Below are 72,089 nucleotides of genomic sequence, written 5' to 3'. Positions count from 1 at the left end.
GACTTTTGGCAATGCACATCAAGGGGGAATGAAGGAAGCTGCTCACCTCATGTCAGCCAGCAAGGAGAGAGACAGAGACACAGACAGAGACAGAGACAGAGAGAAAGAGAGAGAGAGAGAGAGAGAGAGAGAGAGAGAGAGAGAGAGAGAGAGAGAGAGAGAGAAGCTCTGTGTCCTAATATCTAAGAGCACAACCCCATTGGTCTCATTTCTTTCCATTAGGATCCTCCACCCTAAAAAGGAATCCATCACTACCTAATGATTCCCTACTCTAGGGACGAAGTCTTTAATCTTTGGGCCTTTAAAAGACATTTCAGATTAATTGGTAGCCAATAAGAAAGTGAAATTCATAATAATAAGCATAATAATTAATAATTAATACTGCCTCACTATGGACCTTACTTGACTCTATAATCACTCATTGAACTCTCCCAACAATCACATGAGATGATAATATTATCTCCACTTTAAATAAGGGTAAAGAAAATATCTTATTCTAAGTGGCAAAATTAGGAAATGGAGGAACCATTTCACACATTTTAGTAGACTGTTTCTACACTCAGTGACTCTTAACCCACACCTTATAGACCGAGAGAGAGAGAGAGAGAGAGAGAGAGAGAGAGAGAGAAAGAAAGAAAAGAAAAAAGAAAGGACTTTGTAGAGATCACCATCACAGATCCTATGGCAGAACTTAACATTGTCTCTTGATAGAGGCATGCCTTAGGAAAGAGTTGCTCAGTCTGAGCTGTAAATGCTAGAAACTGCATATATTGAATGTAACACATGTGAGGTCTTTTGTTCAGTATTAAATATTCAGCTTCTTGTTACAAGCATGAAAATAAAATTATGTTAGTAAATCTTACTCTCATACTATTTAAAAAGAGTAGTGTTTCTCTAGTTTTTATTTATTAAAAAATCATTTAAAAAAATCAAGTGTGCCAGAGCTGCATGTATAGTCTATTTTTTTTAGTAATCACTTTAAGTATGCTCTTGCAAACCACTTAGCCATGGGTAGGTCCTAACACACAGATACTGATAACATGCTCAAACATCCTTGGCTGGTTTCTCCTGATGCTCTGTGGCCCAGCTGCTGCCAGGAGCAAGCAATTTCCATTGACTTCACATAGAAAATTGCAAGCAAGTCAGCTTCTTGGAAGTAGAAATGGTAAAGGCTAGAAACAGATCCTTGGCTGACAAAAGAAGGAAAATAATGCTTCAAATGGTGTATGCAATGGTATCGTTCAGATGAAGCTGCCAGAAGATGGAAACCAAATAGTCTCCAGGTGGGTCAAGGCTGTTTCTTCACAGAGAATGGCAGGCAATATTATCTGATGAAGAAGAAGGTTTCGTTTCTGTTCATCAGTGTCTGCTAAATTACCTAGGGCCAAAGGGTCTGAAAGCATGCAGAAATGACTATGATGATGTTGAGAAGCACAAGGAAGGGAAGGGTGAGTAATTGTAGAAGTCACAATGCAAGGTTTTGTTTTGTTTTGTTTTGTCCAAAGAGACTTTTTCCTGAGTATCTGTGCTCACAGGGAAATAATGTGTTTCCATTAGTCAATACACATAATATTGAAAGCATATGCTTAAAAGGCTTTTCTGGAAAAAAATATAGTGGGATTATTAATGAAGATGAATCAAAGTCACCTTTAAACTGTAAGATGAAGCTGAGTAAATATGCAGGAGAATGAGACCTGGAGGATTGTAATTCAAAGCCCACTAGGATAGAAAGAGTCTATGAGACTCCACTTGTAATTAGATAAAAGCTAAAAGCTAGTAACAGGTGTGACTCAATGGCTAGCATACCACCCATGAGCAAGTAAGCCTAACTAATATGAAGGCTCTAAGTTCAAGCCCTAGTAACTGAAAAAAAGTGACATGAAACAGTATCCAAATTAAATGTAGGTACTTAACTTTTTCCCCTGCCAGAATAAGAAAAAAATCTAACAATAGGCCCCTGCCATTCCCCATTTTGCAGTAAGAGGGTGAAGCTGAGATTGAGGAGAAAGAGGTTATACAAAGGCAGTATGATTTGGGTATGTGTGTTAGAGCAAATGAGAGCATTTAGATCCATTAAACTGAACAGAGTTAATGGTCCAAGTCCTTTTTTGGTAAGTATTAGTGATTATTTAAATTATCCACCAGAAATTCTCTGTGATTTGTGCTAGTATGATCTTTATATCTGGAACTTCCTGTCTATTTCTGTATGTGTGTGTGTGTGTGTGTGTGTGTGTGTGTGTGTGTGTGTGTGTGTGTGTGTGTGTGTCTGTGTGTGTGTCTGTGTATCTGTGCATGTGTGTGTGTCTGTGTACCTATACAGGGACTTTGACTCAGCATCTCATACTCTCCCTTAGCTTTTTCACTCAAGTCTGATGCTCTACCACTTGAGCCATACTTATTCATTCTAACGTTGCTGCAATCATAGTATATTTTCCCTGCCAGTTGCAGTGTAGATGCTATTGGTGCCTTGATTTTTTTAATATATGATTTATAGTAGCTTCAATCATGCTTGCTTAAAACTAGCAAATTTAAATCACTTTTAAAATGTTATTTCGTGCATTCAGTAATAAAGGATATGGATCTAGCTTTAAACATCTTCGATCTAGGTGATGTGCCTTATTTAATACAGTGCGCATCTTTAAGTATTCTTCCTAAGAGAGCCTTTGACCTTTCCAGATATTCTATAAGAAAACCAATCTATTTTAAACTCCAGAGAAATATTGCAGAGCACTTAAATATGATAGTTAATATGTGATATGTTATCATCAAAGTGTTCTTGACTAGGTAGTGATAGTTAAAACGAAATCTAATTCCAAAATGTTGGTCATATTACTGCTTTCTGTGTGCACTACTTTCTATTCCCCTAATAATATAAATTCCTTAATTTTGTTTGTCAAATTGCTTGGCAAATCATTTACATTATCACTACTAACTACTAAAAGAGTAGCTCTGGAGGTCTCTGGAATCTGGTATGGAGATCAGGAATAGCTTCCACTGGGCCTGGAAATTTATTGTCAGGACCAGAGAAACATATGACACATGTCTTGTTTTTTATCATATGCGAAAGTTCAATCTAATTCATAAATATATATGTTAATCTATGGATCATTTGCATATATACACCAAAATATTAACTAACATGGTATAAGCAAAATAAAATCCCAATGGCGTAACTCCTTTGAATAATTAAGTTAGTCCAACAATATGAATACCAGGAAGCTGCCAGGTGTAGGTGAAGTCAAGGAGAGAAAGTTAGACAAATGGGGTGGAGAATTGTGGGAGAATGCAATCATAAATTCAATGTTTATGTGTGAGAATAAAATTGAGAAAAATAGAGGGGATAGATGGAGTTTGGAGAGATAAGAGAGAATGATGAAATGGGTGACATTTATCAAGATGCACTGTACTCAAATGTTGAATTGAAACCTCTTTTTACAACTATTTAACAAGAAAGATAGAACAAGGGAATGGCTATAATCAAGAACTCTAATAACAACAGATGCTGGAGAGGATGTGGCCAAAAGGGAACCCTACTTAATTGTTGGTGGGAGTGTAAACTTGTTCAGCCACTTTGGAAAGCAGTATGGAGGTTCCTTAAAACTCTATATAGAGCTCCCCTATGACCCAGCAATCCCACTTTTGGGCATTTACCCAAATGATCACAAACAAGGCCTTACTAAAGATAGCAGCACAGCTATGTTAATTGCAGCATTATTCACCATAGTTAAGATATGGACCAACCTTGATGACCCTTAGTGAGATAGATAGATAGATAGATGATAGATAGATAGATAGATAGATAGATAGATAGATAGATAGATAGATATGAATTTTATGCTTCCATCACAAAGAATGAGAGCTTCCCATATGTAAGGAAATAGAAAGACATGAAAAAAATAAGCCAGACCCAAAGAAATATGTGTCCCATGGTTTCCTTAATTCCTATATTCCTTCATTCCTTTCCTTTATTCTTTCACAATAATTAGTGTACATCTAAAATAATTTTAGCAGATGATCTCAATAGGTATGTACATATGACCATATATGATGATGCTAAGTGAAATGAACTCCAAGACATGGACACAAGAGGGTTTTTGTTGTTGTTGTTTTTAATGTACTATGTGATTTTTTCTTTCTTTTTTTGTATGTTCTTCCCTCTATGATATTTCCCTGCTGTCACTATACTTGATTTTGGTACCCTGATACTGTATATTTCTTTGAATTAAGGAAGGGAAGTGGAACAACAGAATGGTGAGACAAAGGACAAGAGGGAACCAATGCAAGAGCAATATTCACAAGACAATATGTTGGAAATAATCTGTACAATTGGGGGAGGGATTGGGGTGAAGGAAGGTAGGAGAAAAATGAGGAAAAGGGTAACAAGTTTGACAAGAAATGTACTTATTATTATGTAACTGTAACCCCTCTGTCTATCACTTTGACAATAAAAAGAGAAAAGAGAATAGAAAAGTGAATGAATAAATAAATAAACAGATAAAAGTCTTCCTCCCCTGCCCCAGCCCTTTGCAATATAATACTCAGCCTTTGTCTTCTTCATGAACTGAATGTATATGAAAGACAAGATGGTAGAGAATTAAAGCAACATTGGACTTTCACATGCTCTAAAGTAAGGTTTCAAAAACAATTCTCATTGTGCTGGTAGCTTTAGTATGGCCTTGTTTGTGATCACTGGGATAAATGACCAGAAGTGGGATTGCAGGGTCATAGGGAAGATCTATGTGTAGTCTTTTGAGAAACCACCACATTGCTTTCCAAAGTGGTTGAACAAATTTACACTCTCATCTACAGTGCAGTAGGGTTCTTTTTTGGCCACATCCTCTCCACATTCCACTGAGGTGAGGTGGAATTTCAATGTTATTTTCATTTTCATTTCTTTTATGGCCAGAGAAGTTGAGCATTTCTTCATGTGTCAATTGGCCATTCTTATTTCCTCTTCAGAAAAGTTACTCTTTAAGTCTTTAGCCCACTTATTAATGAGTAGTTGTTTCTTTGAAGATTTGTTTTTTGGGGATTTAATTTTTTTAGTTCTAAGTATATTTTAGATATGAGGTCCTTTTCTGTTGTATAGCTATTGAAAAATCTTCTCCCAATCTGTGGGCTTTCTATTGATCTTGCTAGCTATGTCCTTTGCCATGCAGAAGCTCTTCAGTTTCATGCAATCCTATTTGTGCAACCTGTCTTAGATTTGTTGCATTTCTGGGCCTTTTTAAAATTTTAAATATATATTTTTTAATTTTTATTTAATTTTATTTTTATTGTGAAAAAACAGTACAGAAGGGTTACAGTTACATGAGCAAGGTAATGAGTACATTTACTATCAAGCATTATTATCCCCTCCTTAGTTTTCCCCTGCCATCCCTTTCCTCCCCACCTCCCCAACTCCTCCCTCCCCCAACAAAGTAGTCAAGTTCATTTTCAACATACTGTCTTGTACATCTCATTGTTACAATGGGTCATCCCATATCCTTATTTCAGCATTTTGTTATTTGCCTTCCCCTCCCCAAATTAGAAAAAATGTATATATAAGATACAGGACATCAGAATCAAATACAGTGACAACAGGGGTTGTACCATCGGGGAAGAACATACAAAGAAAAAAATACCATAGTACATTGTAAGTACATTAAAAAGAACAACAAGAAAGATAAAATCTACTATGTCCTTATCTTGGGGTTCATTTCACTTAGCACCAGGTTATATGGTCATAAATATATAGCTTTTGACCTCTTCTGCTTGTACAAGGCATATACTAGTTATTGCAGATAAGGGAAACCATAGGACCTATGTTTCCTTGAGCCAGGCTTCACTTAATATAATTTTTTCTAAGTCTTTCCATTTCCTGACAAATGGGGTGGCATCATTCTTTCTGATGGAAGCATAGAATTCCACTATAAATATATACCACATTTTCTTGATCCATTCATCCACTGAGGGGCATCAGGGTTGGATCCATATTTAGCTATGGTGAATAATGCTGCAATAAACATAGTTGTGCTGATAGCTTTATTATGGCCTTGTTTGTGATCTTTTATGTAAATGCCTGAAAGTGGGATTGCTGGGTCATAGAGGAGCTCTATACTGCTTTCCAAAGTGGTTGAACAAGTTTACACTCCCACCAACATCCCCTCCGGCATCTGTTGTTATTAGATTTCTTGATTATAGCCATTCTAACTGGGGTGAGGTAGAATCTCAATTTTTTAACTTGTTAGAATATTTTATTTCTATTTATTTATTTATTTATTAATGTGAAAATACCATACATGAGCAAGGTAATGAGTACATTTTATCAAGCATTGTTGCCTCCTCCCGTGTTTCCCCTTCCCATCCCTTCTTACCTCCCCCTTCCCCCTCCCCGTCCCTGTGACTCTCCCCCCACTCCCCTAGCCCCTGCGTGTCAAACTTGTAAAGTTGGTTTTGCGACATAATGTCTTGTACATCTATCTCATTGTTGCAATGGGTCCACCTGTATCACTATTTAAACAATTGGTTTTTTTTCCTTTCCCCTCCACAAATGATACCAACATCAAATACAGTGAAAACAGTTATACCATGGGGGAGGGGCATACAAAGCAACAAAGAAATATCTTATGAATAGGCTAGAAAGAAAATAATATTTGATTCCTTATCTTGGGGTTAATTTCACCTAACATCAACTTATCTGACCGTTTCTGCTTGTCTCAGACATATACTAGTAATTACAAATAAGGGAAACCATGGGACCTATGTTTCTTTGGGCCTGGCTAACTTTACTTAATAAAATTGTTTCCAAGTCTTTCCATTTCCTAACAAATGGGGCAAAGTCATTCTTTCTGATGGAGGCATAGAATTCCATTGTGTATATATATATACCACATTTTCTTGATCTATTCATCTACTTAGGGGCATCTGGGTTGGTTCCATATCTTAGCTATGGTAAATAATGCTGCAGTAAACATAGTTGTGCTGGTAGCTTTAGTGTGGTCTTGTTTGTAATCATTTGGGTAAATGCATAAAAGTGGGATTGCTGGGTTATAGGGGAACTCTATGTGGAGTCTTTTGAGGAACCTCCATACTGACTTCCAAAGCAGCTGAACAAGTTTACACCCCCACCAACAATGCAGTAGGGTTCCCTTCTGTCCACATCCCCTCCAGCATCTGTTGTTATTAGAGTTGTTCATTATAGATATTCTAACTGGAGTGAGGTGGTATCTCAATGTTGTTTGATTTACATTTCTTTTATGGCTTAAGGAGGTTGAGCATTTCTTCATGTGTTTATTGGCCATCCTTCTTTACTCTTCAGAGAAGTCTCTCTTTAAGTCTTTAGCTCACTTATTTTTCTGGTTGTTTCTTTGAGTATTAGTTGTTGGGAGATTTAATTTTTTTAGCTCCAGGTGTATTTTAGAATGAGACCCTTGTCTGTTGTATGGCTCGTGAAGATCTTCTCCCAATTCGTGGGCTTTCTATTGATCTTGCTTCTATGTTCTTTGCCATGCAGAAGCTCTGCAATTTCATGCAATCCCATTTATCCAACCTTTCTTTGATTTGTTGTGTTACTGGGTCTTTACTTAGTAAATTTTGGCCTGTGCCAAAGAACCCTAGGGTTTCTCCTATTCCTTCCTGTAATGTTTTCAGGGTGTCTGCTTTTATGGTGAAGTCTTTGATCCATTTTGAGTTGAATCTGGTACATGGTGATATGTAAAGATCTAACTTTAGTTTTCTAAAGTGTTTAACCACTTTTGCCAGCACCATTTACTGAAGAGGCTGTCTTTGTTCCATTCTTCTTTTTTTTGGCTCCCTTATCAAAGATTAGGTGGCTTTAAGTCTGTCTGAGTTTTCATTTCTGGGTCTTCAGTTCTATTCAATTGGCCCTCAGGCATTATTCACCATAGCTAAGATACGTAACCAACCCAGATGTCCCTCAGTAGATGAATGGATCATGAAAATGTGGTGTATACACACACACACACACACACACACACACACAAACATGTGTGTGCATATATATACACACACACATAATGGAATCCTATGCTTCCACCAGAATGAGTTACTCCATCCCATTTGGCAGGAATGGATATACTTTGAAAAAGTCATATTAAGTGAAGTAAGCCAGACTCAAAGAAATAGAAGTCCCATTGTTTCCCTTATTTGCCTTAATTAGTATAAGTCTAAGATAATCTTATCAGAGCAGCAGAAAAGCTCAAAAGCTATGGACATATGACAATATAAGATGATGCTAAGTAAAACGAACCCCAAGATATGGACACAAGGAGTGTTTATTTGTTGTTTTTTAATGTACTATGTGATTTTTTTTCTTTGTTTCTTTTGTATGTTCTTCCTCCTATAGTATATTCCTATTGTCACTGTATATAATTTTGGTACCTTGTATCTTGTATATACATTTATCTAATTTGGGGAGGGGAAGGGGAATAACAAAATGCTGAAACAAGGACACAGGATGACCCATTGTAACAATGGTACTCACAAGACACTATCTTGGTAATGAACTTTACAACTTTGGGGAGGGCAAGTAGTGGGGGAGGTGGAGGAGACTAGGGATAGCAAGAGAAAAACAAAGGAGTGGGTAACAATGCTTGAAAAGCAGTGTACTCATTATCTTATTGATGTAACTGTAACCTCTCTATATAGCTTTTTTACAAGAAAATAAAATTAAAAAAAATAATTTCTCCCACTTAACTACATTTTCTGCACAAGATTATAAATATATGCTTATTAACAACAGACATTGGAATTCTAGAAACCCATCATTATTCTTTCAATAGGACTAAAGGGACTTTTTCATCCTGAGACCTTGATGCAGTTCACTTTTACTTGCAACCTGTAGTAATGCCAGGTGTAGTTTTTCTTCCCCTAGGAAGAAATTGGGTCCATATTGTCTATCGTGACACCCTAGGATAGCACAGTATGTCAATTAAGAAAAGAATTAAGTCTATTAGAATAAAATGTAGTTAAATGAAAATGTACTGTTAAACACTCAATGTATAGAGAAGAACCAAAAGTTTACAGGCTGAAATTACCCATGTTAGCATTCATGGGCCATTGTACATATTTATTCTTCAAATGTTATGTATTAAACTCTACTTACCTTTCTCTTGTTACTGTGGATTTATCTACTCAGGATGAGTCTTGCTAAGAAATCCTAGTATTGTTATTTTATGTAAAATAGTATCTTTACTGTAAAACAAGGAACAAAGACTGAGAGATTCTCTCTCACCTTTTTCTGTCCTTGGGTTAAGAGTCAGAACTACAGCCACGTGTCTGTCCACAATATATCCAATGGTTTATTTGTTGCTCCTGAATATGAAGTCATACCACATTTGTACTTAAATGTGTGATCATTGTGTGGATGAGCTAAGAATTCCGAGGTATCTGTTACCTGTGCTGTAGTTCTGCAAAACTGCCAGTCCTGGAATTAAGTTATTTCTAAAGGCTCTTTGAAGACAGTTGCTTTATGAAAGGAGTTAGATTATGTGAAAGGGGCTATGCAGATGATGCAACAATAGCCTATAATATCAGCAGGAAGTTCCCGGGAGGAATTGTTCTCACATGAAATGGCTATTGAAGAGATTCATTTGTCTCCCTCCTCATTCATGCTCAGAGACACACCAGCTGAGGAAATTACCACAAACTGTTAGAAGAAAAATAGGATTGAGTTCACGTCTTTTCCACAGACTTAACTCCCCAAAAGGTACTCAATGGTGCCCAGTGGGATTTCCCAACTCTGACAAGTGTACCAATGCACTGTAGTGTTTGAGAAAGAAGTACAGTCCCTCTACCTGAATGGCAGTGGTTATGATATTCATGGTCACAGGTGGATATGCAGAAATGGATAAAGTAACACTACCATATTTTGCCAGGACCCAGAGGTCTGGAAGATCCAGGCTGACTCTCTTTGTAATGTACTATGACTGCTGCTTATTGTATTGAAGAAATCTTCATAAAAGGGACAGAGGTTTAGAAGTTACCATATCCTCCATACCTCATGATGCAGGACTTTTAGAAAAACAAATTCATGAAAGCTGCTAATAATTTGTGAAATCTCTAAAGCTTGCAGGCAAATACATACTATGTATGTATAATAGAAGTATATATGTGTGTATCTATATACATAGATATCCTTAAGTCTTAAAAGAAAGCAATTTTGTTCTATTTATTGTTTCAAAAGACTTAAGTCCTAAGAGATACACGCCAATATCATGTGAAGTCTGAATACCCTTCACCTGTTAGTGTCATTTTTACAGAGAATGGAATAATCCCATAACCTTGCAAAGCAGATATACTCAGATTTTCCTGCCAAATGTCACATGAAAGAAAAAGGGTTGACAGTATAAGCTGTCATCAGTAAGGTAAATGCCTTTTGTATTCACTTAAAAAATTCTAGGGATATTACTGGATTCATGAAAACAAATAAAAATTCTAAATTACTTTCAGGGCATTTTGAAGTGGTTTCAAATATATTTAATTTATTACATTATTACATTTGCTTCCAAGTAGTTTTTGAAAGTCATATCACATCTAAGAAGAGGTAAATAAATAATTTTGTTTTAATGATAGTGGTCGCATACTCTCAGTAGTATGAATGAGGAGAAATTGATTATTCCTGAGAAGGAATTAAATATGAAAGGACGAGGAGAAAAATGCTCTAGATAGATACCAACATGGCCAATACAATAGAAAATTTTAAAAAGCAAATACATGTTTAAGAAGTAGGACCCTTTTTTAAACAGTGGTCTAGAGACAGTGTGGAAAGTGAACCTAAAGCCCTAGATCCAGATGAGCTGCTTTGTAACCCTAAATTAAAAAGTGCTTGTTCATTTACTAGCTGTGTCTTCTTAGGAGACATTTTGAGGACTGATGGAGGTAGTACTTACTCCAGAGATTTCTCTAAGCATTAATATCTATGCATTCCATTTGGTCCTCTCACCCAGAATTTCCATTCATGGATTTGAACAACCACAGATAGAAAATATTTGAAAAACAAATATGTCTGCACTACCATGTATAGACTTTTTAATATCATATTTCTTAAACTATAGAGTATGCTGATGATTTCTAATGCATTTACATTATATTAAGTGTGATAAGTAATCTCAGGATGGTTTGAAGAAAACAGGAGAATGCACACATGTGTTATATGCATATACTATGTTACTTTATTTGTATATATATATTTTTTTTTCTCTCAAGACTAGGCCTTGAACTCAGTATCGGAAGCTTTGCTCATTGGCTTTTGTTCTACCAATAAGCTACACCTCCAACATAGTGATGTCACTTATATTAAGGACTTGAGGCTTCATGGATTTTTGTATTGATAAGAGTGTTGGAGCCAATCCCATGTGAATACAAAGGACCAATATATAGCTCTTGGCTTATTCTTGTAACATAAATAGTGTCCTTAAAAAGTTCTTAAAATTTTGCAAAGTAGCCGGGCATTGGTAGCTTACCTGTAATCATAGCTACTTAGGAGGCTGAGATCTGAGGATTGAGGTTCAAAGCCAGAATGGGCAGAAAAGTCCCTGTGATTCACTTATCTCCAGTTAACCACTCAAAAACAGGAAGTAGCTCTGTGGCCCAAGTGGTCGAGCACTAGCCTTGAGCACAAAGAGGCACAGGGACAGCGCCCAGGCCCTGAGTTCAAGCCCCACAAATGACAAAAAAAATGTTTGCTAAGTAGAAGGAAAAACACTTGCTATGTCTTTTATCAATCTTGATTTCCTAACTCTAAATATCCTCTCACTTCCCCCTGTATTTTGAAAATTAATGAAACATTATATAGAAAGTAGAAATAGCATAGTATCTAGAACATTGAAAGGTTTCAACTATTATTGAAAATATATTTATTTCTCATCTAAATCAGATGAGATGTTATGTTAGTGCCTGAACAAACATTTCTAAGATATTTTTTCACTAAAAAAACAAAATATTGAAATGATTTTGTCATGCTTTGTTCCTAAATTGACCTGCAACTCGGTCCTAAATGATAACTGGAAATTTGACAACGTACAAGACAGAGAACGGTCTACTGAAGTCCAGTGTCAAAGAGGATGTATTTCATGGATTAGAAAAATAAAAAAGCCATAGATTTCAAATAAAGAGGTGCAAAACTTGAACCAAACATATGTTTGTCTAGTGCTCCAAATCCAACCTATTAACCATTAATATCAACCCTCCTTTCCAAGGAGAGCTAGAATCTGATCAATTTAATATATCTCCTTTTATAAACCTTGCCCAAGACAACCTCCTTTTGTATTTTAATTTTGGTTATTCCTTCTATCTATTCCTATCAAAGGAAACAAATTGACTATTTTGAAATTCAGGGCAGATCACTTCTCTCCTTCTTAGTCAAGGATTGACTAACATCCACCTTATGAAATAATAATTGACAGTGTCCTTTCTCTTTTTAAAAATTTTTAAGCATAGTGATGACTATAATCCTAGCTACTGAAGAGCCTGAGATCTGAGGATCTCTATTTGAAGCCAAGCTGGGTGGGAAACTCCATGGGACTTTTATCTCCAACTAAATATATACACAGAAATGTAGGTAGGACCTGAGTAAAAATTGCCAGCCTCAATCAAAAATACTAAGAATTCAAGGATCTTAGTTCAAGCCCTAGTATTAGCACTAAATAAATAAATGTTTTGTTTTGAAGTCATTATAGTCCCATGAATTGTAAGAATTAATACAGAGATCCCCTGTGCACTTTGCCAGTTCTCTTCACAGTGACATACTGCAAATCTCCAGTATACCATCACAGCAGGATGCCAGTACTGACATGTTGCATCCTCAGAAACACAAAAATCTTGACACCCAGTTGTCTCCTCCAATCTTTTCTAAGTTAGTCCATCACGTCTCCATATTTATAATTTAGTCACTCCAAGAATAAAGTAAATGGAATGCAATATATAATCATTCAGTAATTTTTCATGTAGTACAATTCTTGTGGTAGAATGAAAATTTTCTTCATGTAACTAGTTCATTCACCTTTTTATCTGTATGAATGTACCATCAAAGGACAGTTGAGTTTTTTTTCCAAGTGGAGGATATTACAGATAAAACTACTATAGATAAATAGCCATGTACTGATGTTTAGATGAACATAAACTTTCATTTATCTGTGATTAAATATATGAGTGCAATTGCTGGGTGGTACGGTATTTGCATGCTTACAACTCTGTGGTTTGTGTTTTAAATTTCTCCAAAGGCCCACGTACTAAAGGCTTAGTACTCAAGGTGATGCTTATGGGAGATGGTGGAACCTTTAAGGATATGGGGTTTAGTGGAAGAAAGGTCACTAGAAGTCATGCCTTTGACAGGAACAGCAGGACCCCATCCCTTGTTGATGAAAATGCCATGATGGGTGCAGGTCACCTCTTCCACAAGGTCCACGTGATAGACTGTGCTAACGGGCCCAAAGATATCAGGCCAGGTTATTGTGGAACTTCAGAAACCCTGCATCACAATCAATCTTTCCTTCTTTTAATTTGCTTCTCTAGATATTTTGTCACAGTGATGGAAAGCTGATTACACATTCTAGTGGCTTCTTTCCTTTCTGAATAGGAGGCTGCGCTATTTCTTTTCTGTGAACAAAACTCCTTTAATCATTCTTTCCTTATTGCTGTTTATTTTGTTTTGTTTTGTTTTGGTGGTATTGATGCTTGAACTCGGCCTTCAGCTTGCTAGACTAATGCACTACCTACTGAGCCATACATCCAACTGTGGTTTTTTTTTTTTTTACCTTCTTTTTCTTCTGTCTTCTCTCTTTTTTTATTGTCAAGGTGATGTAGAGAGGGGTTACAGTTACATAAATAAGGTAATAAGTACAGTTCTTGTCAAACTTGTTACCCCTTTCCTTATTTTTTCTCCTACTTTCCCTCTCTCCCAATGCCCCTTCCCCCCAGTAGTGTTTTTCAGTAGTTATTTTTAGGATAAGGTCTTGCTTCCTGCATGCTTGGGCACATGCCAGAGCCAATAGCTTCCTAATTTAGGCTCCTCATTATTGTGGAATGACAGGAACCTGCACAACATTGAGCTTCCTTTTCTCTGTCTGGATGGACTGGAAAACCATGATCCTCCTATTTTAGTCTCCCATATAGTATAGCTTGGAAAGGCTAGTACACAACTCTGCCAGGTTTAAAATTCAGAAGAGAGTCTCAGGAGCTTTTCTGCATGAGCTGGCTTCAAACTATAATCCCTCCATTCTCAGTTTCCTTAATAGCTAGGACTATACGCTTGGGCCACAACTGGCCAGCTGTTATTATTTATTTATTTATTTATTTTTATTTATTTGCTCATGGGCCTTGAACTTAAGGCCTTGTTGCTGTCCCTGAGCTCATTACTCAAGGCTAGTGCTTTACCACTTTGGGCTACAGTGCCACTTGCAATTTTCTGATGGTTAATTGGAAATAAGAGTTTCACAGACTTTCCTGCTCACGCTGGCTTCACACTTCCATCCTCAGATCTCAGCCTCTTGAGAAACTAGGTCCCTTAGCCTTCAAATATTCTTAAAGAGTCGGCTTGCTAGAAACAAAGTTTCTTAACTTTTTATGTCTGACAAAGTCTTTGCTTTCCTTTCATTTCTGAAAAGTATTTTCATGGGCAATAGAATTTATAATTGACAATTCCGTAGTTGAAAGCATTTTTCCATCTTCAGAAACCCATTGTATCAGATGAAAAGTCTCTACTTTTTTGAATTGGGAGTCTCCTGTAAGTTTCTCTTTGCTGCCTTCAAGATGTTTTCCTTTGTGTTTAATTTTCAGAAGTCTAATTATAACAGTCATTCTAGGATTCCTTTAGTTTTACAGTCTTTGTGATTCACTCACCTTCTTGAATCTGTAGTTGTGTTTGTCAAGAAGTTTGGGGAGTTTGGGGCATAGTCTTCTCTTCTCTGCTCTCCTTTTCTCTTCTCTTCTTTTCTTTTTTGTTTCAGTCTTGGGGCTTGAATTCAGGGCCAGGCAATGTCCCAGAGCTTCTTTGCTCAAGGCTAACATTCTACCACCTGAGCCATAGCTCTATTTCTGATTTTTTAGTTTCAGGTTTTTTGGGGTAGGGGGAGTACTTAGTTGGAGTCTCAAGGACTTTTCCTGCCTAGCTGGCTTTGAAACATGATTATCAGATCTCAGCCTCCTGAGTAGCTAAGGATTACAGGTGTGAACCTGTAATGCACCCAGCTGCATTATTCCCTTAAATACATATTTACTCACATTCCCTTCTCCTTCTCTAACTTGGATGCTGCCTATTTCATCCCTGTTGTTCATGTCTTGCAAATCCTTGAACATTTGATATTCCTCTTATTATATTTTTCTCTTTTGTCCAGATTGCACCAAATTTACTGACTTATCCTCAAGTTCAATATCCTATTTCCTGTCACCTCTTTGTTGCTTTTGAGTCCATCTTGTAAAGTCTTCAAAATTATATTTACAATTTAATTTTTTTCTTTTTTTTAATTTCTATTTTTTATTGTGAAAATACTATATAGAAGGGTTACAATTACATGGGCAAGGTAATGAGTACATTTCTTATCAAGCATTGTAGATTTCTTCTCCAAAGTCTTATAATTTATCATTTGTTTCTAAGTCCTCTGCAATTGTTTATTGAAGCATTTCTATGAAAGCTATTATAAAATCATTGTCAGGTTAATACTACAGTTTAATTCACCTTACCATTACTGTCTGTTCATTACGAATTTACTGCTCTTGGTGTAATGAGTGACTTTTGTTTCTAACCTGGACATTCTGGACATTTCATGAGAAGACAGGATCTAACCTAGCTTGCTTATTTTCGGGAGCATTAGCACTGTTCAGGTATAGGTAGGAGTGAGTGTCTAGCTTCCTTCAGGTGCAAAAATAAACTATCAGCCCACAACTGCTTCACGGCAGAGCATTTACAGAGAAAGAAATTCAGCCCTACTTGACCCCATGCAACCAACTCTTAGAATTTTGAAAATCATGCAAACTACTTGTTTGCTTCTGCATAGGAGATGGAAGATTAGCTTCCCTCTGAACTCTAATACTGTCAGAGTACTTCACATTTCATATTGTTTTATTATCCCATGATATAGACAGAAGTTCATTCCTTTTTTGTATCCCACAACATCAAGGATGAAGAGCAGAACTAGCTGAGGGAAATTAACTCCATTGTTCACCACCTTTTTCTGCTTCATTAATAATGGTCATGGTTATCTCCTGGTTGAACTCCTCTAACACTGGGTAGAGACAAAAACGCCAATGTATTAATTCATCTTGGTGTCAGGCAGGATGGACGACTCTGCTGACAGGAGAATCTGAGCACCCTGGTCCTATAAGGTGAGAGACAGAAAAAGGAGAGTTTTCTGATTGACCCCACCAACTCCCAGGGGACAAGATAGGTACACCCTGACTACCTTTAGCCTGGGGGTTACACTGGAACAGGGTTTACACTGTATGTGTGTATGCAGGAGGCTGTGTTGCCAAAATATCATTTTCTGTGGGCTAGGTGTTACTTCATCAGTCTTCAGGGGCAGGCTATGCTTGGAGGGTTTTTTGTTAGTTTATTTTATTTAGTAGTTGCCTGTTGAGAGGCCTGTCTCATATGTAAGAAAGCAAAAGAGAAAACAGAGAATTCTTAACTTGCTGTTCCTTTAAGTCCAAAGTCCTTAGGTGGTCTATCTTCTTTTTGCTTCTTTCGAAGTATTCCTATGCATATTTGCTTGGTGTGTTTCACATGGTTAGTAGTAAGAAGGAGGACCAGGAAGTTAAGATATTACCACATCAGGTTGGTTTGGGATACCTTTGCCACTGTCCTTTAAACAATATGATCTGACTTCCTCCTGTCTCTTCAATTTCTTTATCTATTATGCCTCTGCCCCACATTTTACCCAGTTACAGCACAGCAGTCTCCCCAACATTCTCCAACATTCCAAAGATGTTCCTGCCTCAGGGCCATGTTAGTCACGGGACCCTCTGATAAGGACAGTGTTCCCCTGTATATCCATGTGATGACCATTTTCCTGTTCTTCTGATAGCCATATAAATAATTTCCTGTTTCTCAAGGACACTTCACGAAATCTATGCAGCTCAGAAACATTGCTACCTGATTTTATGTTGATCCCCAATCTCCACCACTGGAAATATATCCTAACTTATTCATTAACTATCTCCTTCACTAGAGCAATGATAAATATGTACTTTTGTTTCTTCAATTATATAAATTCAAGGGAAAAATGAGATAGAATTACCTTGTTCACTTTTGAATTAAGAAAATGAAGTGTAGAAAGATGAAATGGCCTGTGTAACAGTTTCTGAGAAGAACTTTGTCCTGCCCCCATTGAGAATGAAATCTTTCTGTATTTCCACTTTATGAATATCAGTCAACCGATGGCATAGTCCTACCTTAAGTATGTTCCAGTTTCATCCTGACAGCTGCAAGTGTAGGACATTCAGTATCAGCTGGGTTTCCTGAACAGTGGAAGCCAGTGTAGATTTGCATCTATGGCTGCCATGAAAAAGCATTTTGCTTGGGAATATTTACACCATTTCTCAAGCATATGTTTGATTGTTCAATGTCAATACTCGAGGACATAATTTCATTGCTTTATAATTATATTTCAGTTTCAAAAGTGTACCTCCTATTTGTTTTCTGGGACTCTCTTTTAAAACTTGTCAAGTAATTAGTTGATCAGCTTACCTTTCAGCATCAAGTGGTAGTTTATCTTAATCTAAGTTGTCTTTAATAACAAGGTATCAGTGGTGTGATAATTCAATTCAAAAGCCTCCAGACACATCCTTGCATTCTATTTGTCATACAAAAGCAGCGACCTACTCAAGTGGAATGTGAATATCTGTGTTTAGTTATATTTAGCATGGCAGCTAACCTAAGAATAGAAGACATATCTGCTAAATGTAATATGCATAGTATACAAAAGTAAGTGCTATCTATTTCCTATAATAATTATTTCATGTCATTGATTTCATGATAAATTTAACTTAGAAACACAGTAAAGGGAACTCAATGCACAGATAGCTAGTGCTACTTATAGCAATCAGTTCATTTTGGGAACTGCTCAACAACTACATCTCTACATGTATTTAAGTAAATTCTATATTCCTTACTCTTCATTTTATTTCCTTCTTCCTACCACCTTTCTTTTATGTTCTCCTCTCCCTCTTCTTTATGGCCCCACTTCCCTGCCTCCTCCTTCCTTCCTTCCTTCCTTCCTTGCTTCTTTCCTTCCTTCCTTGCTTGCTTCTTTCCTTCCTTCCTTGCTTCCTTCCTTCCTTCCTTTTTGTCTTTTCTTCCTTCTCTCATCCTTCTGCCTCATTTTTCCTCTTTCTCTTTATTTTTATATCACTTTCCTTCTTTATTTAGGAATACTATGAACCACTCAAGATACATTGTTTACATCAGTTTTCATATATAATTAATTACATAATTGAGAGTACTCACTTCTTACAATAGCTTATAGTGAGTGAATGAGATTAAAAGTAATTGGAAATTATCATTACCATACAATCTGATACCTTACAGACTCTGACAGAGATTTGTAGTTTATGAGGATTGAATGATCCCTCTCTTTCTCACAATTTGCACTGGATTGAGGAATACCAAGAGCCACAGCCTAACTGATAAAATCATTTCCTATATTTTATGAATCCTGTTCAGGCTTGTAGTGGATACAAAATAAATACTTTTTCCTTGCACCATGAATATGTAGAGCATCAGAAACAGAGTATGAGACCATTTGGGGGACTGTTATTTGATTTTCACTCATAATTACTTACTGCTGAAATGTAGTATTTGAAAACTCTTCCTAAACTTAGGTTTGTTTCTTAAAATAATTAAGCAAGAGAGACTTCTAAAACATTGTACAAAGAAAAAAGGCATAATGAGATACAGAAAAGCCTTAGTACACAGATTATAAATCTGGGATATCTGGTTTCAACACCTGATCCCTTTCCTTCCCTCCCTTTCCTTTTCTTTCCTTTCCCTACCCTTCCCTTCCTTTCCCTTCTTCCCTTCCTTTTCCTCCCTTCCCTTCTTCCTTTTCCTTCCCTTCCCTTCAACCCTTCCTTTTCCTTCCCTTCCCTTTCTCTTCTTCTTTCCTTTCCTTATCTTTTCTCTTCTTCTTTCCCTTCCTTTTCTCCTTCCCAGCCCTTCCTACATTTTGGACGTAGTCAATGCTGTATACATGAGTGATGACTATTTTATTTCGGAGAAGTTAACACTTTCGCTGACACTGTCAATGGACAAGGAGACTCTGACACTACCTTACAATCATGCACAGCATGGGTTAGCATTGATAGGTACTGAAACCTGTTAATGAGGAACATGATATCATTTTGGTCTTCTTTAGGAAACTGTCAGTCCAATACCTGTGACCTGTCATTTCTCCATAGTCTCAGTTGTATGACTATATTAACTCAACATATATAATGGGATACATTATATTAAGGTAGATTCCATAGAAAATCAAGACTGTTATAGATTAACATGTACTGGACTACACTTTTAAAGGTTTATAGCTAAGTATATTTTTAAAATTTGGAAAGAAGAAAACGAGAGGAAGAACGGGAATGATAGACATTGCTATGTTTTGATGTGAAATGTCTCCCCCTAAAGTGATGTGTTAAAAGCTTGGTTCACATGCAGTGTTGGGGTGAGGGGGATTGGACCATAAGAGCTCTGACATTATCAATGGAATAATCTATTTATGAATTCATAGCTTTGGGGAGTTCAGAGAAAGAGTTTTGTTATAAAATCGCTCTTTCTCCTTTTCTGTGTGTGTTTCTCTCAAGACAATTACTTTATTGCTACCTATTCTACTCTGGAAGCACTTAGTAATATCTGTGTATGTTGTTTAGATGATCAATTAATTTTAACATACTAATTGCCTTTTGATAACTTCTTTCTTGATTTTGGAGCTTAGCCTGGCCTTGAACTCACAAACATCCTGCTTCAGCCTCCTGAGTTCTGCAATTACAAGCTTGCATCACCATACCTGGCTGCTAACTACCCATTTATGTTTAACTTTTACCTGCAGGCTGTTTGTTTCTCAGCAGAAATATTTGGCTGAATCTATCCTTTTCTGACTAACAGCAATGCAGAACAGACACGTTGCTGGTTTTACAAACTCTCTCATACAGAGTTACAGCTGTTTGTTTCTAGAGTCCATCGCTGAGGTCCACAAGGTCCACTCCAACACTCCCTAACTCCTGCCTTCACCTCTGCTCATCTTCACTCTGCAGAGAGATCTCCACTAGGCTACCACTTGTACACCACCAACTATTTTGGTCACTTAGATGTAGCTTTTTAGAGATCCTGGCTAGCTGGTTATGTTTTGTATATTGAAAAAGCTGGGAGAGGGGAGAAGAGGTTTGGCCAAAAGGTATATCTGCTACTGTTGCTAATATTTAAGTTGAAGAGAATTCTCATGCAGAATTCTCCCAAGACTTTGCTTTCATCTATTTTCCTGAAGCCCGCCTCCCTGGCTCCCTGTACTCTTCCCCTCAAACCCTCATTGGCCAGGCATTGCCAGTCTCCCAGGGCTTGGCACATAACACAAGAAGGCAAGGATTGTCTGTCACTCTTTCTTTCCTTTTTTCTTTCTTTGTAACTCTTAATGATCTTTTTGTGATAATTCCCATCCCCAATTATGTTCTCAAAAGGCAAAGTCTATACATATGTACACAACGGAGAGACGTCTTCTTCTTGTTTTTCTCATGATTGTGCCTATGAATAAAACCCTGAAATTATCAATTGGATAATAGAACCATGTAGCTCTTCCAAATAGTTGAGTTAAATTGGCTGTGGTTTCAAGTAGTATTATCATTAATAATAATAGTAATAATCCTCCCACCAGCATATATTCAGTCCCACATAGCAACTCACAAATGCTGTGCTGTGCAAGGATCCAGAGCACAGAATCCTGTAGATAGAAAGGAAGGGAGCACTCAGGCCAGACTCTACAAATGCTTCTTATGCACTTGCTTCACATATCTGAACTTTCTTAAAGCTCCACTTCCTCCACCATATTTCTCTGGCATCCCACACAGTCTTTATTATCAGTAACATGCCTCTATCAGTATTCAATTCTGCATTAATTGTTATTGATCTTCTAGTGTGTGTTCTGTCATTTATACTTTTTTTTGGGGGGGGGGGGAGTCTGGTCATGGGGCCTGAACTCTGGGCCTGGGCGCTGTCCCTCAGCTCTTCAGCTCAAGGCTAGCGCTCTACCACTTGAGCCACAGCAACACTTCTGGCTTTTTTCTTTTTGCTTATGTGGTACTGAGGAATCGAACCCAGGGCCTCATGCATGCAAGGCAAGCACTCTACCACTGAGCCACCTTCCCAGCTCCTGTCATTTATACTTTTATCTTGCTGCGTCACCCTAGTTCTAACCTTCTCCTGCGAGATTTGGATTTATCAGATGAAGCTACTGTCTTTCAAACTTCCTGGGTCTTAATTAACTCAACTGTGTTTATTTCATCTGCATAGTGTCTACACATCAAAAACCTGTCAAACATTAGATAGAACCTAATTTAATCTCAGCTAGTTCAGATGGCAGAACTAGGATCATCAAAATCTGAGGCCAGCCCTGGCAAAAAGGTGAGACCTTACCTGAAAAACGAACCAAAAAGCAAAGGGACTGGGTCGGTGCCTCAAGGAGAGTATGGGGTTACAAGGCCTTGAGTTTAAACCCCAGCATGATCAAAGGAATGAAAAAGAAAGAGAAAGAGAGAAAGGAGGAAAGAAAGGAAGAAGGAAGGAAGGATGGAAGGAAGAACGGAAGGAAGGAAGGAAGGAAGGAAGGGAAGGAGGGAGGGAGGGAAGGAAGGAAAAAGAAAAAAGAAAGAGAGAGAGAAAAGAAAGAAAGAAATAGAGAGAGAAGGAAAGAGAGAAAGCAAGTGAGAAAAAAGGAAGGAAAGAAGGAAGGAAGGAAGGAAGGAAGGAAAAAAGAAAGGAAGGAAGGAACGAAAAAATAATAATAGTGATATTTACTATGATCTAACTCTGTGTTTTAAATGTTATTTTCCTACAGTACATTGTTAACCATTCTTATTTCTATGATAGGGGTGGTAAGTAAGTACCTAAAAATTACATATAGGTTGAGCTTTCCTAGTCTGGATGGCTAAAATCAAAAATGCTCCCAAATCTGAGCCTTTTTGAGCACTGACATTACACCACAAGTGGAAAATACCATACCTGTCCTTAAATGATGAATTGTTATCAAAACACAAGCACAGTAACTGTACTATATAAAATCAACTGCAGGCTCTATATCTATATGTAACAGACATAAATAAACCATCTTTAGATTTGATTCCCATCTTCCGATATATCCCATTATATGTACACAAAAAACCCCAAAATTAAAAAAAAAAAAAGTAGTAATCTGAAGCACTCCTAATCTCACGCATTTCAGTTAAAGAATATTCATTCAACTACTCTCAAAAATAATTTTTGAGCTGGCCCAAATTAAATGATAGTTCTTACCTACTGTATTATTCTATTGATAATAGCACAAGAAATATACAGAATTCATTCTTTCTTGACAGGTGCTAACATATGCATTGCTCCCCTCTGTCCTGTAACACTGAAAAGAAGAAAACAGAGCAAATTATGAAGGAAAGAATGACCCTGTATATCAAGGAGATGGAAATAATTCTCAGATTCCTCAGGTAGCAGCAGAATCATTGCATTCTGGCCCCACTGTTCCTGTGGAGTTGTGTGAGGAATTGTGGAAGAAAAGCAAGTGACTTCTTTTGTGTGATGTTTAATTCAGGAGGTGAAAGGATCTCCGTTCAAAACGTTGCCCTGGCCTTGTGCTGTGGAGAAAGCAGAAGAATTTCCCTTCCCATGGCACAGTTTCTTTTATTTATCTGCTGAAGCTGGCACTGCCCTGCTTCTGAACTGATGTCGAAACTCTCTCTAGTCCCAGAGAAACCCTTCTAAGCAAAAGAACTGAACTAAGCAAGAGTTGCCTTTGTTTAATCATGGCTGGGAATTTCTTCCTATGACTTGCATTATAAGCAAGTCATGAAATGTTTTAGAAGCTTATTAAACCCCAACTTATCCATGCAGTTTCCAATTTATGTTGTTATGGGTTCCTGATTTTAACTTTTGCATTTTTCACAGCACTTTAGTGAATACTTATTCTTAAAGCTTTTGTACTCTGTTACCTTCTGCTGTACTACCCTGCCTTTTGATTACACATGCAGTATTACATTTGTTGAGGGCCTGTTGTTTAAAGAGAAGAAATTGATCCTTTAGCAATTACCTACTTATTGTGGCCAACTGAGGTCAAAGGTATTCCTGGAAAATTTTTCACGAGTGTGTGTGTGTGTGTGTGTGTGTGTGTGTGTGTGTGTGTGTGTGTGTGTGTGTGTGTGTGTGATTGACAGTATCTCCCACTAATTCCTCATTACTTCCCTATTGTTTTGTATGATTTTCTTTGTTTTGCTGGCATTGCTAGGTTTCACTGCCTAATTGAAGTCTCTGGCTTGCTGGGATTCTTCCATCCCCTTCCTCATCCACTGGCTTACTCCATCATGTAGCCAGGGGAGACTGACGTGATTTACCTTTCACATTTTCTACATTCTCTGGCGATGGGGGATTTGTTGACATTTTCTGCAAACCCTGTTGCTATTATGAATCAGAAACTAGATTTCAAGCTCCAGCACTCTCAGAGTTAAGCTGTATTGTAGAGGTGGAAAAAAATAAATAGGAAAAACTTAGAGATTTAGAATAAGAGACTATTTGTAACAATAAAGCAATCCAAATCTCTCCAAACATACTTTTGTGTATTTATCATCCACCAGGGTTATACCAGAAGAATTTTCTTCTTTCTGAACTTTCTGAAACAAAGCTCCTTTTGACTTCCTAACCTACTAATTATGACACCAGCTAGCAAATATATTGCTGTGCTTATGGTGATCATTATTATCATTTTTATATGGCTGTTATATGGAAAGACCAACCTTCTACATAGAGAAAATTTTAAATCTTCATGATATACTTTCATGGCTTTGAACCTGAAATGAAATCAGTTATTTGGAATTTCTTTGTGTCTGCCAATGTCCAACTCAAGTTTTACCATTTTGGAGGGTGAGATTATCTTTAAAGTGTTACCATAATTTATAATTTTCTGCTTTCTAAATTGATTCTTGTGTCTCCAATAAAACAGTGATCTATCTATGTGTTACCTATACAGGCTTATAGGGTACAGGCACCAAAGTAAATGTAGAAGGATAAAAAAGGACCTTTATCTTTATCCATTGTGCATACATAAACTTCATGGCTCTACATTCATGTATGTGCTCTCTCTGCTCTCTACTCCTTGCTCTCGGCTACCTGTCTCTGGCCTCTCTGTCTCTATCTCTGTCTTCAGTCTGTCTGTCTGTCTCTCTCTCTCTCACACACACACACACATACATACACACACACACACACATTGATGTCCTCATGATTAGTTTACATTTTTCTGTCACTGACTATAAGGGTATTTTCAGACTTGTCCACACGTTTGATTTTTGTAATTAGAGTTGGGTGTTCTTTTATCTTGCTCTACATGGAAAATAAAATTGTGATTTAGATAGTTTGGTCCCAGCGGTCCTGTCTGTACTCAGCAAATGGTTCCATGTCACTCTCTGAATCACAATATGGAAGCCACCGAGCTTGGCGGCAGCTAATCCTCTGAGCCTGTTAATAAGCTTAGGAGCACGTTCATTGAAGGCTGACGCGTTAGGCACAAACAGGGAGAAAATATCTACTGGGGGAAGCTGAATTGGTTTTAATCATCTGCTAATCACCAGTAATGAGACCTACTCTGGGGAAGAAAAGAAAAACAGATAGTCAGAGGGAGGTTTTGTTCTTCACAGCAGAGTAACACGGAATGAGAGGGCAGCTGTTATTAGGAAAGAAAGGATGGAAAGAAAGAAGGGATTTGGCCAGAGCAGATGAAGCGTCCTCGGCAACACTCTATTTTGTTAGCTGAGTGCTTCTTTCATTCGGCTTCTGAAACTTCAGATCTTGCAGGCTCCCTGATAGCCCACCTCCAAGACATTGCCTCTGGAAGAAAGGGACTTCCTTCCCCCTGTTCTCTTGCCCTTTGCCTTCGCACCCCCACCCATCATTCTACCTAAGTATTTGTTGTAGTATCTTCGCTTGAAGAGAGAAGAAAAGGAAATAGCAAGGAAAGCTCTTGACTAGTATGAAATTTTAAGAAAAGGGTACACAAGGAAGGGATGAACAGAAAGCTGGGGTAAGAGTATTGAGATTCCTCTGAATGCCTGATAAGAAATCCAGAAATGAGGACTCAGTTCCAAACTGGCTGAGGCAAACAAAATTGAGTAGACTATCTCTTTACATCCTGGTGTTTCCAGGAGCCCATACACAATAATGAATTTGCTACCATTGATTTGGATGGGATCTTTTCATAGACCTTTCCTCAAAACTTCCAACTCTTGGAATGACTGATAATGTAATTATGTTTGACAGAGTACGTTAGAAGTGCTGCTGTTGATTCAGCATGCTTCATGAGAGATAAACTATTCCTAGCATACTACCTCTAGAACAATCCATCTAGATACAAATATATATGATGTAAAACAATATTGCTATGCATATTGAACCTTTCTTTCCCTAAATCCTCTTGCGTTATACTGTGCCACAAAAGGTAGCATCCATCCTCTGTGCCCACCAACCTTTCTATCCCTAGCTTAGGAACCCATATCATCTCTCAGTGATCTTCCTATTGAATTCTACAATCCAGTTCATTCATCCTCGGGCCTTATTCTCCAGTTTCATGACTTGCATCTTCACTAATATGCCTTTGTCTTCTGCCAACAGTGGCCTTATTGTTCTCTCTCTGACCTAGCCTTCCGTTATGGCTGTTGTGAGTACCATTCCCTTATGAGGAATCAGTCCTGTCTTGATTTCCATGTCTCTTGATCAGACCAATGTTTAATAGTAAGGAAGAGTAATCCCCTAGGCCACAAATCTCCCTATATTTCTCTGGAATCTTATGACAATTTGCTTTTAATAATCTTGCAGGATGTATCATATTTTCTTAAAGTGTGATATCTGTTAATCCAAGGGCAGTGATGATCTTTCCTGGACTGTCTCTCAAATGAAACCGTGTACACCACCTGACACATAGTCCTGCCACAGGAAATTTTCCATGCATTGAAATAAATTACTTTTTAAGAACATTAATGGAAGAAATTAGTTCAGATTTTAGCATTTTGCCAATGCATATTTGGATAGTAGAGACTGAATTGAAAAAACATACAGATTCTGTACAATCATATCTGTTATGTGTTAGCCATTTGTAGCTATTATTCTGCCTATAAGAAATACTTTGTGGTAAGGAAAAAACAGAATGAAATGATGAAATATATTTTGAAGAAGAATGGAAAAGGGAAAGCATTCTCTGGACATGGAAGCCATCATTTTATAAACCTCCTGTGTGATACATCCAATGCAAGGCCTCACTTGCTGAGGGACTGCAAGGAGCAAACATCACAGCATGCATCTCAGAAGAAATCACAGTCTTGAGAAAACAGAGAAAGTTACAAAGTGGTAACAAGCAGGTACCACCCCACTGCATGAACTCCAGATACCCAAGGAGTCCCAGGAAGCTGACATTCACTCTGGCCAAACCAGCATTATAGGGAACTAGGCAAAAACTTCAAAACCTTTCACTTCTTCTCCCCTCCTTTCTTCTGTCTTTCTGTCTATCTCTGTCTCTGTCTCTCTTGATCTCCATCTTTTTCATCATAATGGAGTTTGAAGTCAATGCACAGTCTTGCCTTTTTTTCTTTTGCCAAGGGATTGTCTCAAAGTGTGTCTCTTACCTGTGTTTCCTAAGTAGATTGGATGTCAGGCATGCACTACCATGTCTAATTTATTGATTGAGAGATGGCCTTGATAACTTTTTGCCTTATTGGCTTTGATGCTAATCTTACCTCTTGAGTAGCTGGGATTACAATTTTGAGCCACTGTACCCAACCTAATTCTCTCCTTTTAACAGAGAGAATTGGAGTCCAGAGAGAAATGACTTACAAAAAGTCAAACACTGGTGGGTATGATGTATTTTACTAGCATAACACTTTTGGGAGGGCTTTGATATACCTTTCCTTAGACATACACAGAGTATAGTGGGGAGCTGAGCTGTCATCATCTTTGACATGTGAAGGACAAGCTCAAAGTTACTGCTTATTGGAGGCAAAGACATCATTTGAACCAGTCCTTGGCTAGCTCCCATTCCATCCTTGGTCTCCCGTAAATAGACTTCCATAAATTCATGGAAACCCACTTCTCAGGCATTCCTATATCAGCTATGAAAGCATTTAGGTGGGCAATATCACAATGTTCTGATAGGAATCATTATGAGTTACATTATTACTTATACTCTCAGTTTATTTTCATTGGCAATATAGATATCAAGTCCTCTGTGATTCAGCGTCTCCTACCTGAATCACATGAAATGCTAACGGACTAGACTCAGAGGCATAGAGTGAAAAGCATTTGTAAGATAATAACTGAAGTTTTCTCCTCCACATTGCAACCACGCTGCATAGGAAGAGAAAGAGGAGAGAAAAAGATGGCAGGCATAAAAATGACTGCGCTATCTATGGGAGATATTAGGAAGATGCAGGTGTGCAGCACACCCCAACTGATAGGAAGATTACCTACAGGTGAGGGAAGAGAAATATCAGTAGCACCTTTAAATTTTAACCTAAAAGAAATTGTCTAGAAAATAATACAGGATTTAAAATCCAAGGTGATTACTTATATCATGCAGTCAGTTTTCTCTGAATGTCTCTGAAAAGGAGACATAACGATGGTCTGTTTTTATTGCATTCAGTTCACAAAATGATATATTAAATTGGTTTGAAACCCTCTGACAGGCTGGGAATGTGGCTTAGTGGTAGAGTGCTTGCCTAGCAGGCATGAAGCCTGGTTTTGATTCTTCAGTACCACATAAACAGAAAAAAGTCAGAAGTGGTTATGTTGCTCAAGTGGTAGAGTGCTAGCCTCGAGCAAAAGAAGCTCAGAAACAGTGCTTACATCCTGAGTTCAAGCCCCAGAACTGGCAAAAAGAAAAACACTTTGTGTAACTAAAGAAAAATGTTTTAAATGCAAAATAAAAATGAAGATTATCTCTTTATTATCCTAGGAGCAACATGTTCAAAGTAAGCTTGGCTCCTTGCTGGAAAGACCGATACAATGCCTGACCTGAGGGCTTACGTGTGATCAGAAATGAGGCATAGCAGATTGGGAAGGGCTTGTGTGAGAAGAGAAGGCTAGAGAGAGAAACAGCATAATGGCATCTTCAAGGACCCTCCAAACAGCATTTGGCCAAAAAATGAGTGCATCACAGAAAGACTAGCAATGTCACACTCGTCCTTTATCTCACAAGATGATATCTCTGGAGAGTTTAAACTCAGAACAATCGTGGTTATTTCAGCTCTCCACTTAGAAAGATTTCTCAGGCAAGAGAGTCAACACTGACTGAAAGGAGATAATGCCAAATGCAAGGAGTTGTTAAGACACTGGAGGCAGACCTCAACTAAATCAATGTCAATGGGAATGGCGGAGCACTGGGAAACATGATAGCCCTTAATGAGTCTCAGTCTTCAGGGCCGGCTGAGTGACGGTTGTGAATGACTCCCAGATTTCTGGTTTATACAACTAGCTGGATAACTTTCTGTTGAACTCCTCTATGGGAAGAGTGGACTGGAGCTATCTTCATTTATTTCCCATTGCTATGACCATTGCTGTTGTGAAGAAAAATTTTATGCAGCTCACACTTTGGGATTAGGTGGCCCTATTGATTCAGCTTTTAGTGAGGGCTTTATTGGCTACTTCCATTCATGGAGGAAGGCAACACGGTGGGAATGAGTGCGAGAAAGAAGCAGAAGGTCTCACTTGATGACACAGGAAGCTAGAGATCAGACAGGGTCCTGTTTTTCCGTTTTATAAAAATCTACTTTCATGGGAAATAACTTATACCATGAGACCAAGATGAATTCCTTCACTGAGAAGTGTCTTTAATTGCCATGCACTAAGCCTCACCTCCTACAGGTTTTAACACCCATCAATACCAACAGGTTGCAGACCAAGCTTCTAACCTATGAACTAAGATACCCACATCACAGAAAATGCACTGCAGTCTTAAGTGATAAACATCCTGGAAAGGGATTGTAACTCTGTAAAAGAATGGCCTCTGGGGTAGAGAAAAACATGAGTTTCAATCTTGGGTTTAAGTACTTTGTAGACGTGTAGGAAATACTGATATAAAATACTAGGACAGAGCCTAAACAGAGAGTGTGATGGTGATGATGATGATGATGATGATGATGATGATGATGATGATGATGATGATGATGGTGTCAGTGACGATGACAGTGAGGGTAAGGTTGAGGGTGAGGGTGGTAAAACAAGTATCACTACAGACATCCACATCAGGCTCTGAGTATACCTGTCATTCTTAGCTCTGAGATAACAATGGGGAAGAAAAATTAGCTCCCTTATGGATCAAATATATACACAGTGGGAAAAATGAGAACAACAGTTTTGCTAATGCTATAGAAAATATGGACAAAGGAAGAGACCTAAACTATGAGGAGAGAAAGCAGAGCGGTCAGAGGAGAATTCATTGGTAAGTGAGAAGAGATGGGCAGCAGTTTTCTACCACAAATGTTACCTCCATGAAGCCAAAGATCACATCACAAATAGCCCGTGTGTCTGCATCCAGGATGAAATGGCTGCATAAGTTCCTGAGCTACTAACAGTGAATGGGGTAAATGAACTTGAATACCATATCATGTTCACTTTGGAACTCTGCAATGGCATTTACATATACCCTGTCTTCTGCTTCAAATCTATCTACCAAGAAACGTAGTTTTTCACTCAGTACTTCCAAAATCTTTGTATTATATCTTCTTTCTCAAGAACTCTGATATCCTCCACAGAACTGCAAACAAGCCTGTGTGGATGAATTAAAGGGAGGGAAATCCATGTGAGTGAATATATGAATATACCTATATTTGGGTGGCCTGAAGTGATACAGAAATAGAAATTATAATAGAAATATAGAAATAGAAAAAATAGTACTTCCTTGGACAACTACAAAAGATAATAATAGAAAACAAGAAATAGAGCAGCTGCCATATTTTAAAATAAAAATTAGAAATAACATGCCTTATTTTAATTGATTAGTGACCATTTTGCGACATTAAATATAGTCTAATTTGAAAAAAAAGTTCCCCAAAGTAAGTATACCGAAAGGTAGCAGGATTTTTAAGAAATAGAGTCTCCTGAAAAAATGAATGCTAGGGAATCATCAGCATTAATAAATACCCTGGTGAAGAATTAATTCTCCTCACACATAGTGGTCTAGGTCTTCCAGAAGTTTCTGTGAGAGGAATCTCTTATAAAATATATAGAATAGAAGGGCTGGGAAGTTGGCTCAGTGGTAGAGCGCTTGCCTTGCATGCCTGAGGCCCTGGGTTCGATTCCTCAGCACCACATAAGCAGAAAAAAAAAGCCGGAAATAGAGCTGTGGCTCAAGTGGTAGAGCGCTAGCCTTGAGCTGAAGAGCTGAGGGCCAGCGTTCAGGCCCAGAGTTCAGGCCCACGACCGGACCCCCCCCCCAAAAAAATATATAGAATAGACAGTCTGGTCCCTTCTTGGTGGATGGCTTTCTTTCTCACCATGTGAGATACCACGTTTCTGTTGAAGCTCATCTGGTGGCTCCAACCATTGGAAACCAGGCCCAGAAGAAGGGCCAGCTGGAAGACCAAAATTACTATTCCATACTCTGACTCAAAAATCACAGGTGTAAAGCTTGGCACCAGTGGTTCATGCCTATAATCCTAACTACTCAGGAAGCTGAGATCTGAGGATCATGGGTCAAAGCCTGGCCCGGCAGGAAAGTCCACCGACCCTTATCTCCAATTAACCACCAGATAACCGGAAGTGGCACTGTGGCTTAAGTGGTAGAGTACTCCCCTTGAGTTGAATTGCTCAGGGACAGCTCCCAGGCCAATAGTTCAAGCCCCACGACTGACAAAACAAAAAACAAACAACAAAAATCACAGGTGTAATTCTCCCCTACCACCCCCACAAACAGCACAGCCTGTTGAACTACACAGGCTTACAAAATGGAAGGCACACAAACAGTTGGTAGATAGCAACAATCTCTGCTAAAACTGTAGAACAACAAAACGTATTGGGGTTGGGACTGCTGACACCAAACACCTATACCTTAAATCAGTGCATCTGATATAATCCCCCCTACCCCTCATCCCATTCACTTGTGTTTATTTTGGGCAGTATTGGGAATTGAGGTCATGGTCCTGATCTTAACTAGGCAGATGCTCTACCACTTGAGCCATGCCTCAGACCCTTTTTCCATTGGTTATTTTCAAGATAGGGCTTTGCTTTTTATTTTCAAGCCAGCCTGCACTGTGATTCTCCACTTCTTCTTGCCCATGTCTCTGGTAATTGGGGATGACATGTTTGCATCATTTCACCTACCAGCATGCTTCCTCTACAGCTGGGATAATAGGTATGCACTACTACACCTAGCCATTGAGAGAGATGGAGTTTCATAAGCTTTTATGCCCAGGATGGCCTCAAAATGCAGTTCTACAATATTTGCCTCCCAATCCTAATAGCTAGGATTAAAGCTATCAGTTTTTGTGCTCTGCTTTATTCATAACTTTGTGTATGTGTGCCAGTACTGGGGGTGGAAACTCAGAGCCTAGGAATTGTCCCTTAGTGTTGGCAATAACACTTGAGCCACAGCTCCACTTCCAGCTTTTTGCTGGTTAATTGGAAATAAGAGTCTCATGGACTTTCCTGCTTGTGCTGGCTTTGAAGTGCAATTCTTAGATCTCAGCCTCCTGAGTAGCTAAAATTACAGCTTCATCATAACTTTTTAAATTATACATTTCATTCTCAGATCACCGTGAAAGGAGATTTCAGGAAATTAGTACAATGATGAGCTTGCTTACTTTTTTTCTTGCTGAAAATAAAAATACTGGCTTTCTTCTGAGGTCTTTTCTAGCTTTTATTGAGTTTAAGAGTTTATTGGTCATAAACTCTTCCTCTCCTTGGCTCATTTTCTCCTCTCTTCTCCTTTTCTTCCCACTAGTGAATCTGCCTCTACATTTTATCTTCCTCTCTGTCAGCCTGATAAGCATATTTTGACGGATTAAAAGGCGAAGGTCAAACCAATAAACCCCTAAAGAAATACTGCTAATTATTGTCATATTTTTTTTTTAAATACTGCACTCTTCAAAGAACTTAATAAGGATTTAAAATTCAACTGTGTGTCCCAAGGGTTGTTTTTAATATTATATTAAAAAATCATTCTCTTAGCTCTGTGTACCCCATCCACGTTCGAGGGGGGGAGTGACGCGGTCAGCAGGTTACAAGGAATCATCTCTATAAAGGAGTTTCAATTCAACAAGTCAGATTATGAGTACAATGCATCTTGATCAATGTCACCCCTTCCATTGTTCTCCCAATCCCTTCCATACTTTCCAGTCATATGGTTCCATTTCCTTATGTATGAATTGCATTTAAAGACTATCTCTAGTTCTGATGATTTCCTTTCGAAAATCATATACAGAGTGTCAACACAGTAATAATGCAGTTCAAGCGTATGAGTTTGCTTCAGCATCCAAGTAAAATGCCCAAAATTAATAGTAAAATTTGAAATGGAACCTTCGGCCCCAAGTTTTAGCATGTACAATGAAGAGGGCACAGACTCAATTGGATTCGGTTCCTGTTTTCAGCCCTTGGTGATCTGGGAGACTTTGAGATTGTTGTTTGTTTTCTCCATGCCTCAGTTTCCTTATGTGGGAATAATGGTGTCCATCTCATCAGGTCATCCGGGGAATTGTGAGGGTGAATCTGGAAGCCACTTGGAATGACAGAGTTGTTCCCCAACTCCAGTACTTTTTGGTTTGATAGCTCACCAAAATGGCTGTCCACATTGACATTCAAAAGCATGATACCGGTATCTTTGGATTTCTCAAGAAGAAAGTCATGTGATGAGTATGCACATGTACCATTGGCAAGCTTCACCATCCGCAGGTAAATCTTTCCACAGGCCCTTCTGCACAGAACTCATTAGAACCATTGTCAGTTATCCCTTCATCCTGCTGAGAGCAAAGACTGAGACAATGTAGACAGGGTGGAGAACGGAGACCTGCTGTCTCTACCCACTCATCAGATCTTTCTTTTGTTTTTATTTTTCTGTAAAAATCAATTTACAATATGATAATTGAATGAGCTTTATTGGTCTGCCCCTCAGATGACTGCACAGCTTGCTGATGGGTGGTGGCGTCTTACCAAGTGTCTCATAGTCCTGGGGATGCAGGTTGGGCCGGGAGGAGGAGGGACACAGAGAGAATAAACTGAGTGGGGGGGTGGGAAATGAGACGAGAGGGAGAGAGGGGGACAGGAAGGAGAGAAAGCACTAAACTTGAGCGCTAATTATTCAACATATTTTTGAAAGATAAGAACAGGATAGCCTCCAACTAAGAGGCATCTAATAGCTCAAAAAGTCTCCAGTGAAGTTGCTCGCTACAGGTGAAAGGCCAAATTACAAGATCAAGTGGATACATTATCAAAAATTAGTCTATTGATTTCAGCGAGGTGCGTGTTCTGTGAGATGATTACCATCGTCTTAAACCTCCTTTCCTGCTGATTTGGAGCAGGGCGGCTCGGGTCTCTGTGCTTCAAGATGTTCAAGATGTGTTCACATGTGTGGGTAAGCTCAGGTCTGCCTGCTGAGAGGCTCTCTCTGCTAGGCAAAAGTGAGCCAACAGGGTTCTCAGGGCCACTGTCTTTGTGCCCATTAAGAAATTAGGTGTAATGTAGTGTCATTTGCACAGGAAAATCTTGAGTCTTGAATTTTCTGTGACAGTTCCTACTAGGGCTCCATTGCTCCCAGAAATCACAAGGAGACCTGCAGATTCCTATGATGGAACAAACCCAGGAGGACAAAGCACTTAACCCAAAGACAGAGTTGAACCTAAGTTTAAGGGAGAATGACAATTGGGAAGAGATGTGCTGCTAATTTCATGTAGATTACCAACTGCTATTTCTAAGGAATACTGTAAGAATAGATATTGTCTGACAGAACAAGGGTCCATTGAAGCAAAAGCTACAAAAGACTCCCAGAACTCTATCTTCTTTCTGAATGAATGAAAAGACCAGGTGCTGGTTGCTCATGCCTGTAATCCTAGTTTTCCAGGAGCCTGAGATCTGAGGATCATGGTCTGAAGCCAGCCCAGACAGAAAAGTTTGTGAGATTTTTATCTTCAATTAACCAGCAAAAAGCAGGAAGTGGAGTTGCCACACAAATGGTAAGGCACCCGCTTTGAATGAAAAAGCTAAGAAACAACACCCAGGGTCTGAATTCAAGCTCCCATGTACACCCACATACTCACACACGGGCACGCATACACACACACACACACACACACACACACACACACACTGAATAAAATGCTTTCCTTACAAAACTGAAAATAAAGTATTTTAATAGTTGAGCTAAATTGCTCCCCAAGAATAATTTCCTTGGGCATACAGGGATGGATGGACAAGTTCCATTTGCCAACGGATACCAACTGTAATGAATTCATTGTATATCCTGCCTCCTCAAAGCATCAGAACTCACATGCCTATTTCCTGGCTCCTGTTCTTAGATTCACAGTTGGTTAATGTAAAACCAGGCTGACACAGAGCGTCTTGCAGTTTATGTTTGAACCAGAGCCAAGAGAAAGCGTATTTCTGGTGTTGGTGAACTTCACCCCACATGGGCCCAGAGAGTGTTATTGTGTCCATGAATAAAAGCACCAAGGCAGGGTGGTGTGGTTGAACTTTAAGCCAATTATCCCTGCATTTGCTCTCCCTTGGCTGCTTGCTCCTTCCTGGGATCCTCAAGCTGATGCTGAACATATTCAAATCTTCTTCTAAAAGGTTTAGTCTAGGTTGCTTCTTCAGTACTGTTTGAACATTAAATATGCAAATAATCATCATTACACTTCCAACAATTACACATGTTTGCGAGCACCGTGTCAAGTGCTGGCAGCCGAGCAATCATTTGTAAAGACAAATATTCCATTCCAAGAGATGTCATGCTGCTTAGAAGATTCTTTTTTTGTATTAGTAGCCACACTGCTGCTTCATAAAGTGTGCAAATGAACGTGACAGTGCTGCCAATAGCTGCCAGGCCCTTCCCCTCCACAGAGCAGGTGCCAATCACCCATTACAAACAAGAAAGCCTGGCCTTGCCGGATGCTGACTGTGGTGCAGGAGGAAAAGCCATTCCCTACCTCTCCCCCGTGTGTGTCCCCTCTCCAGCTACTTCCTGTCCCAGAGGGACCACGGGCCTTCAGAACATTTTAATTTCTGATTTCTGGCTATCACAGAGGAATGATCATTTGTAACTCAGAGGTGATGGAGAAAAATGCCAGGACCACAGGCTGGGTGTCACAGCAGACAGGCATCCGTTTTCTCTGTGCTTTAATCTCTTTCTTGTCTTGCGTCTCTCCCTACACCTTTTCCTTGCTTTCTGCTTTTCCCTCCCAGTTTCGTCCCGTAGTTATGGATAATTGTCACCATATTTACTTTTATCACCTCCGAAGTGGCGGCTTCAAGGGGCCTGGACTTGAGTCCTTACTAATCTTGCTTTCTCCCGAAGTAGGAAAATCCCAAGTCTTTCAGGGCCCAATTGATAACCCTTGTGCTTCTTTTCCATGAAAGACGGATGGCTCTGGCAAGCTTGGGAGACTGCAGATAATGGGATTGACTTGGTACTTAAATCTCAGTGAACCAGGACAGCATAAGTAATTAGTGAATTGGATCCATCCCGGGGTGCTAATGATGGCTAAGTCTGCCCCCACGCCATTCTGTGAACGGCAAAAAAAGCACATCCATCTCAAGCAGATAAAAACCAAGGGGACACTGCTCACAGACACCATTTATTCCTTCCTTCCTGCACAATTTATCCTAGAAGGGCGCAAAAAAAAATCTAATTTTCCTCAAGCGATACCCAGAAGACCAAGTGACCATGCGCCCACCAGAGTTCATTTGGATCACAATACTGCTTCTGTTTTTAATTAAAAAAGGCTAATTAAGAGAAACTCTACATTTATCTTCTTATCTACTTGTCGGCACAGACTCTCAGACATTACCTGTATTTGTTTACAATGTGGTTGCTGGCATTCTATCAATGAACCCAAGAGTCTTAGTTTATATCCAAGTCGGCACAGCTAAGGATTTGGGTAGTGTTTTAAAAGTTCAGAAACTAAGATAACTTTTGGGGTATACACATACACACACACACACACACACACACACACACACACACCACTCAGACACCACTTATATATTAAATACTGGTTACAGGATGCATCTTTATGTTCTCCTCAATTAAACCAAGTGCAAAGCATTTCTGTGTAGACTAGCCTTCTCTCATTTTTCTTTTTACTCAGCATGATGGCACTTTCTCAGGATAATTTAGATAAATGTCTCTCAGTGGAGTTCACTTATCCTTCCAGCAAACATGATCGACAAAGAGCCACACAAGATGAATGACAGTGCATTTTCATCACACATATGTCCTGTCAATGGACCAGAGTTTTGAGGTGGCCAGCATCCTTGTTCCTTGCTTTTTAATTAGCTTTTCCATCTGATTTGGTCAACATTCCAAACCAGGAAAATATCCACTAAATACACTTTTGTGGAATAACCAAGAAGTCTAAACATGAAAAGTGAAAGCCTGTGGCCAATGCATTTCAACTCAAAAGTTAACAATAGCTGAAGGTACCAGCCTGACAATTCTTATATAGATGGGCCAGAAACACACATGGCACTCCTTGTCCAGACTTTGTGAGGGCACAGGGGGATTGAAGCCAAAAATCAAGTTCTACATCTGTGGTATCTGTGGTCAGTTTTAGTCTATATCTTCCATTGTGAGTTTCAACCAATAACAAGTCAAAGTAACAGGTAAATTACAAACTCTGTGTGTGTGTGTGTGTGTGTGTGTGTGTGTGTGTGTGTGTGTGTGTATGTTAATCCCAGGCTTGAACTCAGGGCCTGGGCACTGTCCCAGAACATTTTGCTCAAGGCTAACACTGTACCCCTTGAGCCACAGCTCTACTTCCTGCTTGTGTGTGTGTACATGTGTATGTGTGTCTGTCTGTCTGTTTGTGTGTTTGTGTGTCTGTGTCTATGTGTCTGTGTGTATTTAATTGAAGAATCTCTCAGGGACTTTTCTGTCTGGACTGGCTTTAAACCACAATCTTCAGATCTCAGCTATCTGAGTAGCTAGGAGTTCAGACATGAGACACCAGAACCTGGCTTAGAAACCGTCTCATAATGCATTTTCTTCTCCACCTTCTCCATCCACACAATCTTGTTGTTTTTTTTTTTAATGTGAAGTGCCTTTTCATGAGTTCTAGTGTTGTGGTAACTGACTTCGCCAAAAAGCTGTACACATAGCTAAGATTCACACATCAGTGTAAGATCATGTTGGAGGCCAATTTCCCTGAAACTTCTCTTAACATTTAATATCACAGGAGAAAGCAGATTTTTTTACATTTTATTTTATTGTAAAGATGCTGTCCAGAGGGGATATGTTTAGTTACAGTACGTTAACGAGTACATTTCTTGTTGAGAACTGTTACTCCCTCCTTTGCTGTTCTCCCAAAATCCTTTCACTCCCTCACCTCCTTCACTCCTCCCCACCCTACCCCCCACCCCAAAGTTGTAAAGTTAACTTCCTGTCTTGTGGGTATCATTATTGCCACAGGTCATCCTGTATCCTTGTCCCATCATTTTGTTATTCCCCTTCCCCTCCCCAAATTAGACAAATGTTTATACAAGATGCAGGGTACAAATATCCAGTACAGTGACAACAGGAAAACTGATTAAGAAGTGACTTTTTCCTCACATCTGTAACCCACGGTTAGGTATTTAGACTCCTACAAGCTGAAAGAAACTACGTTTCACTAAAGAACAGTAACTCATGGTAATAGAGAAACTTAGTTTCTTCTTGGCTCCCACTAAGTTCTCATTTGAATTTTTTTCCTAGATATAGATTTTTCTAAGTTTCACTTTGAGTAAAACTTGGCATTTATGTTCAAAGTGTACCCGTTCATATTAATATTCATGGTTCAAAAGAGTCTGTGAGCAAAGGAAGTTTATGTTGATGGGAAGCTGGTAAAGAAACCACCTCATGTGTGTACTAAATGTGCATGTGTGATATTCACATGAGTATTACTTAAAGCGCTTTTTATTAGTCAATAAATAATCTATTTTAGAAGTACTTTGTTATTTTAATTTATTTCTATCAATAGCAAGAAGGCATGTTAAATGATTAAAAAAAACATTTTCCCTGATATCATTCCCATGTAATATATAGTTCTAGCAGTCATTGTACTACTGAAAAAAAATAAAAATACATCCTATAATTATTTTCACAGAACCAGTATCATGTTCAAAATGTTATTTTAAAATTTTTTTAAATAGCACTGCATAAAAGAAAATTCAAACCGAGAAGACTGCATTTGTCTGTTGGAAAAAGTGACACTACTATGGGGTATTTTAAAAGATAATTTGCATGCCCAAATTAACCAAGAAAATCCTTTCTCTTATAAAAAGTGCACAGTAGAGAAAGCAAATATGTATAGTCATGTGATTTAACAACCGAGATGTACTCAGAGAAATATTCCATGGCCAATCTACTTGTGAGTACTTCACAAAGTATACTTACACAAACATACCTACAAAGTCACTTAGGCTAAGTTAATGAGACCACTGTGGAATAAGTTGTTCTGTCATTGACAGAAACTTTCTTATCTAGACAGAACTTTAAAGAAAATAAAAGAGCAGATATTTCCTGCTGATGGCTGAGTCCCAGCATTATCACCCACTAACTGTGTCATCTTGAGCATATTCCATCACTCAGCTGATACCCAATTTCTCCTGTGAAATGGGAACAACAGTAATTTTTAGTCATTGGGCTTTTTATAGGATTAAATCACTTTGCCCATATAAAGTGCTTAAAGAACATTTGTCCATATTAAGCAGAAAAAAATCAAGCACTTTAACAAGGTAATATTGTATTAGGAAAGAGGTTTTATTTTTTCCTATTCATAAGAAAAGATTTAAATATTTGATCTAACAGTCTAGTGATTTCTAAGGGGTTCAATTTGCTACAGAGAAGAATCATTCTACAGAGATTTTCTCTGCGATTAGTCAAATAAATTCTCAAAGGTCTAGACTACTGCTTTGCTTCTGAAACTTCAACGAGACCTCTCCCAAAGAGAGTCAGAAAATATCTGACAATTGTGGTATGTGCTGCTATGATATGTACCCTCCAAAAAGGCACATGGTTGAGATTAGAAACTAGGACCTTGTATGTTTTTTTATATTTTTTTAAATTTAATTTTATTGTCAAGGTAACGTATGGAAGGCTTACAGTTTCATATATAAGGTAATGAGTACATTTCTTGTCAAACATTATTATCCCCTCCCTTGTTTTATGAAGGACCAAATGTGAATGAATTACCCAATCTTCATGGTAGATGTTCATTTGAAAAATGAATTTAAGATTATCCTGACATTCCTCATTAAAGCAGAAATCAACAATGATATGGAATGCAGTATTTTAGTTTTAAAACCCCATATTTAATATATATATACATATATATATTACATATATATATATGTATGTATTTTCCCTCTTCCCTCTGGTAAATAGTGGCCACTAAAAGTGTTTCCTCTCTTTCTCGGTAGGGTTAATTTGTACATTCACAAATATGGCGATTATTTTGAAGTTTGAAGGAAGAAAATATGCCATGGAAATTTGAAGCTCTTTTTTGGTATGATATGATTGCTTTGTTGCAACCATTCATTCTTTTTCAACTTTAATATTCTTCACAGTAAAGGTTTTGACTTGTCTGATTATAATGTGGCAATGACTGTGTTGTTCTTTGAACTTTCCCAGCCATAAGTGGAGAGTTCCTTCATTTCATGAGAAAATCAAGTCTCTAAATGGGATTTGTGGCTGTTGGAATGGCCACTCAGAAGAGTAGGGTTACAGGGGCCGCATAGATGAAATCTATGAGGTATTCTTTCTCTGAAAGAAGCCAAGAGAATGGAGGAGAGAGAAAATGTAAGTGAATGATTAAATGAACTTCAGCAGCATTTTCTTCTGGGAGACAAGTGTGAAAGGAAGAATAACAAATGACTCCCTGCCTTTCTAGAAAACGATTGGTATCCATTGTCTATTCTGGAAGCTATCTGATAGCTCTTGCCATCTAGCAATGGGCATAGAAAAGTTTGCATAAAAGGGAAAGGGGTCAGCTAAGTAGAGAGACAAGGCTCAGCCAAAACAAACTGAAATCCTTCATTTCACTAACATTTGATTAATGGGATATTAGACACCTAAGACTGTTGAGACAAGAGCTAACTAGCCTTTAGCAAACTATGCTGTGAATCATACTTCACACATCAAGATTCAACGTAATGAGATTCTCACAAAATACTATACTTTAGAAACAACCCCTTAGACTCAAGCACGCAATTCCCAACTCTTGCCAGTTGCCGGCTGGCACATTTCCATTGGGAAAGTTGGGAAAGAAGCTCTGGGCTCTGTGATTTTTTTTGAAAGGGTAGTTTTGTTTGTTTGCTCCTGATGACTGATAGCATGCACGAGTAGCTGGTGTAATATCCTTATGTGTGTGTTAAAAGCATCTGATTTATTACATGGTGTGATGATTCTTGCAGCCTCTTAAACATCAGAACTTGAGGCGTAAAAATAAAAAATCACTTGGGACAACTTTACAACGGCACATGGAGGAGTGCTTTCTGCGGTTATATGATGCAGGATGAAAAAAAAATAAAATAAAATCCACACAGCCCTTCTTCCAAAAAGATTAGTGTGAATTCGTGACCAACATGAATCTTAATTGATCAATTTTGGACACTGTAAATTTTTGTTAAGGATCTTGCCACCATCCCAGGCCAATTTTAGTCTAGTGAGCTCTAGATAAAGCTACATCTCCACCTAGTGGAATGAAGGAGCATTTAATTACTTTTTTTTTTCTTTTTCTTTCTTTCTTTTTTTTTTTTTTTTTTTTTCTTACAAGGAAAAGGATTTAGTCATCCTTGGCAGCTAGCATGAAAGCCTTTGGTCGCTGTGCCGTAAAAGCACAATATTTAAAGATAACATTTTAATCCCAGAATATTCTTACTTCCTTTCTGTCCCCCCCCCTTCACCGCCCAGTTTTTCCTCCTCCTCTACCTTAAAAGCTGACATTATTAGATTGCAAAACAGCTGAAAAATATTCCTCCCACTCTATTTTTCATCCTTACACTGTGCTCAAAGACTTTGACCAGAAACTGATTGGAGTAGCTAAAGGATCATCTTTGAGGATTCCCCCCACACCCGTGCCCTCTGCATAATTTTTTGCCAGCTCACTAGTTGGCATGTGGCTCTAGAGCTAAAGAGGCCAAAGAGAATTCTTGATATAGATGTCTCAAGAGAGTCTATTAAAAATTACTCATGACGCTCGCTCACCTTTCAAGTAATAAAGGGGCTACCTCTGGCTTCTCTGATCCCAGACTCTCCCAAAATAGCAAACTTCACCCTCATGTGGCAGAGATTCCTAGCTCTCATGCCATCATTTACTCATCAGAAGCTAATGCTCCTGCTAAAAAAGGAAATAGTTGAACCATGCTAATATATCTTAGGTGCCTATGATTTGAATAATCAATAAACAATTAAGACTGTTTTGTTTCTTTAATACCAAAACGACATCTGGATTCACTTACAGTTAAAGGGAAATAGTTTGTTTTGCTTTTAATTTGATTTGCAAGATTACAGAGCACCTGCTCCTCAGAGAGGAACTAATGGTATAGATTTTCCTATGGGCTCTTTCTGATCACTGGCTCCATTGTTGGTATCTTCTACACTATGGTGAAATGTAGGATCCAGAATTTTTTAGGCTGGGAAATGTGTAGAAAAATTAAAACTAATTAAGAGAGTCACTGCTTGCTAACCCCTGTAATTAAATACTACTTGAAGAGGGTATAATACTGTAAGAACCTATTGCCACTGTATTGGGCCCCCAAATGTTTAATAAACCTATCCTGCAATGTTGAATTTTTTAATACTTATTAATTAATACTCATTAACTTTATAAAGAAGGCAAAAGAAATAAATGTGTTGTCAGCTTGCTTTTACTCTAAACTCTATCTTTTCTTAAAACCCAGTGTTCTGGCATATGATTCCTTAAATTACAAGGAAAACACCTTAGGTAAAGAATTACATGGAAAGATTTAAATGAAGGGATTCTTAGGATATCTTCAACTTGCTCATGGTGAAAGCAAAAGGAACAAAATTCATTAGGTGAGATGATCAAAATCACCAGCTACCATCAAGTGTGTTGCCATTATCCAAATTCAGTCACACTGTATCCTCTTCTGTTATGACCCTACAGGTGTATGTAAAGTACTGCACTGGCCCTTGGTAGGAAAAAAAAATGTCACTTGGTTTTATTGTCAACAAATTCCTACTTTTTGTCTTTTATATCCAAATAAGCACAGTTTACCACTTCTTTTATCAGATTTGTCTGCACTTACATGGAAATAACTAATAACCAGTTCACCTTCAACTTGTGACTTTCCCCAAACTTAAACATAAGTGAAGAGTGACTGAAACAAGGACAATTCAAGACTCAAGGATCTCAAGCTCCTTATGAGCAGATCAGTCTAGAATAAAGGAGGACAGACTTAGACAGATCCTCAATGAGTCAGTTGTACCTATAGTCTCTATAACTGGAGGTAGGTTTCTGGGAGTTCTCTCAAAGCTATACACAAAACAGTTCTGCATAAAATTTAATCCCTCCTAGGCTGCATGTGAATGTGAAGCTCCTCAAAATGTTCTGGAAAAATCTCCTGGTGACATAAGAGGTTCCATTAGTCCCTGTAGTAGACCATAATCATCTCTCTGTCTGTCTCTGTCTCTGTCTCTGTCTCTCTTTCTCTCCATCAACCTCTCTCTCTATCGCTCTAGGTTTAATCAGTTTGTGAGCCCTGTATTAAAACGGCTAAAGTACTTAAGTAAGGCTTGTCAATGTTATCCTATGGGTAATTTGCAAACATGGACATGTGGGATTGCTTCTGGAATCCCACAACCTTCACTTTTACCCTGCCATGGCTACTGATGTCAGGAGAGTGGTTGGAAAAGTTCTATAATCAAACCAACCTATTTCCCAACCCTGTCGCTACAAGGTAAAGGCAGGGGAGTTCGTTTTGTCTTCAGAGCTCATTATTCCTAAGGTAAAAAATCTTTCTGATTTAGCTGATTGTTTTGGTGCCTGAATAAACAGTAACACACTGTTTCTTGTCCACATGCTGTCAGTACCATAGCAGTGGCTGGGAATAAATCTCAAGGTAAAGCTCTTTTGGAATCCCCAGGCATGACAAATTCATTGGCACACACACACACACAAAATGAATAAGAAGCAAAAGGGATTCCATCTTTGGCCAGACACTGGGTAGAAAAGTCTTCCCAGAGGAAGTTTTGGGTTCTGCTTATTGTCATAGAACCTTCTCTTCACATTTTAGGGAACAAAAACTTCCCACTTAGGGCTTTCAGAATCCAGCCATTCCAAGGACTTGCATCACCAAGTAAATATGTTCTATCCTCTCCTCAAGTACAAAGCCCAATCTTCCCTGTTTAAATAGTAAAGAAGAAACTTCTCAAAAAACACAAAGAAGAAAATCTGCTCCAAGGATTCTCTTGATTTTTGAAACTCCATATGGTAATTTTTTACAGCTCAACTCTTGTGAAACTATCCTGGATGTGCACAGTTATTTTGACGTGCATTGTGTTTTCTACTTGCCATCAGCCCATATTCTCATTATTGTTTTTTTTTATTCAGTAATTTTTGCAAATTAATTCCATGATGAAAATAAGACCCATAGCACAAGACTGTCCCTGGACATCACCTGAAAGCTGGCCTTCCGCACCAGATGGCTGGAAAGCTCTGGTCCAGAAAGGAATGGAGGCCTTTGAGGTCCTGCTCTGGGAAGTAAGCATCCTGTCATGATCACACCCAGGGATCAAATCCTGTACTCATGTGGGAGTCCAGTCTCAGTGGATGTTTATTCTAATCAATTGCTTCCACATTTTTTTGGTTGTTTGTCAAAAGTGTTATTCATTTTTTTGTAAAGTGAATTTACAGCTTCAAGGAAGGAAGGTCAAATGAAAACCAAATGAACCCACTTAGTAATTCAATGACATCTTTCAAAAGAAATACGCAGCTCTATTCACAAAGACAGCCGGGTTCCATGGACAGTGGGACCCATGCTAAAAGCCAGTGAGGGACCTTGTAGAAATGACAGGGAAGAGAGGATATATTTTCCATATTCAGCCATTCTAAGACTCTGGGAAGATGCTCCACTTAGATCAAAAGTGTTCAAAATCTATCCACTTCACCAAATCAAGGATTTATTTGTAAAATCCCACATTGATTTGAAGGTAGTGGGCGTGAGGAAGTCTGTTTTCCTTTTCTTTTTTTCTTTTTAAAGTTGAGTGTCTTTCTGTAAAGATGGGTTAGAAAAGCAGTGCATTTTCCATTTGCTACCAGTGAAGCTCCAAGAGCTCAGTGGAGTGGTTTAGAAACATTAAATACAATCGTCACTTCCTTCTCTTCACTCCCTAAGTAGTCCTTCAGGCCCCTGAAGAATTTAAAGCTGTAATATATTTGGAATTACTGGAGGAGTAGAATGGAAGAAAAGTCAAAATTTGGTGATCCCTGTCTAAGGCCAACTATGTTAAGCAAACACTTGGCTTGGGTGTCTACCTACTTCCTCTTGCTTCCTCAAAGAAGTACAACTGTGTTTACTCAAAGATGCCAGAAGTATTTCTTCAATAATGGTCTTAAGTTCCAGCATTTAAGTGACAAGGTATATTATTATCTGGAAATATTATCACAAGACCCAACCTGCAAGACAGGATAGAAATAGGGCAGGGAAGGATGTCACAAATACTTACACAGTGGATTTAAAAATATTTTTCCTTGTTGCTCCAAACTTGTATGTTTGTGTGACATATGCATGTGCGTGTGTGTGTGTGTGTGTGTGTGTGTGTGTGTGTGTGTGTATGAGAGAGAGAGAGAGAGAGAGAGAGAGAGAGAGAGAGACTTGTAACCTAGTGGTTGCTTATACTATGGATCAAAATATACTCTACTAGCTGAGCATGGTGGCTCACACCTATAATTCTAGCTTCTTAGTATGCTGAGATCAGGAAGATCAGGTTTTTATTTGTTTGTTTTTGTTGTATTTTTAATTTTTTTATTGTCAAAGTGATTCACAGAGGGGTTACAGTTACATAAGCAGAGTAATGAGTGCATTTCTTGTCTAACTTGTTTCCCCATACACATGAGACTCCATTTCAACCAATAAGGATATGGTGGCAGAGCTCATCCAACTACAAAGGAGGCTGAAGTTGGGAGGACTGAAGTTCCAGTACAGTCCAGACAACAAAACTTCATGAGATTTCATCTCAATGGAAGATGCTAGACTTCATGGCACATGCCTCCCATCATAGCTACAGGATGATGATCATGGTCCATTCATAAGTTCAAGCAAAAAGTGAGATCCAATGACAGAAAAGCCAGTGCAAAGAAAGGGATGAAGGCCACAGAAAAGCACCTGTTTAGAAGAATCATATGTGTGTATACTACATGCAGTTGTATATGTATATAGTATGGTATATATGGGTATACACATGTAGGCACATATGTGCACAGATACATAAATACGTACACACAAATATATATATGCTCCTATATATGTTTCTCCTAGTCTAAATCTTGTTCGTAGCAATATTATTGTATGTGCAAGAATCTCCATTAGTCAATGTGTGACTTCTAATAGAATCTCAGTACATATACATGGTTCTTAATGACAGTTATATCCAAACTCTTGAAGTGTGTCTTGTCACGACCACATTCCTATATATGTGTATGTATGATATGTATGCATCTATGTATATGCGCATGGGTGTGTTGAGAAGTTGTAGACCTTCTCTGTAGATTTCTTCAGCACTGAACATGATAATTTAAATGGAGTACTGACTAAAGAGATACTCAAATGAACAAGCCTTCAAAATTTAAAAACTATTCTATAACTGCTCATCTATAGTTATCTCAAATCCTAAAACTATTTATAACAAAACTACTAGAAACTGCTAATATCTGATTGCTTTGAAAAAAATGATAAGCAAAGTTCACACTAAAAGTTCTTGACAATAATTCAAAGGATACTACCAATGTAAGAAATTGCTTAAAACACTAATCATGCATCCTCATAAGGACAGGATATCTCAGAATGTGCAAACCCATTGATTTTGAATAATGTGAGAGTTCAGAGATATTTTCATTCCTATGCCCTCCCAAATTGAAAATTATGATAAAAATAGAATGGCTTTGAAGTTGACTTTTCATTATTTTCTCTTTATTTTTTCTTATTATTTCCAGATTGCCAAGCATGTCCTATACATACTTCTCTAGTGTGCTCACAGGAGAGCAAGGCTGGGCTGTGGCATCTGTTTCTCAATCTTCTTTGTATGTAGTTCCATCTTTTGCCACGAAGTTCACAGACCACATGAAAACAGAGCTTCTCTGTCCTACATGCATCCTTCCTGTCTTCACTTTAAAACTATGGTTTATAGTTTAGAGGTAGAGAAAATGGAGCATAATGGAAAGGTATGCTAAGAGCTGGAGGCCATGGTTATAGAGGTGAAGGGCATTCTTCGGGCTTTGCAGTTCATCAGTTCTCTGTCTTAGGTTCATTGTCTTTAAAATGGAAATGAAAATGGTGCTTACTATTTAACCACTGTGGGGATTAAATGAAATGATCCATAAGAAGCACAAAGTTCAGGCTCACTGAAAGCTCCATGCCAGCCAAGGAGACAATCAGGACACATCACACATTTTTTACCACCTCTTATCTTCCCTAGTAATTGTCTTTCTCTTCTCCTTTTCTTCTCTTCTCATTTCATCCACCTTTATTCTCCACTCCACCTCCCACCATCTCAACAATATCCCTCTGCCATGTGTGTGCAGAAACTCCCCATACTTCTAAATATGAACAAAAATGCCAGAAAGCAAAAAGAGAGGAAAAAGCCTATAAAGAAATAAGCTTTTAAAAGTTACTTCTTTGAAGACAGAAAACCCCTTTACTAATATTAACCAGCGTCTCTATGCCGACAGTTTGGCAGGCACTCTTTTCTAGGTCCTTTCAGCATCTATTGCTTGTCAGGCACCAAGATTCACATGGACACTGTAATCAGCACCACCCCAAGGTAAGAAAAATGACAATAACATAAACAAGTTTTCTGTGTACTCCTCAGGGTAACCAAATACAGAGAAAGCAGTCAAACTACGTCTGTTTGACTCCAAGATCCACAGATTCCCCATTATGTCCTTTGAAGGTCAATTAGCATTTTGCAGAACCTATAGCTTGCTGGAGCTGCCAACACCATGAAAAAGGATCAACTATGTATCACTGGCTGGGAAAAGATCAAAATTGAAATTAATACGTTTCTATTGAGTGCATATTGCTTTCACGCCATCATAAAATTGAAATATTAAATAAATCAACATATGCCAAGACATAGGGACTGTCTGCATAGATTCACTCCCACATTCATTATTATTCAGGTACTGGGAATTTCCTTCTAGACTTTTAAGTTGGTGGATCAATATCATTTACCCCATACAACAAGCTCCAACTGGAAATGTTAGAAGTGGCTAATTGGAATTTTTCCTTAGTCATGGCAGACATTCCTTTTCTTTTCTTCTCTTTTTTTTTTTTCCTTTCCCATTATTTTCTTGGTGGGAGAGACACTGGGCAGGGGTTATTGGGGCTTGAACTCAGGGCATGGACACTGTCCCTTTGCTTTTGTGCTCATGTCTGTATTCTACCACTTGAGCTGCAACTCCACTTCTGGATTTTTGCTACTTCATTAGAGATGAAGCTCATGGTCCTCTGCCACGGCTGATTTTGAACATTGATATCTACAGATCTCAGGCTCTTGAGTAGCTAGGATTATAGACGTGAGCTACCAGGTCCTAGCTCCATGGTGGACCATCTGTCTACTTAAAATCCGTGTCATCTAGCCAAGAATGTGGGATGCTGCCTGCATGGCTGGTGTGACTATCATTCCCTTGATCTGCTTCTGCTCTCAGCCACCCTCTACTTAACAGTGGCTCTTCTGTTATGAATGACTCTTAATAATATACTACTTTCCTTGAACTGTGGCTTAGAAACACAATAGTAAGCCACGCTGTGTGTGCAGACTGCAACTCATTAGTCCTGGAAGATTGTGGGGAACATGCCCTCACTTCTCATCAGCAAGTGGAATGTGGAGGCTCTTGCTATTTAGTTTTCCACAATCTTCATGAAACAAAATGCGATATTCGTTTCTAAGGCTTTCCCAAGCAACTGTCTTCTAATGGGAAAACTTAAACACAATAATATGTATTGCATGCCAAGCAGCTAACCTCATGCTCATAAATATTTATATTTTAGGCTGAGTTGAAACATCATTTGTAAGATGGATATGCTTCTTTGGAGTTCCAACAAGAAAATGCCTGGAGAGCTCAACCCGTTTCTACAGTGAGTAGGCACAAAACCCTTTGTCATGTGCTGGGAGGGGGGGAGGGGGACACAAAGAAAAATCACCAAGTGTTCTAGGAACAGGTTGTCTCAGAACAACTCCAAAATCATCTTTTTCTCACTAAAGTATAAGACACAAAAGGAACTATTAGAGAATGTGATTTGGGAGAATCTCATGCTATCATACTGTAGCAGTACAGAACAACCAGCCTGCTTCCCACACCAGCATCTGTGGGGAGATGTTTGGCTTTTCAGACTTCCCCAAAGGTGTGCTGAATCAAACACTTGAACAGGGGGCTGTCATGTGCGGTGTTTTCACCAACCCTCCAGGTGGTTCTCATGTGCCCTAGAATTTTGAGATACGTAATGGTTTATAACTATAGCATTAGGGAACCCTGAGTATGAATCCTGTCTCCAGCATGACCTAAGTGGTATTTAGTGAGTAAATGAATCTATAAAAAGACTATCAAAACACATTTTTATAGAGGGTGGTTCTGAGGATTCATTAAGAAAATCCAAATAAATTGTTAACTTCCTGGCAGAAAATAAGCATACAAAAGAGATTTCTATTATTAGAACTAAATTAATAAATTTTAAATACATATAAGTACATTGTAAATGCCTGAAAGAAAAAAAAATGTGTAACAACTCACAAAAATCAAAGCAACTCTGATTAAACTTAAATATTTAAAAGGAACTGAATGCTCAAATCATTTTTCCTCTTCTGTCTAAAAAGAAAGATATTTTATTTTTGAGGGAACATACAATGTAAAGAGAATCTTTTGAGATCATTATGTCTTTGTGTGTGTGTGTGAGCATGTGTGTATGCATACATGTGTGTGTGTGTTTGTGTGTGTGTGCATTGTGTGTGTGAAGTACTCAGAGCTTGGTACTCTGAATTGGCTTTTTTGGTCAAGACTAACGTTCGACCACTTGAACCACAGCTCCACTTCCAGCCTTTTGCTATTTAATTAGAGATAAGGTTCTCAAGGAATTTTCTTCCTGGACTGGCTTTAGACTATGATTTGTGTATCTCAGCCTCCTGAGTAGCTAGGATTATAGGTGTGAGGCACTGGCTTGCAAATCCCCTGATGTCCTCATTTGCTCCAGCTACTAGAGCAGAGATCTTTTCAAAGCAGTTGTTGACACCTTGGACAGGCACAAGCCTCAGACTGCTGCTCTTACTTCAAGGCTTTATCCTTATCTGTGGCTTTCCTCTGGGATTTCTCTAACTCCATGGTCATGGCAGGCCTAGGAAACTACTCACTATTCATGTTGCACTATTAGAAGCACACTGTGAAGCCACCATAAACTGATATAGTCAGGAACCAGTGAATGGCCAGATGGAGTCTGAGACAGACACTTTAGGATCTGTTTTCTGTCCTTCATTGCACTAATCCTATCCTTCCCTCTTGTGTTCTACTTGCTGCCTGAACTCACTTCCAAAGCAATACACTTGATTTCTAAAACCAGCTTCTGCTTTAGGACCTGGGCTAAGATAGAAAACTTTAATACAAAGAAATAATGATATTAAAGTTAATTTTTAAAGATTTCCCAATAACAAAGGAGGAGGTAAAAACGCTCATTAAGAAATGTATACACTACCTTACTCATGTAACTGTAACCCCTCTGTACACTATTTTTACAATGTCAGTATAATTTGTGGAGGGGAAGGGGAAAAACAAATCGTTTAAATAGTGACACAGGTGGACCCTTTGCAACAATGAGATGTACAAGTCATTACGTTGAAAAATGAAATGAACTTTACAACTTTGGTGTGGGGTGGGGGCGGTTACGGGGAGGATTGGGTGGGGGGGTGGAGGGGGGGGAAGGATGGGAAGGGATGGTATGGGGAAACAAAGGAAGAGGCTACAATGCTTGATAAGAAATGTACTCATTATCTTGCCCAGGTAATTGTAACCCCTCTATACAGTATTTTCACAGTAAAAAAAATAAAAATAAAAATTTTTAAAAAAGAAAACAACAAAAACAAAAGATTTCCTAGTTGTTTTTGGATGCTGAATGAGAATATTTATCAGAGATCCAAGTATGGGCTTCACAGGGTTCAAAAAAGCAACTGATCTTTTATACTATCTTGTGTATGTACATTTTCTGTATAATGCATCTCAGATCAGATATTCAAAATGATCTGTGACTAGATAAGGTTAAGTTTTAGGTTGCCTGTTGTTCATAGGACAAATTTTATTACAATGCTTTTGTAATAACCATTTTTTTGTAAAGATCGTTTGTCTTATTCAAACTTCACAATGTAATGGACAGAACATCAATGAGCTCTTGTGTGTTTGATTGCTGGTTTTTCCCAAAGGACTGGATGTGCTCATGCTGTTGTTACATGTGCACCCAAATTCCAAATTCTTGTTTTTATCAGGACAAACATAGCTCCCATCTCTGGCTTCTGTCCTTTCTTCAATCTCATATCCTTCAATTCCTATTAATGTTTGTATTAGTTTGCTATTACCACAGTAACAAATTGCAATGGGTTTTGACTTAAAAACAACACAAACTAATTACCTTCCACTTCTGGAAGACATAAAGTTAAAAGGAGCTTCACCATTCTACAGTCAGGGCCAACAGGGTTATGTATCTCTCGAGGCTGGAGAGGTAGAGGTGATTCTTATTATTTTCCCTTTTAGAGAACATTCCTCAACTTGTGGCTCTATTCATACATTGCTCCAGCATCTTGCTTCTGCCATCATATCCCCTATTAGTTACTTTGACTCTCCTTCTTCCTTACAGGTATGCTGTGCAATTACACTGGGATCCTCTGGACAATGCAGAATGTACTCATTACCTTACTTATGTAACTATAACCCCTTTATAATAATAAAGAAAATGAAAGAAAGAAAGAAAATTCTACACGAAGAACAAATTTTGTCTAAGGATAAATTAAAAAAGCAAGAAAATCGTTGTTTCTAGAAGAGGTCGGAAAGATTTTTCTTTGGTTGGAATGGACAAGAAAGTGAAAAACTGAATATTATCATTGTGCCTGTGCTAACACAGACAGGTAAGTTATTGATCGCTGGAATATGCATGTTGGATGGCCCCCATAGGTTTCATGCTCTAAAATCTTAGTCCCCAGGTTGTTGCTTTGAGAGGGCTGTGAACCATTTCAGAGGTGGGACATTTTCAGGCCATTGGAAGTTACCTTTGAGGGTGACCCCTTCCTTTTCTTTTGTTTCTAAACCATAAGGGTGAGTAATTTGTTATTTGAACCCTTCACAAGATGTTTGAAAACAAAGAATGTACCTAATCATGTACTGGAAGCTCTAAATCTATGTGCTAATCCTGAATTAGTGAACTGTCTCAGATACCCTGTTCTAGTGATACAGCACAGAAAATCAATGCTGAGAATTGAGGCCAGTGACTATTGGTATATCAGACCAGGTGGAGGCATCTTTGAATTGTTCTAAAGAAGTTTGAAAGAATTTGGAGCTACAGAATACAGTCTACAAGACTGTAATACAGCTTAAATGATGATTTTGATGAAAGATTAGAAGACAAAATTTTTCCCCCCAGTATCAGAGCTGGAAATCAGAGGCCCCACATTTGCTTGTTTGCCTGCTTACTAACTCACTTTATCATGAGTCATTCCTCCACACCCACGTTTTGACTGGTTCATTAGAGAAAGAGTTTTACAAACCTTTCTGCCTGAGCTGGCTTCAAACTCTGATACCCAGGTCTCAGCCTCCTGAGTAGCTCAGGTTACAGGGATGAGCCACTGACACCTGGCAAAAGATAACACAAGTAGTTCAAAATGTGCACACTAAAGGCTATATACATGATGCTCAGACTTTTAGGAATTGGAGAATAGGCCATTCTTTTTATACCATGTCCAAAATTTTGAAAATGTTTGTCCATGTCCTGATACTTGATGTTAATCTGAGTTTAACAGGCAATGACAAAATTGAATGAACACCAGGAAAGGGATGCTTGAAAGGAGGGAGGTGGAGTCAAGGGGAGAAAGGTAGATGAATAAAGAGAAGGAGCGGGGGAATGCAGTTAAGAGTTTAATGTATATCTTACCCACGAAGAAAGTGAGCTAAGGGTTTTTTTTCTTAAGTGGAAGACTTGCTTACTTGGTAGAGGAGATTTCACATCAGCATAGCTATAGCATAGAAATGACTGACTGCTTTGACCGAAGTTACAGTGATCTTAGGGAGCAAAGAAAAGCAGAGCTGAAGCATTTGGAAAATTTACAGCCTAGCTAGAAAAGGGGTGCTTTCAAAACTGCAGCTGAGGAATGTGAGATTGATAGCCCTGATAAAAAAAAGACATCAAGTGCTTTGAGAAGATGCCTGGAGAACATTTCAGGAATCTGCAAGGCAACCCTCCCATGATAACCTCAAAGTTCTAGAAATGCAAATTTGCTTCCAAGACTTTCCAGAGCAGAATCCTTTGACCAAAGACTGCCCAGGCTCCTTGTCCTCACAGGACCACTTCAAAAAATGTTTCCCCAGCATCCATTTTTGGGGGTTCAAAAGGCAAAACACATAGAGGCTGCTTCATCCGTGGTTCAGGTAGACCCAAGTTCAGAACATGTTGGTGGTAGGCTTTGCTGACCTCCACATAATGCTGGTTTTGTAGGCAGGTAAAAATGTAAGCATTATGAGACATGACAGCTTCCACCAAGGTTTCAAAGGAAAACCCCAGAGCACAGGAAGAGTACTCTAGAGTCCAAGTCCTTGCAAAAGTCTTCAGACAAGATGATACATAATGTTGGCGACTTGAAACTGGAGCTGAAGTGGATTCCCCAGGAAAGTAGAGATCCTAGCATTTGTGCAAGACATGTCCTGGAAAGATAAAACAGAATACAAAGCCAATCCAAAAGGAAGGCCGTGTGGCTGAGACCAGCAAGACCATAGCAAAGGGTCTGGTTGTTTAAGCCCTTAAGAGCACACAACCCAGCACCACAGTGTGCTTTGTGTACTGGCCATGGAAATTTAAGATTTAAAAGTTTGCTTTCCTGGATTTTGGTCTTGCTTTGGCTGATCACCCCTTTGTATTTTCCTATTCTTCCTTTAAGAATAGGAATGTTTTCCCAAAGCTTGTGAAACCATTATCCCTTGGAAGTATTTTTTTCAGATTTTTACAGGAGTTCATAGTTCAGATGCTGAATATCCACCCAAGGCTGTTTTCCACTGGTAATGTTACAGATCTTTAGGAGAAGGGGCTTGTAAGAAGTCTTTAGACTGCTAGGAATCTGTTCCCAAAGAAGATACTGCTCCTTTGTCTTTACTTCCTGGTCATGAGGTGAGCAGTTTGCTCTGTCAAATACTCTGCCTTTGTATGCAATTTCCATCAGGGGACTAAAAGTTATAGGTCCACACCTATAAACTAGAACTTCTAAAATAATAAGCTAAAACAAACTGTTTCTCTTTAATATTCTCAGGTATTATTTTATAGTGATGGAATGCTGACTAACACAATGGGAATGCCGTGTTCCCATATGTTTTCACCAGGAATGCAATATTATAGTCTTTGGCAACAATTACATAAGGAGTCTGAACTGTATTACTTTCCTGTTCCCATGAGCTCTGTATCTAGCCTCAGACTTGGCAGCAGAAGGGAGAATGCCCCTCTTTGACCGATCAACATTTCTTTCCAAGATACATGGGGCATCGTCATTTAGCCTTATAGAACTGTTCTTGCAATTGCAGAAGCTGCCTTAAATGAAGGAGAGACCAAAGAAAGATAGTCTTTGTAGGAGATTTGCTTGTACAACCAAGAAGAAACCAAGGAGAGTATTTCTCGACTCTGTGTCTAAGACTTAAAACTTAAATCAAATACAATCATAGGAAAGTCTGCCTACAACTTGCGGTTGAAAGCTGTATTTCTGCAAGTATGGCTATTTATCATTAACTCTCTGACTGCTACCATAGAGAAAAAGAAATGCACCCTGGAACAAAGCCAACATAGTAGAGAAATATAGTTGATATCTTAAAATTCCACAGTGGCAAACTAAACTAACAGAAATAATCACAAATAGAATAACAGGTTGAAATAAATGTGAATATAAAAATAATAGATAAAACAATAGTATTATAATAATCATGGAAAAATTATAACAAAGGAAAAATAATATAGCAAAATAATAGAAACAAAGCAAGCTGCACCACTATTTAGCTGTTTATTATACCATTGGTAACTCAGTTTCCTTTGTTCTATAACATAAGGCTAATGATATTAAGCATATTAAATAGATGGAGAATAAAATGAGACCATTTCATGAAGTCAAAGGTAAAATGGTATATAATGAATACGCAATACACATTTGCTAGCTGTCTTTTGCTTTACATAATGAATATACAGGTGCTACTATAGCATTTACACTTTGATGTACATAAACTCTTTCCTCGTTTTTTAAATTCACTTTTTAATATCATGGAGGAAAAGGAATTATAGTGTAGATTTCCCTCCCCCATCCTTCCAGAATAGTAGAAGGAGAGTAAAGTAAGCCCTTGGTCTCTTAGCTCTTTCTCTAGAGGTAGGATGTTTGAGGACCCCATCTGAGCAAGGTAAGATGCAGCCATGTGGAGATTTGCCTGTCAAGTTCTATAGAGCCAAATTCTATCAGGAAGATCAGTCTTTCAATTATTCTTTCCAATAGAGAAATGTGGTTCTTGATCATAAAATCATGTTTTGTAACTTCTAAAATACAACTTTGACTTTTCATTTACCATTTTCACAGAGAATGCTACTGAAATTTTGGAGTGTCTTTTATTTTCTGATAAGTTATTCCTTTTGGATTTGAGTAATCCCTTGAGATGTGAGAGACTTGTTTGTGGAATGGTTTTTATGAGTCAAACCTGATAGAGTTGTAATAGGCAGACTTAAGAAAAAGTATTAATCTAAGAAAATGGTCTAATCAGTATTGAACACTAACTAGTATTGTATCATTAGTGTGTAAAAGAGACTCAAACATAACCCTCTTCTTCTCTTGAAAAGGTAAATGAATTCCTTTTTTATTTAAAATTCCAAGAAATGAATCAAATCCCTGTATCTCTTAGATTTTAAATAAGGCTGTGGTGAAATGAGAGGAAGAATTTTCAGATAATTCAAATTAATCAACCCTCAAACTTACTTGTCATAAATCATAGATAACAAAATATACTGGGAGATGAAGACAACAAAATTATCCAAAACAGATTCTCCTTTTCTGCTTCTGAAACAAACATACAGCTTTCCACTTCAGAGTCAATTCAACCTTGTAAGTATGCAATCTTCATACCTTTCCAAGTCTCCTTTTTTTTTTCTAGATAGTTGTCATGTATCTAGTGTCTGGTAAGAACACAGAACCTTCTCTGCATATGTACAACCTAAGATATCATTGTCTCCATTTTGTGTCCCCTCCCTCAGATGGGATTTCTCTCCTCTTAGAAGGAAGATGACATTATTTTTATTTAATGATATGGTCTCCATAATTGATGTTCCAGCAAGCAAATCAGTTGTGTGCTGTGTGGTTTCCTTATATTACAGGGGTTATCATGAATACTCCTTTTGGTTCTTCCATGAAATGACTTCCCAAATAATCTCCATTATTGTAAAATGAATTTTAAATTCAAATAAGTAATCACTTTTTCTGAAATTTCCTCCACTGCATTATGTGTTCTCGATAGGACGAGTGTAGCTCCTTAGCCCTCAATGAGAAAAGGCCATGGTAGTGAAGTTTTTATCCTTATCCATTGTTTATACAGGGCATGAATATAGGTGCAGTGTGATGAGTGTGCCCATGCAACATACAGAACAAAGCAAGGATTTTTCCATAGGGCGATTATAATATAGATATATTAATATGACATATAATAAAATATAACGTAAATGTAAAATATGAACAATGGATAAAAGGAGACAATGAACAATGATAAAATACAAAGCAATGTACACCATTTGGAGAAGAGTGAGGTGATTGTAAACTGAGCTGTTTTATGGAACAGATGGTTTGTAAGGCAGTTTGTGATTTTTAAAAACAAGAAGGTGAGCAGTTTGCTGTGCATTAGTGGGAAGCTGCTGTGGGATTTTTAGAAGAAATACATGCAGCCATTGGGAGAAAACTTCTCCCTCTCTGCCGCCTTGATTCTTTTTTGCTTCCCTAGTATCTGTAACTCATAATTAGAAAGAGGACCATTGGCCAATAAACATATTTCTTTGAAATAAAAAGGGAAGGAAGCAGGCGCTGGTGGCTCACAGCTGTAATCCTAACTGCTCAAGAGGCAGAAATCTCAGGATTACAATTTGAAGCCAGCCCAGGCAGAAAAGTCCATGAGACTCTTATCTACAATTAACTAGCAAAAAGTCGCAAGCAAAACTGTGGCTGAAGTGATAAAGCGTCAGCTCTGAGTAAACAATATATGGAGCAACACCTAGGCTCTAAATTGAAGCCCAAATACCAGTAACAAAAAGAGGGGTGGGTGCAGAGGTGGGAATGGAACTTAGAATGATCAAGGAGGTAGAATGAGCTATGAGTGATGTATGAATGGGCTTCAACAAACCTGAGATCAAATTTTGGTTCCACTGGGCATCTTTGGCAAAGCAAATTGACGGGCATTGGTAGGCTGGTTTGTAAAAATTGCTACTATAGTTCTGTAAACTTTTGGGACCAGATATGTTTTCGAATTCCAAATAATTCAGCATTTGCATGAGTGATATGATATATATTGTATACATTTCTAGCAAGGGAGAATGTGCAGGATAATAAACAGAAACAATTTTGTAAGAAAAAATATTCAAAGCTAGTAGAATAAGGACAGACTGACAGTAGCACTGTATCATGCCTAGCTATTCCAGATTTTTCTGTAAATGAACATGTTAAATTTTCATCACTGGAGGAATCAGACTTCTCTCTGTAGGGAAGGAAAAGCTCAGGATAATAACGTAGAACAGATAGATGTTAGGCCAGCAGACACAGAGCTTGTGCTGCTTTCCATATTATGATTCTGTTTGATCTTCACCAGGTGAGACTAACCTTACTTCTGTGGCTGTCCTTGAAGATATAGTGACAGTACTCCATGGACAACCACAAAGTGGCCTGAGTAATTAAGCCACTGATTGTGACCATTCAGAGAACCTACGCATCTGTGAATTCTTATCCACACTAAAGCCATGGCAATTATCTTACATACTAGAGCCTGCTATATCTTCCAATGGGGCTCATTATTTCCCATGATTCCAAAGAGAGAGAACTAAATCCTTGAACCAAGCTATAAGCTACTCCCTCTTCCAGCAGCCTCAGTTCCCCTCAGTCTGTTCCTCTTTTTTTTTTTTGGTCCGGTCATGGGGCTTGAACTCTGGGCCTCAGCTCTTCAGCTCAAGGCTAGTGTTCTACCACTTGAGCCACAGCGCCACTTCCGGCTTTTTTCTTTTTGCTTATGTGGTGCTGAGGAATCGAACCCGGGGCCTCAGGCATGCAAGGCAAGCGCTCTACCACTGAGCCACCTTCCCAGCCCAGTCTGGGCCTCTTAATTTCTTACCTGACTCACCTGCTCTGGACTTTGTACTTCCTGTTCCCTGTGTCCCAAATGTGCTTCTAACTCCTCACTGTCTCCCTTTAGTCCTCTCATTTCTTGGTAACTGAGCTCATAGGTTGTTTGATGTTATCTAAACTTGGCGGTAGTGATATCCGTATTACAGGCACTCCGCAACTTCCATTTTGATTCTATCCAATGACATGATTATAACTATTTCTGTAGTTGGGATCACACATTCTTCCCATGGCTTATATCTCCAGGAATTCCAAGGCTGTGCCGGTCTAGCTCACTCCTGGATCCATAGGGCCAAGTACCTGGCTTAATGTACAGTATGTACATTGTTGTTGACATTATATATATATATATATGTATATATATATATATATATATATATATATATGCTCAAAGATGGAAGAAATGTGTACTTCATACTAGCCAAACAAGCTAGGATCCTTTCACACTCTCTCTTAATCCTTTTAATATTAATTAGTCAAAATTAGTAAACCCTCTTTAAAATCTCTCCAAAGCCTAACTTCAATTCTATCGTGTGTGTGTGTGTGTGTGTGTCTGTGTGTGTGTGTGTCTGTGTGTGTCTGTGTGTGTGTGTGTGTGTCTGTGTCTGTGTATTATGAGCACTATTTTTAAGGTAGAACTGACAAGTTTGAGGAAATTCAAATAATTTGCAAAACATATGGGACAGGTAATGTAAATTCAGAGCTGGGGCAGGAGTCTGAATCTCAAATCTGTGCCTCCTCCAGTATTATAGGGCCTCAGAGCCTGACCATGGTGCATAGTGGGGGAATGCGGCCTTCACCCTCTTAGAAATGGTTCAAGATGATACTGAAGACGATTTCTGATGTCAGATGGAAGTAATGCATTGTCTGTAGGCTCTGGGGAAGGGGACAGGATATGGAGGAATGAACATTAATTAATATGTCACATGTCTAAGTAATAGAGCTTAAACAAGAAATTCTGCTCTTCTGGAAGGATTAAGAATGGCTATACAGGGGACAGATGCATGAAAGAGTCTTACCCTGTAGCAGAAGATACAGTGGGATTCCTCCTTGGAGCACCTACTTTGCCACCCTACAATGCTAGCCCCTTAAAAACACAACACTTGCAAGGCCATTTCAATACATGTGGTCACCATCTCTTTTTAATCTATAGCCTTTTTCACTTAGGGTGATACTTGCTCTCAGTGAGTAAGTTTCGTTCTTTACTTACATGAGCTAAATGACTAGTTTCACTTTATGTACAGACAATAGTTGGTACTCTTTTCACCTAAAGCAGAGAGCTGATAATATTGATTGATTTCCTTACCAAAAATTTGAATACAAGAACTTTTCCAATGATGATGGGTCACAAATTTAGAAGTGTGTATTATCTGTAAGTCACAAAAAGAAAACTTCCAGAGAATTAGTTTCTGTTGATGGTGGTAGAGGTGTATTTTGGTTGGTTGATGGTTATGTTGAGATAGGGTTTCACATTTGAAAGTAGTGATCCTGGTGCCTTATCTTCCCAAGTGCTGGTACTATAGGTATATGATATCATGCCCAGCTTCGGAAACTTTTCTCTTCATTAGATTTTTCTACAAAAATAGCATATAGTTTGTGTTTTATAGAAAACGTTAGCAATGAATGATATGTTACAATACATATACACACATATTCACAAGCATACACACACATATATATGTATGTAAACATCAGAGACTAATGTTCTACTGTATAGCTACTTTGAGAACTTATCTACCAGGAGTAAATCTTGATGTATAAGGGCAAATTTGAGATTAATGAATGTGTCTTCTGGTTTTCATTTTTTCCAATGATAGGAAGACACTAAAATGATAGGAGACACTAAAGTAGAGAAAATTATAGAAATAATTACTAGAAATAACAAAATAACTTGGGTCTGTTTTTTATGTGATTTCAGTCTGGACAAATAAGTTGGATGAACCCTGAAGTATAATCTTGAAACACTGAGTGAGAAAGAAAGTTATTTATGTCTGAATCAAGACACAAGTATTCTAGAAAAACATGTGAAAAGATCATTAAATGGAGAATAGGCCACAGGCTTTATTCTTGTGCTTTGGCTTTGAGGCTCAGGCTCAGCCAGCTTCCTCTTATCTCTGCTGCAGCCTCTTGCCCTGCATAGTGAAGATGGAGAACCAGTGTCAAAACAATTCATATCCTACAGAACTGTCCACAACTACACAGAGCATGGAAACCGGGGGGTGGGGGGGGTTGGATGGCTTTCCAAATAAAATATCTTCTAATCATTAGATGAATTTAGGTTCAATCCAATATACTATGAGTTACGGTTTAAGCCTTAAATGTCTCCCCGAAGCCCATATGTTAAAAATTGGTCCTCAGCCTACCGTGCCATTGAGAAGTGGTAGGAAGTTGAGGATTCAGGGACAGGTTAGACTAAGAAGGTCATTGGGTGCATGACCAATTCTGTCTGTCTGTCTGTATCTCTCTCTCTGTCTTTATGCATCTCTGTTTCTCTCTATATTTCTCTCTGTATCAGTCTCCCTGCATCAGTCTCTCTATCTCTGTCTCTTTTTTCTGTCATGTTATTTTTCTTGTACTGTTTCTCTCTCCCTCACTCTCTCTCTCTCACTCTGTCTCATTTATCATTCCATCATCACTATGAGGCAAACAGCTCCACTCTGCTACATTCTTCTCACCACAAAGCAATGGATCTAGCCAAGTGACCAAGTAAACAAATCAAAATAAAATCTTTGCTCTTTCCTTCCTTCCTTCCTTCCTTCCCTCTCTCCCTCCCTCCTTCCCTCTCTTCCTCCCCCATCTCTTTCTCTCTTTCTTTTTCTCTCTTTCTCTTTCTTTCTTTCTTTCTTTCCTTTCCTACCTTATACTTATTAGGCAAGCACTCTACCACTTACTTGAGCCATGCCTCCAGCCCTTTTTGTTTAAGTTAGGTTTCAGGTAAGGCTTTACCCTGGCTGGAGCACCATAGTCCTTTTAGCTCAGATGACAAGTGGGCAACACTATTTCCATCCTGTTCTTTGATATAAGATATTACTAAATCCTGCCCAGGTTGTCCATGAATCATGATTCTTCTATTTTTCCCTCCCAAGTACTTTGAGTTGCAGGCATGAATCACTGCACCAAACCTTTCTTTCCTCCTTCAAGTTGATTATTTCAAGTATTTTGTCAGATTAATGGAAAGCTGATGTACCATGTAAATGTTTGTGACTGGCAAGGTTGACTGACCATGACCTTTCCACCAGGGGTTTGCTCACCCCTAGTCTCACAGTTAGAGTAAATCCATTATGTTAGTTTTTATCCCTCTGCCTCAATTCCCATCCTAATTGACTGGTCTAGAAGTGGGTAATTCTGCTCTACTAGGCCAATGAGAGCCCTCCCCATAATCTGTGGACATGAACACAGGGAGTATGATTAAAGTCATTCCCTAGTGACTGGAATCATAGAATGTAAAACAGGGGGAAAGGGGAACCAAGATCCAGCTTGCCCGAGGTGCTTCTGTAGTGGGGGCTCCGGGCAGAGAAGCAGAGAAGAGGTTGAGTGCCTACCACTTGCAGCCCTGGGGACCCTGAAAGTCACTGGCAAACCGAGAACCCTGGAGGAATCCTTTGTGGTTGAATGATAATGAATTAAGGATAAAGGACAAGATTTTAGGATATGAAGACAGTAAATACCCTGAAGTATAATTCCTGTGTTACAGTTACTTGATATTTTAAGAAATCAACAAATAAAGCTACCAAAAGATTAAAATACTTACTTTGAGACATACCAAAAAATACTTCATATTTATGATAATACTCCAAAGTGAGAAATTAACACCAGATGATAGAATAAATAGCATTAAATTCTCTATGTCTAAAATTAAATCAATTGATTTTGTCGGTGAATCCAAGAAATATTTTTATTCCTTACCTATTTCTCTTACCTATTTCTCTTCCCTGTCTCAGTTATTGACAATCTCTTTATTTTCCTCCAAAATAAAATAGCTATGCCCACTAAGGCATAGCTAACACAAAGCATGTAGAATGGTATTAAGTTACACATAATATATTTGTTAAAATAATAAGTATGTTGTGGCTGGAAGCATTATCCATAATGTTATTTAATTCTGAAATAAAGTAGGAGCTATTTAAAGTGGCAAATACAGTAAAATACTTCTGAGTTGTGTATCCAGAATTAAAAGCAAAGCACACAATATAGTGAAGGTTAATTATATCAATATATAGCGCCAAATGAAAGGAAGTATATGTATTAAAGTGAAACACCTAGAGAGTTTTTGGTATAGTAAAAGATTGTATGTCTTATATATGCAGTTGTTAAAATCCATTACCCTCTTCAATTATAATAATAACCACAGTAATAGTAAGTGACTTTTAAATAACACTTTTCAATTTGTAATAGTTTGCTAGTGCCATGAGAATACTTCCCAAGTATTACCTCATGAAGAAAAGGGAAGGGGACTGTGAAACAGGTGAGCAGAGATGCCCTTGTCCACTTAGCAAGTAAGAAAACCATCCGTCAGGAAGACCACCAGCTATGCAACTAGATCGCCATCTTATTTGGTCCTTCCACAGTTTCCGCACTCCATTTGGAAACATGTGATGTATTATTCCAGAAGGGACCTGTTTGGCTATTTGGGGATAGGGTATAGGAGTTCTAAGTGCTTGAAAACACTTCCTTGAAATTGGGCACCCCATTTACAATCACTAAAAAAATCCAAGTATTAGTAAATGTTAATTGCTATCATGTGTATCTCACATTAATACTGTAGCAAGATGAATACTGGGATAGTGAAAAGAAAAAGGAAAAGACACAAGAGGGAAAGAGGGGTTTGAATGTCTACAATTCTGACAGACAGCAGGCTGATTATTGCAACATACTTGTAAATGATGAGTCACATTCTGTTTTTTGTCCACGGTCTTGCCACTGTCCATTTATATATTCAGTCTTTCACCAGAATTTTATGGATACATAACACTTGTTTATTGTGAAAATACTTTACAGAGGGGCTACAATTACATGAGCAAGGTAATGAATACCTTGTTGCCTCCTCCTTTGTTTCCCCTTCCCATCCCTTCCCTCCCCTCCCCCCCCCCCCCCCCCCCCCCCGCAACTCCCGGCCAAAATTGTAAAGTTCATTTTTCGACATAACGTCTTGTACATCCTCATTGTTGCAATCGGTCCACCTGTATCCCTATTTAAACAATTTGTTTTTTCCCTTCTCCTCTACAAGTATACCAACATCAAATACAATAACACTTCTTTCATTGACCTGGGTCCAACTCTCCACTCCCTTGCCTGCCAATTCCACATCACAAGCTCAGTTCAGAGTGATATTCAAGTTCTCTGAAGGAACTGAATATCATATTCTTTTTACTGAAGCCTCTACTTGCATGCCTAAAATCAACATTCTAACTCCACAGTGTAGTTTTACAATGTCATCTCACAAGCTGAATCTAAAGGCAGCCCCAGTTCTAGATTGAAACAGCAGGTTCTGACTGGGGTAACTTACAGAAAAGTTTGTGCTGTTCTAACTGCCAACTTCCACATCCCTGTCATGGAGCAGCATGGAATCTTGGGTAATTCCACATGATTCTATGCAGGAAAAGGGTGAATTTTCCTGCCTGGCTTCCTCCCTCTACTCTCATATCTAGCCAGCTTCAAACCTCCCCCCCCCTCCACCCAGCACCAGCGCACATGCGAGCACACACACACACACACACACACACACACACACACACACACACACCAATTCTTAGGTTAAACTTGTCTCTAGATTATAAAGGAAAGAGTGATGACTTCTAGATGTGTAGAGGGGGCATCCAAGGAGACAAATAACAAATTATCCTCCTTTAAAGAGGTAATGTGTACATGATGTTTAGAAAAGCATGAGTTCAACCTGCTTGACACCATCAGAGTGTACTCTGAGGAGTCTGCATAGTGGAATTCAGGCTATTCCTTATTCTTTTGTTGCCATTTGGTCTGCAGAACATTCTCCATGTGTAACTGGACAACTAAGGCCAGGGAACAGCTCCAGGCATAGTGGTACTAGCATAAGGGATCACTTTGAGATTATCTGATGTTTTGTTTCGGAAACTCACTTTGACCTTTGGCTTCCTCTTCCTCAGACATGAAATCTAAACTCTCCTCCCTAACACCTTTTGGGCAACAGATGGCAGGCAATATTTCCAATTTCTGGCATTTTGTTCTCTGTTTCTTGGGCATTGCTTCTCTGGGAGGTAGAGAAGCTGAGGAAGAATGATGGAAAGAAAATAAGGCCAGGGAAAAGCCAGCTAATCTCACAACGTATCTTAACGCTGCCAAAGAAAGCATTTTAGTAAGATGCTGGTGGCTCACACCCATAATCCTAGCTACTCAGAATTACAGAGATCTTAGGGTAGAGGTTCAAAGCCAGCCCAGGCAGAAAATAATTGTGAGACTTTTATCTCCAATCAACCAGCAAAAAGCCAGAAGGGGAGCTGTGACTCAAGTGGTATAATGCTGGACTTGAATGGAAAAAGCTAAGGGAGAGCTCCATGGCCCAGAATACACACACATACACACACACACACACACACACACACACACACACACACATGCATGTATGCATGCACGCATGCACACATGCACACACACACTAACTTTAGTAATTTTTACTTTTCATGATGAACTTTCTTTGGAAGAGGGGAGTTATTAGTAATTCTTAACTACACAAAATAATCATTTTTTTACTGATATATTTTCATACATGCAACTCCTCCTAGAAGTCTTCCTAACCTTCCTCCTTCCTTTCCTTCATTCTTCTTTTCCATCTTACTATTTTGGCTTTAAAATGTTTTATGGATTTAAAGACAGGAACTTGCTCCAAAACTGGAGGGACCTGTGGCCATGTGCCCTGACTGGTGGTCTTCCCAAGACCACCTGGGAAGTGTTATGCCCACGCCTAGAAGTCTCCCTCACAACCAACTGCGCAGGCCTGGAAGCCTAAGCAAGAGCCCACAGAGTTTAGCTAGTGGCCTGAATATATGGAGTCCCCTCTAATAAGGAGTATGTACTCATAAAAAAGATGTTTAACCCGCATGGGAGACGCCCTATTGTTTTGACCTTCACGACAATTGGGTGTAAAACTTTGAGTAAACACCTTCCTGACACCTATTACAGGGACTCGGTGGGAGGCACAGCCATTAATCAGAACAGCTGCGGGAGGTGAGGACTGCTGATGGAGCCCTGGAAAGATGACTTGGTCCCCTGCAGTTCTCTCTCTTTTTCTTCAAATTAAAAACCAAGGAAATCAAGAGAGAGAGAAACTCCATTTGGTTTTTGCTTGCCTCCCAGAAGTAGGGGCAGTTTCAACCTGCCTCTGCTAGGAGGAGGTGGGCATGGGTTGGGGAGTGATCTTAGAGTGTGTGTGCTGCTGCTGCTGCTGCAGCTGCAGCTGCTGCTGCTTTGAACTTCTCAGGCAGTGAGGACTTGGAGACTAGTGTTGGAAGCATGGATGGCTTCCAAGGGACTCTACAAAAGATCAAGCTACATGCGATGTGACAAGGGCCAGGGTTATCTGTGTTCCATGTTGAGGGAGCGTGACAGAGGGGACCCCACACAGACTCTCAGGCCCTGTCTTAACTGGGAGACTGAGGAAAATAACAGTTGCAGAGGTGGAAATCATGTCCAGATAGAGTCAGGGTTTCCCTGGGAAGTTCAGGCATCTTTCCATATTTGAACTCATGACGGGCCAGCTTACCAAACAGGAATTGGTTCTGTCTGTGTAGGAGTGGTGCTGTCTAAAAGCAGATTCATTTTCTCTACCCATTAAAGAATTAAAAGGCTGGAAGGTGTTTCAGGTAAAGAGAAAGGAAAGTGAAAAAGAGTAAAAGTGGCAGGAAAGCCCTAAAAGAATGCAAAGATCATTCCCATCAGGAGAGCAGGTCTAAAGAGGAGTGGAAAGAAGTTAGCTCCCAGGGTGATGTTAGTTATACAGGGTGCCTCCCATTTCTCCTCCCCTGGGCTTTGCACTGATTGGTTGATGGTTTCTGCATGCACCATCCTGCTATTGCCAGTCCCTAGGCTTGAACTCAGGGCTGCAGCATTGTTCTTGAGCTCTAGCACTTGAGTCATAGTGCCACTTTTGGCATTTTCTGAGTAGTTTACTGGAGATAAGAGTCTCATGGACTTTCCTGCTGGGGCTGGCTTTGAACTGTGATCCTCAGATCTCAGCCTCCTGAGTAGCTAAGATTACAGGCATCAGCCACTAGTGCCCAGCTTTCTGGCTGTTAAAAACAATATTATTAATTGAAAAAGCACTGTTTGAATGAAAAGAAGCATTTAAGAGCAGGAGCCTGAGGCACAATGGTAATAAGAAATACCATCATGGGAGACATGTTACCTACCATGTGTTTGCCACTTTTTATCCCTGTTTACCTAAAAAGTTCCTCTTTCCCTCATGTGCTACGTTTCTGCCTTCATGTGACTCTCTGTGCTGCCATTTCTTCATCTATTAAATGGGCTGGGTGATATGAATATATAACAATTGGAATTCTGTGATGTTGGATTTTATGATTACACAAGCTGGAACTCAAGAGCCTTGCCTTCAGATTCTTCCTGGTCCTCCTACAGCTAGGTTTTGAAAAGAGGAATCATTCTGAGCTATGTCTGAGGCAAAAATCTTAAGTTTGTTTAAAAGAGACTGCTATACTCTGAGCCAATGAAAAGCTAGATCAAAACCAGCTTCGGGGAAATAAGGCTTGCATTTCTTCACAGGGAAAGAGATCTGAGTGCTAAGGTATTAGAAGTGGTCATCCAGACATGACAATACCCAGCGCTGAGTGTTCCAGGAGGAACAGGGCACAGAAAAGAAAAAGTTAAATCTGATGCATTAGAAAACAATTTCCACGGATGGCTCACACCTGTAATCCTAGCTACTCAGGAGGCTGAGATCTGAGGATCAAGGTTCCAAATCAGTCAGAGCAGGAAAGTCTGGGAGGCTTTTGTCTCTAATGAACCACCAAAAGGCCAAAAGTGGTAGAGAGCTAGTCTTGAGCAAAATAATTCAGAGACAGCACCAAGGTTCTGACTTCAAGCCCCAGAACTGGCAAAACAAAACAAAATAAAATACAACAAAACAGGAAGAAAGAAAGCAGTTTCCATTTAAAGTCCTTCACTGGTAGGTAGGTCCTGTTAAACGCCAGGGCTCCTTCGAAATGCCTTATTTTCTTGGAATCTTTAAACTACTAAGCATAAGTTGTTAAAATTAAACTAAATTACATCAGAAATCATGAGAACACAATTAGCTAACTTGAAATTGAGTTCTTACTGAATATTATTGTTTCCTACTATGCTGAGTGATCAATCTAGTAAATAGCTATGGTATAGCTAGTTAACTAGTTTTCTCTCCCTCCCTCTCCCTCTCTCCTCTCCCTCCCTCTCCCTCTCCCTCTCTCTCTCTCTCTCTCTCTCTTGCTCTCTCTCTCGCTCTCTTTCTCTCTCTCGTAGTCCTGGGGTTTGAATTCAGAGAGTTTTTTGTTGCTTTTTTAAATCTTTATTTCATTTTATTTACTTATTTATTTATTTTTACCAAGTATAAAATTTATTTTCTTGATTACTCAGTGTGATAGTTGATTTTAGAAAATGGTTGCTTAAGTATGGTAATGTTGTTTAGTGATTTTTTTTTTCTTTTCTTTTTTTTTTGTGAGAATACAGTACAGAGGGGTTACAATTACATGGGCAAGATAAAGAGTACATTTCTTATCAAGCATTGTTGCCTCCTCTTTGTTTCCCCTTCCCATCCCTTCCCATACTCTCCCCTCCTCCGACCCGGTCCTCCCCCCCTCCCACCAAAGCTGTAAAGTTCGTTTATCAACATAATGACTTGTACATCTCATTGTTCCCATGGGTCCACCTGTATCCATAGTTAAACGATTTGTTTTTTCCCTTCTCCTCCACAAATTATCCCAACATCAAATACAGTGAAAGCATGAATTCAGAGTTTTGTACTCCCTCAGCCTATACACATTATCTGTGCTTTAAAATTTGAGCCACATCTCCAGCCCAGTTTGTTTTATTTATTTATTTTCCCACCAGTCCTGGGTACTGTTCCTGAACAATTTTGATAACCAGCACTTTACCACTATAAGCTCTACTTCTTGTTTTACTTTTTGGTGGTTACCTGAAGACAAGACTCTCAAGGAATTTCCTGCTCAAGTTGGATTTGAACCCTGATCCTCAGATCTTAACCTCATGAGCACACTAGACTATAGGTGTGAACCACCTGTTCATGGCATCACTAGCTCTTATTGTGACCAGTAATCCATAGGTGGTGCTTGCAAGTCATTCGAAGTCATCCTTTGTAACACCCTTTCCAGAATGCAACCTGTCACTCTGATGTTTTCCTTTTCCAAGAAAGCTCCCACCTTGCACTCTGAAGGCTAAAAGAAAAGTGACATCCTTTAGTCAAAATTCAGGTTAGCTTTCTTTTACTTGAAACCACATGCCAATTTTCTCTGATTATATATAATGGTTAATGTATGTTATTTTATTGAGAAAATACAAATTATGATAAAAATCAGGTATATAAAAGTTTGTTAGTAAATTGAAGATACCTTTATCATACATTCACCCATGTATAATATTTGTGTATATATACATATACATAAACTTGGCCTTTTGCTTTCTAATTACAGGGAATTTCCTCTGTCATAAAGAATAGTTGAGCTGGGCTGGAGCATGCCAAGCTTGGATGAAGCCTCAGGTTCCATAGCACAGATCAAAAAGACTTAAAAACCCTCAAGCTTCATTTCTAGTTCACTGCAGCTTTTTAGTGTTGTCACTAACTTAGCAATCATACCCTTGCCCCTTAAAATAAATACCCTTAGGAAAGGACATATTTTAAAAATAATATTTCCAAATGTCTTAGTGTATTTACCCCCTACTCCTACTTAAATAAAAAGCTGGGATAGATTCACGAGGCTGTACTTTTTTTCCTCAATGACCATTTTCAGGCCTCTTCCATTCTAGTTTCCCATCAAAGAGGCTAAAAACCAAAGACTAAAAGTCACCATGAAAGGGATCATGGGATCAGCTCTAGATACTGAGGTAAAAAGGACCTCTTGACTAAAAGAATCTTATTTTTCCCTATTTGATAGAAGGAGAGACCAATAATAAGAAACATCTCTCTTGCCTGTCACTTTCTCTAGGACAGGGATATACTCCCTCTAGCTCATTTCACAAGGAGCAAGGAACCTTCTAGAAAAGACCCCTGGCAATCCTTCAGGGACGTTCCAGAAGATTCGTGGGAAGAACTGGGATCTTCAGCATGATGATCTATCCAGACATCATCGGGCTCCCAATTCAGGATTCTTCCTATGTCGGCAATTACCATCCTTCCTTAGCTACTCTTACTTTGCTTTCTGAAACTCATAGTCCAAAGCAATCTAATTGATTTACTTGTTGCTTGCTTCTGTGCTTGAGATTAAAATTCAATGGTTATCAATAAAGTACAGTATTACCTAGCATTCTATGCTAGTTTTTATATCCATTTGCCTCAAACTTGCGGTCTATTTATAAAAAGCTTGATTACATTTGATTCATTCTAATTTAGAGTGGCACATTGTTTTTGTCTCTGTTTGTAAAACCTAAACTGAAACATGCATCCTTTTAACTCCTGCGTAGAGCTAGCTAGATTCCTCGGATCACACGGCCATGTAGATGTTGAGAATACCAGAGAGATACAGTAACAGCACAGAAGGCATAGGGAATCTCTTTAGAAAGATAGATCACATAAGGAAACCCCAAGTTCACAGGTCCACACGTTGGTAACATGGTGTGTATGTTAGCAGCCTACAAGTGACTCTGGAGGTTGAGTGCTGGGAAGTCCTACCCTAGAAGTAGGGTAGGGGTTTCTGTGAAATACTGCTCTTCTGAAAGTCCAATATCCAACAATTTGATTTTCTTTTCTCCTTGCCTCTCCTCCAGACTGAACATGAAATGAGCTGCTGAGAGACAATAAGAGCCATTGAGAGTGAGTCCACGCAAATCAAAGCAGTCGGTCAGCCTGGAGTTTGGCTCTTACCTCCTCTCTTAAACAACAGCTCTGTTTCTGGTTCTTTTTCAGATGAAAGGTGCTCACAGGGTTGTGGATATTATTATTCTCTGGGAAACTGAGAATTTGGCAGTTTGCTTTTGGCCCCTCACCCTTCTGGCTGACCTGTGGCATCCTTCCACTTGTCTGTTTGTAATTAGGGACCCCATGAAATCTAGGCCGTCTGCACACTAGTCCAGGTGTGCTCCTCAGAACATGCTGTGCCCATCTGGGCAATGAATATTCACATATGTCTCCAAACTTAACTGTTCTTCTATTCTCTCACCCTCTTTCTGATACCTGTCATTCAACCCTTGAGTAGATCCTTTGTGCTCACAATTTTCTGATTCCACAACTTTAGCCACTAAGAAAAATTCTGATCATCAACTGGATGATGATATTACTGACATGTCATTAATTGTATTGGAACTGTTGCAAATCAAAGTCCAGTTTTTCTTCTTATGCTTGTGAACACCCCACCCATGCACAATGACTTATAATCATTGGTAGGCAGATGACGTTTTCTGAGGATCACAGTTTGAAACTAGCCTAAGTAGAAAAATCCATGAGATTCCTATCTCCAATTTACCATCAAAAAGCTGGAAGTAAAGATGTGTCTCAAGTGGTAGAGGTCTTGAGAGAGAAATTAAAACAACTAAGGGACAGTATCCAGGCTCTAAACTCAAGCCTGTCAGCACTGATACAAAAAGAGACAGACAGACAGACAGAGAACTTAGTCTACACTTCATTATTCATTCCAATAAAGGATAAAAGCTAGAAATAAGGCAAATGTGAGATGAGACCATCCACACTGCATGCATGGTTGTGCAATTGGGCAAGCACTTTGCTCTGTACCACAATTTTCAAAGCACCTACAGGCACCAATTCACATGCCATGTGCACTTAAAAGACTGGGGCTGATGGTTATAGAGGAACACTCTCTTTCTCTGTCTTTCCTCTTTTTTCTTATTGTGTTTGGCCATTTGATACTTAACAACCCCGTAATAGTAAGGCAAAATCTATCCTTGAAATTTCCCTCTCATAAATGCTACAAATGAACCCATCCTGTTATGATTCAGATAAAGGTAGACTTGCCTTAAAATAATCTGCATACGCGTTGTTCAAAAGAATGCTGTGGAGAGCTTTTCCAGTGAGGTTGCACGAAAAGTATTAGCAAAACATGTCATAACTGCTCAGATGAAATCCTGTGAAAGACTGGAAGCAAGTTAATCTGCTTTCAATTGGTTTCCTCAAATAATTGGATTTTAAAATATATTTTGGATCCACAATTACTCTGGGTACTATGTATATCTTTCTTAAACATTCTAGGGGGAAAGAGAGCTAAATGATATTTCCCTTGGCTTTGGACTGTATGAATGTTGTGTTCCTTATCTCTGTGTTCATTGTAATAGGATATTATAGCTATAGCTAAAAAATTAATAGCCTAGGTTGAAAAGAAAAGCTTAAATCATTTGCTATAAGTTGAGAAATCACTGACATTTGTCCTGTAGGAAAAAGGACTAAGAAATGCTGCTTACATTTTATAACTTTAAGTTCCTGAGAGAAATGGACTACTATTGATGAATCATCCTTGGAAACAGTCACTTGAATTAATACAATACTTTGTTAAACTTTACCTATAGATTCTTACAACGATATTATGCCATAGTCATAATTATGATCAATATCTACAATCACTAATTATTACCAAACATGATTTGCCAAACTAGTATTAGCGCAAAAATTATGTGATTCATGAAACACTCCTTCACATCTTTGGAAACAAATTTTCTACCTTCTTA

Source organism: Dipodomys spectabilis, unplaced genomic scaffold, assembly GCF_019054845.1.
Source record: "Dipodomys spectabilis isolate Male_0828 unplaced genomic scaffold, ASM1905484v1 ptg000187l, whole genome shotgun sequence".
Classification (NCBI taxonomy): domain Eukaryota; kingdom Metazoa; phylum Chordata; class Mammalia; order Rodentia; family Heteromyidae; genus Dipodomys; species Dipodomys spectabilis.
Note: the sequence above shows the minus strand (reverse complement) of the source record.